This window comes from Diadema antillarum, unplaced genomic scaffold (genome assembly GCF_040938485.1).
Source record: "Diadema antillarum isolate AM-2024a unplaced genomic scaffold, OU_Dant_1.0 seq00000792_RagTag, whole genome shotgun sequence".
In the NCBI taxonomy this organism is placed as follows: Eukaryota; Metazoa; Echinodermata; class Echinoidea; order Diadematoida; family Diadematidae; genus Diadema; species Diadema antillarum.
In genome coordinates, this window is record NW_027271679.1 from 337,643 (window position 1) to 409,731 (window position 72,089).

General features: G+C 38.9%; 2 protein-coding genes across 2 annotated transcripts; both read left to right on the forward strand.

Annotated features, from left to right (window-relative positions):
- Nucleotides 1-255: 255 nt before the first annotated feature.
- On the forward strand, nucleotides 256-1,275 carry LOC139739277 (alpha-1A adrenergic receptor-like). Its single transcript, XM_071649886.1, has one exon. It carries the CDS (start codon nucleotides 256-258, stop codon nucleotides 1,273-1,275), a length of 1,020 nt encoding a protein of 339 aa, XP_071505987.1.
- A 17,878-nt stretch (nucleotides 1,276-19,153) lies between these two features.
- On the forward strand, nucleotides 19,154-50,504 carry LOC139739278 (melatonin receptor type 1A-like). Its single transcript, XM_071649887.1, has 4 exons — nucleotides 19,154-19,355; nucleotides 30,021-30,174; nucleotides 49,288-49,480; nucleotides 49,947-50,504. Exons 1-4 carry the CDS (start codon nucleotides 19,154-19,156, stop codon nucleotides 50,502-50,504), a joined length of 1,107 nt encoding a protein of 368 aa, XP_071505988.1.
- Nucleotides 50,505-72,089: the final 21,585 nt, after the last annotated feature.

Genomic DNA, 72,089 nt, shown 5'->3' on the forward strand with positions numbered 1-72,089 from the left:
GGTGCAATGAATTATAATTTTTATATGTTTTTTTTTTCTTCGTAGAATACATTTGACGGGTGCAGCGTGAAAAGGGAACGAAAGATCACAAAATGACATCGGATGACTATGTTTCTGTGTTTGGAAGCTGCATTACATTCGTCGCATTTCGCCTTAATTCCTCTGCGACTGAGGACATACTACCATCAGTTGGTACGAGCGAAACAATTTCAGAATACCCATAACATCTCATAAACGCAGCTGCAACTACGCAACATGTCCACCCCAGCGGCTTCGTCAGGCGATGGCGCTGTCGTCCTTTCCAACATCCCCGCCGCCGTCATTATTACAAGCTTCAGCATCGTCGGTATCATAGGCAACACGCTCGTTATCACAGCAGTGACGATGTCTCGACGGCTGCAGACGACTACCAATGTCTTTGTGGTGACCCTGAGCTGCGTTGATTTCCTCAGCGCGCTCATACTGCCTTACCAAGTTGTCGCCCTTCTTGGAGGAGTAAAACCCTATGGACCGACATCTGTCTTCTGCCAAGTCATCGGTGCACTGTCGTACGTTTTCATCGGATGGAGCATAATCACTCTTATCGTGATCGCTTTCAATCGATACTTTCTCATAACCCAACCGCTTCAAAGATATCGGATGGTGTTCTGCAAACGGAACATAGCTATCATTATCGTGATCGTACTGTCCTACCCGATTGTCCCCGTCATAACCTTCATCGTCACTGGATGGGCAACCTTCGGTTTGAAGAACGATGTTTGTTCGCTAGTGGAGGGATTAGGATTTAACATTCTTTCGGGAATATCCATGATTACGCTTATGGCTGCAATCATATTCTTGTACGTGAGAATCTATCTGCATGTCCGCGAGCATGTGCGAAAAATAGCGAGTAACGACATCAAAAACGATGTCGCGCCCTCAACGACATCGGTGACAATGGGTAACGGCGTCGGCCAACAAGAAGGCCACAGGCAAAAGCGAGACCACAAAGCGTCCACAGAGAACAAAATCTCGAAGAATATGTTCTTCGTCATTATCTGTTTCTTCATTTGCATGCTACCGATTACTGTAACGCTCTTCGATCCGGGAGTGGATCCAACGGTTGTAGTTTATTTCTTCGTGGTGCTGTCGCTGAACTGCTGCATTAATCCAGTGATATACGCCTGGAAGCATCCTGACTTTCGACAGGTGTTCCGCTGTCTGGCCACGTGTCACTTGCGGAAGATCGAAGAACCTTCGAGATGGCTCCGAGAGCGACTTACAAATGCAATGTGATTTATGCAAGAGACGGGGAAGCTATTTAGTGTCATTTTTTCCTCAAAGATTGTCTAAATCTAAGAAATAAATGCTCCCTTCGATCGTGCCTTTCTCTTTTAAGATAAAGCCTTACAATCGTGGCGAGTGGTTTGTGCGGCACGGAGACGAACGCAACACGCTGCCTCCCCCACTCTGTATCAAATGTCGTGACACCAAATGAGAATAGCGCTGGCTCAATGGGTCAGCCAACACACACTGGTCTAAAAATCACCTGACCCAAAATGGCTGTCCGAGCCACGCGAGCTTCCGAAGGGATCCGAATGGACGCACACTCACAGTGCGCATGCGCATGAAGAGAGGCAAAAAGAGCCAAGCGTCTTCTGCCCTCTCTCCTCCAATCACCGCACCTCGTGGTCACAATGTTTGTGTATGATGCGTACACACACACACACACACGCACACACGTGTCTCAGTGGCAGCATTGTTCCACACGTTTATGGATAGCACTGCAGTCTGGCATTGCGCATGCACAAATTTCGTTCGTGCGGACTGGAGTTACGCAATAACGTACCATTAGGGGTGAGGATCTTCCGACTTTAAAGGGTGAATTCCAGTGCAGTTACAGTTAGTGTGAACAGAATGAGTGAATCTTTTTTTTCCAGCAAAACGATAAAAATTTGGTCAAAATCCGATGGTAAATAAGGAAGTTATGACATTTTGGAGTGTCGCTAACTTTACAGGAAACAGTTTTTGAACAGTCAATATGAATTATATGCAAATCGTCAATCGATGATGTCGTCCCGAACAACTTGCCATATACATTGTACATAAAATTGTAACATTTTCAATTTTTCATTCCAACACAATTACGCCTCAGTCTCAAATCCCAATGTGTCTAACTGATCATTACTCTGTCATTCAACCACGAATAATATCGTGCTTAACATTTTGATAGCAGAAACATCTTCTTTTTTTTTTTACACGATCAGTGTAAAATTATAGTGAGGGGTTAAAGGGTGTGCACAGTTCTGGTTGAGGTGAGGATTGAGCTTTTAACGTTTTGCCAGATATTCAGAAACCACTCCATGAGATGTCAAAGAGCATGCAATTCAAAGGGGTATCAAAAGTTGATGAAAATCGGTTTTGAAATGGCTGAGATATCCAAAAACAAGGTGAAACAAAGAGATCCTAATGAAAGGCGTGGCCTGTCGCCTTTTATAATTTTCACATTTTTGAATATCTCAGCCATTTGAATCATTTCATCAAATAAACGTTGAATCCTTCTTAAAATTACATGCTCTTTCATATTTCATAAGATGTTTCTCATTATCTCACTGACTTATTACCCTCTTCATTTATTGATATGTTCCAGCTGAACTCAGAAATCCATTCTTATCCTACAAGGCAAGCAATGGATGTACACTTGAGTAACCCCAAAACACTCCTAGCACACAAATCCGTAAGACATACTGGCCCAGATATTTGGAATAGACTTCCACTTGAATTACGTAACATTAAAGTCTATTCATTCATTTAAAAAAGCAGTAAAGAAAATTTTGATTTCACAGTACCGGTGATACTTTCTGTAGAAACACTTGATGACTCATTCTTTGTTCATTGTTGTATCTATTATGTTTCTTTCTCTCTGAGTCTCTGCACGTGCGGATGCACCTGCAGTACACTGTGCTTTTCTGATCCACTGGGATTCATTCCTTCTCTGTTGTTCATTATTCATGTTATGTCGGGCGAATCATGGTTCACTAAACGTCATGCCCTGAAAGGGCACGTAGAAATTTATGCTGTGTATACAGATGATTGCTTTTTGTCTTCTTCTTCTCCTTTTTCTCTCTTTCTCATTCAATGTAGTTTTTACATGACAAAAGCAACACTTATTATGTAATATCACTGTAATTTATTAGTATAAATACAGTATGTGCATGTATGTATGTGTCTAGGTATAGAGGTATGTCGAGTTGATCTGGCGAGACTAGTATCCGGAGGTTTTTATCATCTCCCCCCCCCCCCCTTCCTTTCTTCTCTCTCTCTCTCCCTAACCCTTATTCCACGAGCATCATGTTTGACCCTCTTGTTTTTCTTCATTGTAATGTTATTTGTTATCGGTTGCCAAACAGTCAAGCGTTGTGCTTATTATTGGCAATCGTTCTGTATGCAAATTATTAACATGTTACTCATGTAATTATACTACAGATGTATTGCATAATTGATGAAAATGATGAAAATTGTATAAAGTATACTACCGGTATTTTATACTTTGTTAATGAAATTGCAGAAAGTTGATGTATTTGAAAAAAAAAAAAATTGGCATACAGAGAATAAATAAATCAAATCAAATCAAATCAAATCAAATCAAATCTCACTTAGGAATGCTCGAAACATGTATCCGCACCTCAACCAGTACTGTACACTCCCTTTAACTTCATCAGTTTACTCATTTACATGCTTATTTACATTAACTGTACGAGAGCTGTTCTGCTGAAACTATCGAAAGCTCACAATTTCATAACTTCCCCGATTTTTTTCATCCGATTTTGATCGGATTTTTCGCTGTTATTTTCATAAGATTTTACTCTTTCTGATTAGACTAACCTACAACTGTACACCCAGGGAAGTGGGAAGAGACCTCCCTGGTACAACTGAAACTTCTCTTTGTTAATCCTTAGTAAGGCAAATCTGGTGGATTTGGTATAGGTCTGTTTTTCATGAGAGAGTGAAATGTAAATGAGGTAGCAAAAAGGCGAGTCGATAGCAAACTGTAGTATCTATTTTATATTGTGCTACTTTCTAGAACAACCAACAATTATTGACCGGCACATAAGGCAAAGAGATATTCCACATGAGCTTGTACATTATTATTATTTGTTGTTGTTGTTGTTGTTGTCGTGACTGATCTACAGAGAAGCAAAGGAGAACACGTAACAGTAAAATTTGTTTAATATAATTATGCCAGCACTTCTCTCTTCATCTTAAGTATAACATGACTTGTCCTAATCCTTAATACTACACTGTGTGTCTTAATAGCCTAGGACACTAAAGTCTTGTTATTACCAAAGCAAGAGGAAAAAAATGATAAGTGAAAATATTAGACGTTCGTTGCGAATTGTTTCGATGGTAACTAACATAATGAAAACACAACTCTCGGATCCGACCCATATTGTTTGTTTTGTTTGTTTTGTATTGTTCCATATTTCACATTTCAACAAATACATAAAACATAACCATCACAATACAAAAGCACGGATGAATTGTCAAGTACAGCTTATAAGACAATAAAACATGTGAAATATGAGGAATCTACATAAAAGCATTGCTTGTAGGGTGTAGATTCCCAGATGCGGATGTGAGATTATTTCTTACTTGGTATATGTAATTAAAGGAATGACAATTTGTGAATTGGAGAAATGTAAACGCCGAAAAGTAAAAAAGAAAAAGAAAAAACAAAGAAAACAATGTCCGCGGCACAAGACTTCTTGAGAGTTGCGTGATCACCCGAGCCAGGTACAAGTCAGATGCAGTGTACAATAGCAGAGATACCAAATGTGTACAAAGGAAGTTCAGGAGATAAATACAGAAATCACGAGCGAGGCACATGACGTATAGTTACATAATCGATAATCTCAGTAATGTGAAGTACGACCAGAGAATGTTGAGGAGGATTGAAGAATAGCTATAGATATGAATTCAGAAAAACTAGTTTAAGTTTATGCTTAAATGAATAAAGAGACTGAGATTGGATATTGTTTGCGCAAAGCGAGGTATAATGAGCTGATTTCGTTTGATTTATTTGGCCATTAACCCTATAAAGCCCAATGGGGGGGGGGGGCACATTGTGCCCCCTACCAGATTTCCGTTTGCCACTCCTTCGCCCTTAATCCGATTTCAACCAAATTTGGTGACTTTTTCTAAAATCTTATTGCAAACATTTTGATATATAGTTTAGCTATATTTGATGTTGCTGGTTGCCATGGCAACCATAAACTGACAACCATGTCAGTCAGATTTTGCATCTCTTTTCTGTTCCCATTTCACTTAACAGCATTACAGTGTATGAAATGGATGTTTCTTAGCTGAAATTTGTTGAAGGAGCAAAATTCGAAGTATTTATGGTCCTGGAAAGTTTTTCTTATTATTTCCTTTGTTTTTATGTGACAAAGGCATAAAACAATAGATATAATAGAGATAATTGAAAACAATAATATTTTCTAGAGATTGCCCTTATATTTTGAGTTATTTTGATTCCTTCACCCAAGTTATGCCTCTAATATCATTAGTTTATCATATTATCAATTTGCAATCTCAAAATTCCAGTATTATGCAAATATGAAATGTCATAACTATACATGTACCCATCCCAAACATTTCATCTCAGGTCTCATAATGTATCACTATGTTGATATGAATAGCGCCCCCATGTGGTGACCTTGAGAAATTTCAACCATAAAAAATAATAAAATTCCACTTGCTTATCATTTGTGGCAAATATGAAAATGATTGGTCCATAATAAGACGTATATAATGGGGATAAAGAAATTATACAGAAAAATCATGTTTTTAACATATTTCCTATGTATTTCTGTATATTTTGGTAAATAGCGCCCTCCATGGGTTACCTTGTGAAAATTCAAATGTACGGTCAAGTAGAGAATGAGTTACTCTACTCGCGTGGCAAATTATGACGATGATACATCTTAATAAAAAAGTTATATAGGGGGGCACAATGTGCCCCCCCCCCCCCCTTGGGCCTGCGAGGGGTCAAAATAGCTTGGGCTTAATAGGGTTAAAGGAGCTCACATGTCTCGTTTTCAGCTACTGACTCTATGAACTTCTTTGATTCTCATCTGTATCCTCCCCCATCTATCTCTTTCTGCCCCCTCCACACACACACACCCTCTCCTCTTTTTCTAATGTACTACTACTACTACTACTACTACTACTACTACTACTACTACTACTACTACTACTATACTACTACTACATTAACTACTACTACTACTACTACTACTACTACTAATAATAATAATAATACTAATAATAATAATTATTATTATTATGATAATAGTGGCTACTTGTCTAGCGCACAGGTCCACTTTTCAGTGCTTATGGCGCTTCAAAAATGAATACATGCATATACTAGGTGTTTCAAAAAACATTTCCCACTTTTGATTCTTAATAATTCATAAACTATATATCAGATAACACTGTGATTGATATGAGTAATAGCTGAATAGTGTACAATTTGATTGAAGGCGGTTTGAGTGTGAAAACATAGATCGGTTTCATGAAATCCATGATTAATTTCACAGTTTGGTTCCAGATTTTGCTCTATTTTCAACACTCTGTACAAATTTCACTTTGCACAGGGGTCAATGGGTGTGTATGCGAGTGTGTGGTTAACACCCTAACAATGGTCCTAAACAATGGGTAGGGTTTGAATGCTTCATTATTTTATTCATGAGAAATTCCACTATTACAACTAGTCTTTATTCAGCCTCTGGCAGTATCTGTGTAAAGTCAAGCGCCTGCCGATACTGTCGTTGGGTCTCGACAGTGCTCTCCCTACTTCTGAAAAACGAAATTACAATGAATACATTCTGTTCTATCGTAAACATGGTGGCAGGAAGCAAAGAAAATCAATTAGAGTATACACTTGTGTAAATGGAGCCTTAAATAAATCTGCTGTGAAACATATCGCCCCAATGAGAAATGCTGCTGAACTCTTTACCAAAAATGATTTCTTTTTATCAAAAAGTGAAAAATTTGTCAGACTATTTAATTAGTAGACAGTTGTATTAAAATGAGGAACTTAGATCATTTATGCTTATTTCTATCCCAAATTTAGTGATATGTGAAGCAAAAATTGAAAATGATTGCCAGCTGGAATGGAATGTGGTGTTTGCAAGCACATGGAAACGTGTGCTTCCTTTTTCCATGTGCGTGCAGTTTACCCTTTACCGTGCATGAATCCAGACTAGCAGTGCCCAGGGCAATCCACATGAATTATTGATTAAGCATTCATGTGCCTGGGAGCACGAGAGACTGACGCCTAGTCAACAGGTGGTTCAGGCATGTCCATTGTTCAGGGCCATTGTCAGCACACACTCACATACACATCATTGGTTCTTGTGCAAAGTTCAATTTTTGTACAGAGGGTTAAAATTTGACCAAAATCTGAAACCTTGCTTCAAAATCAATCTTAGATTCAATGAAATTGGTTTATGCTTTTACATTCAAATTACCTCCAACCAAATTGTAAACTATTCAGCTATTATTTGTATCAATGACAGTTTTATCGAATGAATAGTTTTTGAGCTATTAATGATCAAAAATGGGAAATGTTTTTTGAAACACCTAGTACATGTTCAAACATGTCAACAAAGAAGAACATGGCCAAAAAAATGAAGTGCGCTACTGCATCGGGCAGTACGATTTCATTCAAAAGTATGTTATCGTGTGATGATATTTTCATCATTATCATTCTCGCGACAATTAGTAGTAAGCTCTTCTATATAGGCCTACCAATCTGTAGTAGTAGCAATAATAGTAGTAGTTGTAGCTTTAGTAATAGTAGAAGTATTAGTAGTAGATTTGTAGTAGTAGTTGTACTTTTAGTAGTGGTGGTGGTGGTGGTAGTAGTAGTAGTAGTAGTAGTAGTAGTAGTAGGCCTAGTAGTAGAAGTAGTAGTAGTTTGTTTGTTTGTTTGGTTGGTTTATTTCTGCATTTTCTTTCTCCGAATACAATTGCAAATGAAAACAAAATGATACAGATACATCCAAATCAATACAAAGAAAAATCATTTGCGTAACAACATTCAGTCTGAAGTGGCATAATTATGAATCAAAATAACATATTAAGGCATACTGTATCTATTAACAAAGGAGAAATCAATACAGGGGACCGTCATCATAAGCAGAGCTTGACGTGGATGAGGCCCTATCTGAATATGTGATACCAATGTAATACAACACCATGTTCTCATAAAACTCTTAATCTTAATACACAAAACACATTTTGCTACAGAAAAAAAAAACAGAAAAGAAAAATAGTGACATGGCGCTTTAAAACAAGAAAAAAAAAACAGCACGCAGCACGCAGCAGTAGTAGTAGTAATAGTAGTAGAGGTAGCAGCAGTTTAAATATTAGTAATAGTAGTTTTTGTGGTGGTTGTGCCAGTATCTTTATTACCACTTTTCCATCACTCTCTTCAACTTTACATGTACTACGACATGATCAATAATGGTTTGGAAATATGATGAAATGTAAGCGCTGCCCACTTTTTCCCCCTGTACGTTGTTTATCGCTGTTTTCGACAAACATCGAATCTTTTATGTGCAATAAACCAATGCAAAACTTAAGACGAATTTCAGCATTTGTCTTTGTGTTGACTGGCTCTCCTTTATAAATTTCAAGTATTGCATTATCTCAGCAGTACGCTGCATGCTCAACGCCGCGGAAGACAAAAATCAATCTCGCTCGCTGTCCGTAGATGGCGCCCTGACCTGAACCGTCGCGATACATGATAGACTTGAGCATGTTGAGTTTAGGGTACTTAGCTAGCCTAGTAATCTTGAATATTACCTAATCGGCATAAAACTTCGGGATAATGAAATCAGATTGCACAATATGGTGATTTGTATGTATGTGTGTGTGTGTGTGTGTGTGTGTGTGTGTGTGTGTGTGTTTGTTTGTGTTTACTAAGCACCCACACACAAACACATAAAAATCACATATGCACCCAATCAAATATAGTTCCTTCAAATTCAATCAGAAAAGCTTTTATCTTCCAACCAAAATGCACTTTGTAGAGGAATTCATACTCAATATCTACAGGTATTCAGATTTTTGCCAAACTGCATTTCTGATTTTTCATTATTTTTTTTTCTTCATCTATTTTAGTATCTTTGGTACGATTTTGTGATGCGGTCACAGGGTGAGTTGAATTGAATATCAATTTAAGCCACAAGGTCTGACAAAAGAGTTGTAGAAATATTGTGATCATCATTCTTTTCCTTTTATTTTCCCTTGTGCGATATTATTATAACGTTATTGTAATGGGTCGATAGTTATATCCAGAGCGGGTTGATAGATAGGGTTAGATAGATAGATAGATCTATCAACCCGCTCTGGTTATATCGTTAGAGCGCCATCTAGTGATACTGATCGTAAACACTGGTGAAAGACATTTCGGAATTGTGTTCTTGCTCGTTTCCAAACTCAAGAACGCTAACATGTATTTACCACAGCTTCAAATATCTTTTGAATATCGCAAATTAATTATTCTTAAAGCTGTGCATGTGGTTGAATGTCCATACTTTTCGAGGAGTATGGTTGAAAAGAAGTAAATCTTTTTCCAATGATATCCTTAAGAGTTATGCAATACTATAATGACGCATTATCCTATAATGACTAGACGTTATTACTTTGAGCATTCTTTTTTTCAGTGTTCAAAGGAGCAAACGCAAATACAATGTACACGTATAATGTCATGACTCCTCAAGTTACGAAGGAGTTGAGTTGAGTTGAGCTGAGTTGAGTTTATTTATACACGGCTAAAAACTTGTTTACAACAGCCCCGGACAACTGTTTTTCCGCGGACATCGTGTAACACAGCATACACACAGAGAACATGCAAACATAATTATACAATGATACACAATAAATGGCAAGCACTGAACAGGTTACGACAAAAAACTAACAAAAGAATACTTACAAATATTTATAAACATGAAAAGAAAATCTACATCCTTCTTTAATTGTGCATATCAATAGATTTCCGATGCCTAAATTCCTGATCTCATTCGTGAAACTTTAAATGTTACTAATATTGTTCTTATACGAACAGCAAGATTATCAAAGGTTTTACATGCAATATAAGATAGGCTGTTTCAGACAAAATAAGAACAAGGTTTTGGTATCACAGTTTGAGTACATACAATGTATCGAGTTTCGTATAGAGTGTAATGTGGTTATAAAATACACAAGCAAGTAGTGTTTTTACCGCCACTGAGTGTTGTGTTTGATCATGAAAAATTCATTGTACAGTCGAGTGTTATAGTGACACGCCACACTCCGAGTCTATTCCATGGATATAAACGTCAACGGCCAATTAGAAAACTGCATGGGCTTTTCGCTATATACTGACGATTAAATCACACGTTGACTTTCAATCTGACTGCGCATTGAGAATGTCAAAGGACATAGAAAGCCTGCATGGGTCTTTGCGCTGTAGTATCACACGTTGATTTTCTGGTTTCGCTTTTGAAAAATGATCTCATTGGCTGAAAGGGAACACTTGTGTTTTGTATAAAAAGGGTTCACGGACCCACTTTGTAACGATCGACGCCGTGACTTAAAACCCATCTGAAGGTTGACCTCAACATAATTCTTATTTGCTGGATTGTGTCTTCTCTGTTACATTTGAAAAAAGTGGAGGTGTTATAAAAGTGAGTATATTGCTTATTGCTTATTCTTATATTTTGATATTTCTTTTATCTTTTATAGATGTAGTGAGTTTCTGTATATTTCATCATGAAATATTGTAATCAGGTCTAAGTTGGCATACATTCACAGACTGACTTCTGTACTAAACGTGTGATGCAATTCATCTGCTTCGGAGAATAGGTGGTATACAAGTCTCTTGCCCAAAGTAATCTGAGGTTTGTTTTGACTCTACGGGGAGATTTACCCCGTACAGAAGTTAAGCAACAAGCACCGGGTAGCTATTAAAAATCGACCTTCACAGATATTTGTGTCACGGTTATGGTGAAGTGCTCGAACGATTTTCAGCAACAGTAACGATCATCGCTCCGCTAAAAGGACAAATTCACCTTCGTATACATTTTATCTGAGTGAATGCAGCAAGTAGAACACATCGGTGAAGGTTAGAGGAAAATAGGGCAATCCATTCAAAAGTTATGAATTTGTACAATTTCTGCATAGTCACTGTGGATGAGAAGACTACTATGTACAGTGTATGATGTCACATGCGTAGAACGATATAAGGATTCTTTCTTCTTCTTTTTTTATTGCCAATAAGTACACATTCCCTTGACTCGTTACTATGTTAATCACTCCCTGCCTTTCGAGAGAAATATGTCAAGTGCTCTTTTATTATGCGAGAAAAGTAAAAATATGTTGAATTTTCTCTATTTATATTTTTATACCGTTCTAAGCAAATGACATCACAAGCAGTGTAACTGTCTTCCTATCTAGCAATGGGGGCAGTGAAACTTCAAAAATACCAAACTTTTGAACGGATTGTCTAATTTTCCTCAAACTTGCATTGATTTTCTACTAAAATTGCTGCGTTCTCTCAATCCTTATGTATATGCAGATGAACTTGACCTTTGATATTCACAGCTACCAGAAAGATGATATGGATCTTCGCTGAAACTGAGATTTGGTAAATCTTATTTTCATCGCAGAATTTATACGGACTTTGCATGACAGAAAAGAGAGTGTTATGATAGTAAAGGGACAATACGAGGAAGAAGGGGATATTGGTAACGACAATATAGAAAAATTAAAATAATGTCCAGAGCTTAATTTCGCTTCTACTTTATTATGTTGTTAATGTACAAATGCATTTAGACTTATATGTTTTCAGTTCAGTTCAGTGTTCTAATGTTACGATTCTTATTTCTCATAATTATACTTTGTATGAATTTGTGTATAATGTACACATGTCAGGGGTGCAGACAAATTTCAATCAAACTTGGTGGGGATCGTCCTTGATAGGGGGTTGGGTAATAAGGTTGTTTCTGATGGGCATATGGCCCCCATGGGGACCCCCCCCCCCCCAGGGGAAATAGGTAGAAATTTGTAAGCATACTACACGCAAGACGTTATGTTGTACGTGGGTATCTTTACAGCTGAAGAATGTAATTTGTCTATGGGAATACCTAGGATATCCGCCTTGGAGACGGGGGGGGGGGGGTGGTGACACATTTTCATTTTCTTCAGAACCAGTGGGCTGATGTTAGACAATCGAACTAGGTGAGGTTCATTCTTATGGGGGTAGGGTCCCAAAGTTGTAAGTAAGTGTCGGTCAAGTACGTTGGTAGCATTCCAAGAGTAAGAATTCAATCAAGGTGATCAATAATTGTTCCAGGCAGGATTAGTGTTCAGTACTAGTAATTTTGTGAAGGGGGGGGGGGGGGAAGCATTTTTCTGGCATAGATATGTCAATGTATTGAGTCCTTGTACTGCCATGGCAATTTCATAAAACTCGGGTCATGGGTGGCGATACAGTTTTGATTTATTTTTTTGCGATGATTGTGGAGGAGCAGAAAGTTACCAAAATGTGCCGCCAATGTCCAAATTTTGGTAAATTTACCAAAATGTGCATGTACCAAAATGTGCCGTAACATGTTACGGCACATTTTGGTAACTGCACATTTTGGTAATTTACCAAAATGTGCAATTTCATACCGAAATGTGCCGCAACATGGTGTCCTCTCAAAAAGAGGAAAATGAATAAAAAGAAGAAAATTCAGAAGCGTCTGTAGGAGTAAAATAGACCAAGTGTAATTTTGCAGAGTATAAAGCCTTGTTGGTTCAGGCAGTATTTTTTGCATGTTGCGTTTTATTTTTTATGGGGGTGTAGATATTCAACGTGATACAAGTGTATGCTTTATGATCACGGATAACCATGGACGTCATTGTGTTACGTAACTGAGTACTGAGGTCTCCTTTTTTACGTCGCAACATTACCCCGCAAACAACCAATTAATTTCAACAACGCACGCTAGCCGTGATGGTAAAACTTAAGGGTATAGCTGCTTCTCATTACCTTGCACCTGCGTTTACATGCATGGTCTGTCATGTGGCTACTTTAATTACTCTAAGTACGCATCCCCCAACAATTTAATGAAATTTTGATAAAGACGAGTGGTTTAACGTATCATACGTGACCCTGCACCACAAAACCAGCAAAAAGTTACCAGACATGGATTTTTAGTTAAGGACAGATTCCGAAGAGCAGACTGTAAGCTTTAGAATGATGTGTAACTGAAGTCAAATTCACTCTCCTAATCTATCTAAATATTGTGAAAATAAACTGTGAAAAGAAGCTCTGAAGTACATGGTCTATTCAAGCGCTTAATCTTTACTAAACCATGCTACATGTGCGATGAATGGGACGAAAAACAGGATGTAAACCACCGCAGCAACCACAGTGAAGAAATGAAAAGAATAATCTGAAATCTAGCATGCTTACTTAACTCATTCTGTTCATGATTGATATCAACTTTCAAAGCAGTAGCAGTATCCTTTCAAAAGTTATTAGAGTTAAAAGTGAAGAATGTGCAAAGGATTTTCAAGAAATGAAAAGGGGCCCGTAAGAAATACCTGATCACACTACTCTACAAAAAAGGGTTGTAGAAAAAACTGCTCTAAACCCAGTTTCCCATTCACTGTATGATCCCAAACTCAAGAATAATGTGGAAGAAGAATAGGTCTTTCAGAAAATATAGAAAACTCAAAATTGACTCGGCTAGACCCATTTCACCTTTTTCAGTAATCACGTAAAATCAAGGGGTGCGACTTTTTGTTGGCTTTGTGATGCACGGTCACATATAATAATAGTAGCTATAGGATTAAGGAAATATGTTTGCTTTACTCCGTACATTATGAAGCACTGTCTTAAACTAAAGGGAAGCGAGGTTGCTTAATTGCCATATTGACTTTGCAGACAATAAGTACAATGTATTGTGAAGTGCCTTCATACAGAAAATCAATCACAGCTGTGAACGTGAAAAGTTCTGTAGTATGTGAAACGAGCTGAAAAGATTGGTAGCATCCAATGGGCACTACATTTCTGAATTATCAACCTGTCAATATGATATAATATAATATAACAGGTTCCCACTGTTCGTAAGTGTGTGATTTCTTTCCCATAATAGGTTAGGAGACTACATTTGAATCGAGTTAGACATTCTTTTACAGCGTAATGTCTGCTCTTTCAGAATCTGCTCTTATCTAGAAATTCATGTCTGGCGACTTTTTGTTGGTTTTGTGATGCAGGGTCACATATTAATAATGCAAATGTCATGTACATCATATTCGTAATTCATGTTTCAATGCGCAAGGAGAAGAGACGAAAGGAAAAGAAAAATGAAATATGAGCGATAACAAACACGTCAGAAATACAAATTACACGAAGAAAAGAATAATAAATGGCACACATCAGTCTTGTCAGTATGTAGAAATAACGGGCGGGTGAAATGAAAGAGAGAGAGAGAGAAAAAAAACCCCAACAACAACCACAATAACACAAACCGGAACTATACTTCTTTGATGCAAACACTGAGCGAAAGTGTTCCATTACTGTGCTTGATCTGCATTGTAAAAAGAGCGGTGTTGGATTTAACACCATGGTGAATTTTAACACCGATCAATAGTGTCAATAGAGGACCACACCAACGGGTAGAAACTACGTTTTGATGGTGTTGACAAGTGTTCACCTGGCCCTCCCTGGTGTTAATTTGACACTATAACTGGTGATATTTTGACACTGCGTTGGTGTTAATTCAACAATGACAATACTTGGTATTGATTTGATATTGCTCGTGTTAATGCCAATGGTATAACACCAGCCCAATTTCAATAGGAGACCACACCAACTGGTTTTACTGTGGTGTAGATGTGTTTACAACATTTTTTTTTTTTTAAATTAGATACTTTATCGGAAAGTTCTTGCTTGTCTTATTGAAGTTCAAAGTCAACAAGAAAAACAGTAACTATATGAATTACCTATCTAAAAAATAGTTTTATATTTTGAAGTGACACGGGTCCGGAGGTGTTAATCTACAATGAGCACCAGAAAATTAACAACAGCTCGGTGTTTTATGTTTAACACTCGATTTTTTTTTTGGCAGTGTGGGATTGAAGACCAAAAGAGCCACTTACACTTCCAGAATCAAGAGATATGGTAATTCGAAGATAAAACGGTGCTTTGGATGCATGATTAACGACATATTGAATTCATGGATAGTGCTTTACCGTTAAATCCTTTGCTCCACATCAAATAAACAGAAGAGAGAAAATAGTACATGAGAAAGTAAGAAAGATCATAGAATTGTGATGTTTTCCATAGCATGTTTGCACAAATTGGTGATATCAATTCCACAACAAACCATGCAGCTTTCACCCTGGCAAAGACAATTGCCAGCACCCTCAAATTTCCAATTAACGTGTAAACGTATGCATAATCAATCTTTCTCAAAATGATAATATTGTTGTCTTGCTATAACTGAAGCAACAACAACATGGAGAGGGGGAGTTGTAGCTGTTGAAAGCCAAAGGAAGAAAAATCCTAGGCATAAGAATTATAATTATGCACGAGAAAATTGGCAAATTATACAATAACACAAATTTAAACAAATTAGGGGAAAACCATGTGAAACTAACACAATTCTTTGACGGTTCAACTTTCAGTTTTTATGAGACGTCTGTCTTTTCTGCTCGTCTGAGTTAATTTGAAAATGGCGCGAAATTACCTTTCGGTCAATCGGTCACAAATAGGTATGCAAATCAGAGCACGTGATGTGTGATCTGCTCAAAGGCCTTCATTTTGGTCTGGTCAGACTTTCGTGGAACTTTAGCCGTTCTCCTCTTTGGCTTATGTCGTATTCATAACATTGTCTTCGGCACTACATAGAATTTCGCTGTCGAAGTAAGCTAGAAAGTCACTGAAATCATTAAAGTAGGCCTAGCTAGTCGGGTCCTGTCTGATGTACATGAGACATTCTGTTCTAATCGGAGCTCTCGTTGATTAAAGGGCAGACAATAACTATAAAAACAATAATCTAAACTAACAACGAAAAGAAAAAAAAAGAAAGAAATGGACAGATATCGAGCCGAGTGCATGGTTGCCTTTGGTTACCGTTTACGACAAAATCAGTTTGCACAAGATGTATTCATTCAAGTCACGCATAACGTCAATTTTTTGCCCAGCCACCTTACACCAAGAAGGTCGGCCTACCTTTCGCTACGGGTATCTATGATTGCCACCCCCCCCCCCCATGATCTGATTGATTTCCACACTCCACAATATTGAAATGTTTGTAAAGTACGTCATTTGAAGTCATAGTTAGTGCTAAGTTTTATTGAAAGTAAAGAACTAATGAATTGACGAAACCATAATGCACGCGTGTAACCCGATTTCTTCGCACGCGACCATTTCATTGGATACCCCGCTAATTGAACTAGTAAAGGTCTGGAATCAGATGGAACGAGAGACACCCACCACTTAAAGTTGGCCGTTACTTCCGCCTCCCTAGCATTCCTTCTTCCCGTCACGGTCATGACGAAAATGGGGCTCTTTTCCTCGCCCTGGTCGCCTGAGTCTTCAATTCCGCATCAGAGAAGAGCCAAATAAGATTTCAGACCTATACCAAAGTCTTACGCCTCTGGAGTGGGACTGACGCCTCAGCGTCTCATCTCACGCTCACAAGACCAGCATCCATTTTCTCACCCCTCCGGGATGAATGATTTCATGACAAAATTCTTGCTAATTTGACATTTTTACAATTAAAGCTGCTAAAAAACGAAGAAAATTATAAAAATATGGGCTATGTTCAAGAATATTCTTAGTTATGTAACAAGATTTAAGTGAGGTATCACTGGAAAGGTTTCATTTATCTCTCTGCGATGATGAACTTACTTTAAAATGACTAGAAATGAACCTCAGTCTATTTTGCGAGCAAATTCTCATCCGATAAGTTTTATATAGGCCAATATGATTATAGGGCTATATGAAATCATATATATAATCATATCAACTATCATAATTCATAACCATACACAAGCATGCAGTTAAAATAAGTAACGGACAAGAGATACGGTGCATAAAAAATACGGGACGTCTTAGCTTCTTTAAACTCTATTTCCAATCGTTTTTATTGTTAAAAGAGCCGTGTTAGATTTAACACCATAGGTGTTAAATCTAACACCGATCAAGTGTCAATAGAGGACCACATCGACAGGTGTTGAAAGTACGTTTTGGTGGTGTTGAAAAGTGTTCACCTGGCCCTTTCTGGTGTTAATTTGACACTGCGCTGGTGTTAATTCAACAATGACACTGCTTGGTGTTGATTTGATATTGGTGTTAATGTCAATGGTATAAAACCAGCCCAGCTTCAATAGGCGACTTACACCAACTGGTGTTGCTGTGGTGTAATTGTGTTTACAATTTTTTTCCCCAGAAATCAAATACTTTATCGGAAAGTTCCTTTTCGTCTTATTGAAGTTCAAAATCAACAAGAAAAACAGTAACTAACTACCTATCTAAAAATTAGTTTCATACTTCGAAATGACACCCAAAGGTGTTAATCTAACACCACAAATAAGCACTAGAAATTTAACCCCAGCTCGGTGTTTCATATTCAACACCCGATTTTTGGCAGTGTTTGATTGTTGTTGCATAAATTGTTGTATCAATTATCAGTGGATAACATCCACATGTCATCCACCAACATGTGGATGTCAGTTTAAAGAGGCATCGAACAATCATGTAAGAGAACCATTACTTCGCTTGATGTGACATTATTGGTTAGATGTTTGAAAATAAATTGTTGGAAAATAACTCTATTCCCTTCCCCCTCCCCCCCCCCCCATACACAAAATGGGGTGGAGTGGGATGGAGAATCACACACAAATTTACGTAAGCGCGCTACGTAAATATGGCTTCAAAAGCCCGACGTAAAAGCCATACTGATTAATAAAAACACAGGCGTGTCCACTCATTGTCTAGCATTACGTGCGCGCGCATTTTCTTACGCTGACTTGATATCATTCGTCGGCCTTATATATCAAACTAAAATGTACCTGCTCCTTCACAAAAGCCACGGTCTTTGAATGAAGTCGTTTGATGCGTGCCGTAACAGGAAAACGAAATATATAAAAAGGAAAAAAAAATCTCCAACGCGCTCGACAATACTTTAATTCAACCTGTCGATTTGTCTGGATAAGACGCCTGCTGCAAAGTGGAAGGTTGTCTATCGTGCCGCCACGCCGAGCTGTAGCTTTGAAAGTCTTTTATGAAAGGATTTGCGTTGATCGTAGTCGCAATAATTATTTGTATGTCCACCTTGACCTCGACGGCGTGGCCGTAGCAAAATGCGCCAACAGCGGTAGAAGCAAACAAACCAAATCTGGACCAGAGAATCTGCAAACTGGGATCATTAGATTTGGTAATACCTCCTCTTCGTGTACAATTGATTGCTTGGGATATATTCCATGGTGATATACAAGTGGCAATAACATAGGTGAGGCTTGATCTTGATTCAAATAGCTTGCAAATCAAAGAAGAAAGTTTACGCGATTAAAGAAGTGTTTCATATCAAGCTGTGTCCTCACGCCCTGGTTGTCGGTGATTCCTCATAATATAATAGGTAGGCCTACAATGTCTATGCTGCTCATCCAAGATGCATTATATCCAAAACGCGAGCGTGTAGAGGGTAAAAATCATTTCTAACGCGTTTTCTGTGCAATGTAGCTAAAAAAGAGTTCGAATGATATTTTCTTTTTTCCGGCTTCTTAGAGTTCTTAAAAACACAAGTGCTACTGGTTTCATTATTTTCTTTCAAGATATTGTGTTACTAGGATAAAGATGCCTACCAGATTCGTATGCATGGTTTGAAACTTTTTGTGTCAATCACACATAGATCTACCGTGAGATTAAAATCATGTGTCATTATTTTATTTAATGGTTAAATAATTATGTATGTATCATATTAAGATGGAGAGACAAAAAGGAAGAGGAAACATTTCCTTGATCAGTTTGATCATCTGATGGGCGAACTATAATTATGAGCTGCTTCCCTAATCTTCTCTTCACAAAAAGCAATTCACCAGGACCTTGGCTACCTCCCTCGGAAACATGTTGCCTGAAAATGCATCGGTGCCGATGGAGGTTTCCCTGATGGCGACCATCGACAGTCGTTTGGTCAACCCTTACGCCCACCAGGTCCGCATCAATACCTTCGTCCAGGTCTGGACCATCCTCATCGCCGTTCTCGGCACATTCGGCAACATCATGATCATCGCCGCGGTGATTCTCCACAGTCGCCTCAGAAATATTGGTAAGAAACTACAACCATACGGGTTCATCCCACGAGACCGACACCCACGAGTCATACAGCCCACGAGTGCGACATTAAAAACAGGTTCATGAGTCATACAGCTCACGAGTCATACAACCCATGAGTTCGAAGCTAGGCAAATAAAGCCCACGAGGTCGACACTACGTAAAAACAGCCAACCATTTCGACAGATACAACACCTGAAGACGGGGCTTAATTTGTCCGTCTCGTGGGCCTTGTGTGCCTAGTGTCGAATTCACGGGCTGTATGACTCGTGAGCTGTATAACTCGTGGACTGTAGTTGACTCTTGCACTGTATGACTCGTGGGTATCGGTACCCAATCATACCCCCAAAGCAAACAAAGAAAGAAATAAACGAGACAAAGACAGGATGATACCCCCCCCCAAAAAAAAAAAAAATAAAAAATAAAAAAATGTTTGCACGTCTCTGTCCTGCCCACAAACCTGTGATAATTTTATGGATAATTATCCGCCTTTAAGTTGAACGGCATTATCTTCATGATAATAAATACCATTAAATAAAACAATAATTTTATGATAATGGATAATGAATGTATTTAATAGACACGCCCAATTTTCTGTGTGTGCTATTATTTTAGGGATGTGTGTTGGTATGTACACGTCATGTGTGCACGATATGTACATGAAGGCCGAAATGGACCGATGGATATGTAAAGGGAGAAATAGCTTTTAGATTAAATTTCAAGTTCAAGCAAAAGGTCTGTTCAGCTTCAACTATAATAAAACGTTGTGTTATTTCTCCATTTCATTGATTGCCTACGCCCTGAATGATATTTATACCTGGCTACACGTCATATTTTTGCAACTACTATGACATAAGTCACTTCAGAGTTTCTTTCAGGTATAAGCGACCTTTATTGACCACACCGTCAAGGCTGTTGATTGTGATTTGACTTAGGCCTATCTCGCTTTTACGTTACGTTCTGGTCTGTGTTGAATAGAAGGCGTCTACAAACATGTTTTGTTTTTGTTTGTTTTTTTCTCGAGAGAGACACGGAAGTCTGTATGGACCACATGACGTTGGGGAAGTGTGAATAATGTTTGTATGATTGCCAATGCCAACGGTTCTGAAGCTTTTTAGTGTATGTACACGATGTACGTACATGCGAAGCGGTTTTCTGCAGTCGTACAACATTAAACGGAGTTATTACTGCCGTCTTTATAGTTCAAGGCAAAGCTGAAGCTATTTCATGAATCACCAATATTTGCTTCAATCATTTCCACAAATGAAAGGAAGAGAGAGGGAGGGAGGGAGGGAGGGAGGAAGGGAGGGAGAGGGAGAGAGAGAGAGAGAGAGAGGGGGGGGGGGGGGGGGGGGGAGCGAGAGAATCCCAAACAAACAGTTTCTATGGTACAATCGTTTTCTATGGTCACCGATGGCATCAGAATGCTATACCAGAGCAACTAACAGCATTGTTATGTTTGTTTTTCTTTCAAGTTTATTCGTGCACAAATGCAAATGATGCTGCTATAATGAAGAGATGTGAAATGTTATCTGTATTCGTTTCATATGTTTGTGAAAAGTACATAAATGCGCTTGTTTGTTTGTTTCTTTTTAATCTAATGGAACACTTTGGAGTCGAGAGACGGCTTTATGTATAGTTCGACCAATCTAGAACACTGGTTTTACTTCAATGATTTTTATAATCGTGGCTGTTAAAATTACAAGAAAGAAATGCAGCAGTCTAGATAATTTACGAAAGTATTCAATTGCAACATAAGCATACCCAGAATCGTTGGTTATCAACCTTCGATCGTTTACAAGAAATGAAAAATGGTTTTGGAATTTCATGAAACGATAGAAATGGTGACTCAATATGAGTTTCTATTGTCAGGGTTATGCAGAGAAAACTTTATGTTCGTAGATGAACAAATAGAAATATTCATTGCGCTCACAATATATCAAAACAAACGAAGAAACAAACAAAAAGTTAACGATGTTATGAAAGTTCTTTTTAAGCACACAATCCAATATGCATTAGGAAAAAAAAAAGTTAAAATGTTGAAACCTTCTGGTTTATCTGTTTTTAGGAAAGTGAAGGTTAACCCTAAAAAGATATCGTTTAGCACAGTTTAAATAAGTGACGACATTGCCAAAGAACAATAGATTTGGCAGGGCAAATATAACATATACGTGATTTTAAGTGTGCCCTAATAGACGGGAATGAAGCACACTGCGTTAGCTGATTTGATTGTTCCAATCGGTCCATAATATTTGATTGACTTCAGGGATACAGTACCGATAGATCAGGGGTTCATGACGTGATATTTTGTTGAATGGCGAGGTTTACATTGTGTGAATTTTTCAGTTTTTAAGTAAAAGACGATTCAATCAGGGAGGTGGACTTTCTTCCACCTCCCTGATTCAATGGTGGAAGCCTATTTGTTGTGTATGCCTATTATAAACTTTTGGTGTCTTCTGGCATTAATCAAATCAAATCAAATCAAATCAAATCAAATCAAATCAAATCAAATTAAATCATGTACTCGATGAAATACTGGCTTAATGCGAGGTGGGTGAGTTTGTAAAATAACAGAATTTGTAATGAAACACGAATTACACCTTTTTTCAGTCATAACAGACTATAGTCCAGCAGTGCTACAGCTTTCCAACACAATACTTTCATACTATATGTGAGGCAGTATTGAAGTTAAATAAGGTTCAGATAAAGGATTTTTCTGCTTGAAAAAATACGGCACGAAAACTGCTGTATCTTGAGAGAAATTTTTATGCACGGATTATCATGATTGTTCCGTTTCTACGGAGATATGACTGAAGACAATTTAATGAAATATATGTGTCTACTCTTTATTCATAAACTGGTTACTTTTTAAATATTTAGAGTATTCCACAAAAAACCTTGCAAATTCCATCGTTTCCGGTAAAGTACAAATTATTAAGCATTCGGAATTTTAAATGCTACGTGTGCGAGTTGGGATCAGGGAGCGCTAGGCTATCTATTATGAAAGGTACATACGTAATAATATACAAGATACTATCATTGATAGCTGCGGCCATTAGTTTATGATAATCTATGGATATGATAATGAATTCACTGAGGATTGCACTGGTTTGTGTGTGACCAAGGCTTCGTATCCTTGTTTGATAGGTTTAGCAATTGTTCATAGCTTGTGGTTGGATGTACTGCACACACACACACACACACACACACACCGCATTAATACAGAAATATTTCAATATACAAGATATAATATTGTTTTCCTTTCCTCTTCCTGTATATTGTGGAAATCATTTGTTTTATTGCGGTCATAATTCTAAAGTAGCAAAAATGCTTCAAAATTTAGTACAAGATTTTGTTGTTTCCTTGTGACACGTGGTACATATATTATGGAGTTATTGGACGTTGACTGCAACATCTGTCAAATAAGAGGTCTGTTTCGTGCTCAAACTAAACTTGATTGAATTCCGGCATTTCTTTGTAGATATCAGAACGTCTGGAGGAAATCATCTTTGCTCCATTACATCTCGGTGACGTCATTTTGGACATTTTGCCCTGACCTCTGTTGTTAACCGCAAAAGGCTGTACAATGTCATTGTGTCGAATAAGGGAAGTTTTTTGGTGTACTATAGTTCACCTCTTGCAATAATTGTAAAGCGACGTGGCAAACACGACGCTTCATCAAAATTTTGAAACAGTTTTGAATTTTTGATATACATTTCATGGATGAATGTATTATCGGCCAGAGGAGGCACTAATATTATTGTGCCAGAAGGAAATGACATTGAAGCTAGATGCAACAAAAGCAAGGCACGGTGATAGATAAAGTAAGGAACTTTAACTAGATTAGATCTCTGACGGATTAAGGCGGGAAAAAGATATTTCAAGAGCCTGTACGCGAAAGCAATTCTTTGTGATAAAATTCTCTAGTAATGGGCACGTGCATATGCTGTTACCCGCTCTTGACAACTAAACCACGTAGGGCCTACTGACTGACACGTCAATCAAATAACGTATCATGCCCTCAGCAAATACTGCACTATTTGGGCGATATGTGGAGAAAGTTCAGATGGAGTTGACTACATTTTCAGTATCTAATTAATATGTAGACGAACGTGCTTAATTCTTTCCGTCGGAATTCGGGAGTTTCAGTTTCTTTAACGCTTATCCGCGTTTGAAATACCATAAGAGAATGTCTTGCCCATGGTTTAAAAGCTAAGAAACATTTCAACATTTAACATTAGCGGGAAATATACACTAAAAATATCCCATTTAGATCCTGCAATGTGCAACAATTCTTGCATTAGAGTGATTAGTGCAAGACATCATGATGCATAAAGTGCTTTCAAGTTTCAAGTACTATAAGAATCGTAAAGATTGTACATGAAAAGTTACCTCGACAGGACCTCATACATTGCCACCAATTATTTTGTCGCTTTACAACTTTAACCTCGGTCAAATGTGATTCCGCTGCTACCATATTTATTTAGATACCACGTATTTTTTGTTTGTTTGTTTTTAATGCACACTTTGTAAACCCAACGACGATTTAAAGTGGACATGAATGAATGAATGAATGAATGAATGAGTGAATGAATGAATGAATGAATGAATGAATGAATGAATGAATGAATGGGTGAGTGAACCTATTACCATATGAATATCGTGGATCTCGTATAGCCTGAATTTCATACGTAGAACACATTACTAAGTATTATGCATTGTAAGAAGTTAGAAGAAACTGAACAATTGTATTAAATCAGCCAAAAAAATCAAAGAAGTCAAAAAATGTCTACAAGAGAGTGAGAACACAGGAAACATATCGCCCATTTATGAAAATCATTAAATTTTGTGCAATTGAAACAAACGGTTCTATGTGAACAGCAAAGACTGTTGTGAAAGTCATACTACATGGTATATTGCGTAGAAGCATAAGTAATGAATCTTAACAACACATTGTACAGAGTATAAGCTGTTCAGCAAAGCAGATGCATGGGAAGCCATTAAAATGTATTTAACATGTAAGGTCCTTGCTGGGAAGAACACGGTGTCCCACAGTGTGAGAAACACAGTGTTAATTCTCTTCACACTGTTTAAATTCTGGCGTTTTAATAGTGTGAACACATTATGAATCATCAATTTAGAGTGTGACACAGATGATTACCATGTTAACACTCTGTAAAAAAACACAGTGTGAAATCATCCCCACACTGTTAAATTCGAGCGTTTTCACATTATTATAGTCGACTGCGTGACCACACATTGAACACACTGTGGGACACTGTGTTCTTTCCAGAAGGGGTTAACCCCCCCCCCTCCCGCTACCCTGTTTGGAGTAGGCCATATATACGACAGAATGGCCATCTATTTAATATCACGCACCTTTGATTTGAAAGTGATGGTGCATACATGGTACATACTATGCAAAAAGTTCGTGACACACAGGTCAGTAGTATAATGATAATAATAGTGGACTCTTATAAAGAATTCAGCCCCACAAAGTGTCTGCTCGGGCAGTGCATTTGACCATTTTCAGATGACTTGATTAATCTCCATAGATTCGAAGTTTAACCCTGATACGCTACAACCAATAACAACAATCTTATAGATGGATTCATTTCTATTCGAGGTATATATTACTATACGCAGCCATATTTTAATTTACATGGAGAATATTATATCTCTTTCCGCAAGATCTGGGGTGGTATTCTGAGGTCGTAATTAAGTCTGTAATTAACTTCGTGATTAAGTCGTGAAGTTAATTACCCCTTAATCATGGGCAAAATCGGTATTCTGAGGACGTAATTAAGGTATGATTAAGTCCCCTGTGATTATCTTAGGTCCCTCCCATCTAATTGTTATTCCATCCAATCAGACGCGTTGTTAGAAGCCAAAATGATGATTACACGCGCAAATATGCCCTCAATGCGCGCTCCTCCACGCCCCCTGTAATTACAACCCAAGAGCTCCGTGCGCACACTCCGGTATTTGATTACAACCCCTCACCTACGCACGCGAAGATCTCAACCTCTTTGCTCACATAAAATGACAAAATTCCTCGAAGATCGGCTATATATATCTTTTTTTCTCTGAATTCTACGGATACCACGATAACACCATTCAACCGCTCCTCGGTTACCGAAGACGGTAAGCATCGTTGTGGCAGAGAAAACACGATGTATTGTGTGATATCGGAGTAGTTAATGACACTCTTTGGTATTATTAAGTTTTCCATTAACTTTCATACTTAATTACACCCTCAGAATACCGATTCGTAATTAACTCTGTGATTAAGGTCTCTCAGAGGTGCACGCGCATTGATACGCGCAAACGCGTAAGTCCTTCCCGCCAAAACGCTTGTTGCTATGGTAGTTAATATACCCCCTACTTAATCATGCTCTCAGAATACCAATTCGGTAATTAAGTGCTAATCAGACACTTAATTAGCTCTCAGAATACGGCCCCTGGAATATGGCATGTGAGCAAAATGACGATGTTTTTGCAATTTTGACATGGTAAACTAGAAACTAGGACACCATTATCAAAGGCGTGCCTTAGCGTGACTACAAGTATATAACACTATAGCCTCGTGGTATGAAGCATGGTCAATGAATGCAGCATTAAACGTCTGGAAGGAAATGTCAGATTCTCCTTGAAAAGACAAATTACAGAGAGTGTGTTTGGACAAGGAGACGACAAAAGCCGAGAATCCGTATGGCTTGACACAAATTTAAAATTGCAATGGCTAATGGCCCGTGGAAGAATAGTGGAGCATGAATGGTGTACTCGGGGAGGAAAGGAAAGGGCAGGAGCGAGATTGGGAAAAGGTGTACTGAGGATAGATTGACGGAGAATATACCACTGGGAAAGATTCAGAAAGCGAGAGTTATAGAGGAGGATCTGTGCAGAGAATAAGAGAGCGTAAATTTGATGGGCACTGCGGTAGAGTACTATATGTATTTCATACAGCTCTGTCTAAAAATGACTCCATGGAAAGTGATGGTAGCGATGTTACCTTGACAACAAGTTCAAATGAGCGTCATATACCATACGGCATGTATTTAAATTTTTCTTGTTAAGCAGTTGCTGGCCGGGAAGGTAATGCAAAGCTTTGTCTTGGAACGTGAGAAAACTGCACTTTACCACAATTATCTACCAAGCCTTACGTTTGAGTCATTGTAGCCTAATGCCATAAATCACTGTTAGCAGCTGAAGGCATGCTGGCACACAAAAAGCAAACGGATACCAGTCGCACGCGACTTTGGTCACTATGCTACCGGCATGAAATATCATCCGCATGAGCATGTTTGCAAGTTGCTCTTTGAAAGAACATGTATCAGCATTGATAGTCTTAATTGAATCTCGCTGCAGCGGTTGGGGACATCTATGATTTCTCTTTTCTAGATGACTTGAAAGAACATGTATTAGTATTGATAGTCTTAATTGAATCTCGATCTTCTGCAAACCCATATATTTTCCTCAAAAAATTAGCAGAGCGCTTGGGAGATTTTGTGAATTTCCGCTTTGATTTTGTTTTGTTTTTTTCTCTTCCTCGAGAGGTAATGAACGTACATTAAAGTAAGCTACCGGTCAAGATAAAAATTAATACAAACACGACAGGATTATGGATCATGTTCGTGATGTTTAAAAACCCCTTGTGCAACGTGGATAGAAAACAAGTACACCGAATATCATCACTTACGTTTTGATATCATGTTTCTTTGTTTATTTTTTGTGTGTTTTATTTGGTTTGATTAATTCGCATGAAGCGCTATGAATGTAGTATATAAATAAGCTGATGAAAACGGGTGAACTGCTTCAGTCATTATTTCATAGGCAGTGGGCATCATGATACAACGAGAATGTCGTTACGTCTTGGGAATTAAATTATCTTTGTATTCTTTACTAATATCAATATCATATATTTTTAAGAACCAACCAGATAGTGAAAGGACAAACACAGAAACTCACCAAAAACAAAGACCTGCAACTTTTCCTTACCTAAAAATAGTTTCAACGGAAGCAGACACCATGCCTTCACAAAGGACATTGCTCAAATAGAAACGTTTCTTTTATACCAAGTTCGCCGATGTTTTATTTTGAGTAAAAAAAACAACAACTAGTAACTCATTCCACAATAGCCAAAATTGTGTTGTAATTTGAACTCTCTAAGAGCCACCCTCCAAATAATTGACTCCAAATTATGAAATACACAGCGCTGATGAGTGGCTATGGTCGTCGTGTTCGTGCGTGTGTGTATGCTTTTCAGAGATACATTGGCTTTAGCATAATCTTACTTATTTCTCAAAGTTCTTCTTTTGAGCACCTCAAGAAGAAAGCAAAAAGAGACGCGTGCAAGCAAAAAAAAAAAGCAAAAAAAGAAAAGAAAAGAAACGAAAGCAGGAAAAACAACGAACCCATATCCTGAATTTAAAGAATGCTATACCACTTAAACTGACCCCTAATTAGACAAATACTGGACAGATGCAAAACAGTAGGTGGATCTGAAGCAAAACCGAATTAGCAATTACTCTCAGAAACGTTTCGGAGGATACGACATGTTGTTGATTTTTGTCTGTTGCAGCGGTTGGTGACATCAATGATTTCTCTTTTCCAGATGACTTCACTCTCTTCACTGGAATCGACAACTCATTTCATTTCATTTTCATTTTTCTTTCAACAAGATGCTGAGAGAAACTTGCTCAGTTATGCAATGTCTGTTATTCTGCAAGTCCGTGCTTACGACATAACAGAGAAACGTGACCAGTCATAGCACGATAGATTCAATGTACAAATAGTGATTTAAAATGTATCTTTGGCCAAATAATATTTTTTTGATATGTGTAAGAGCTACATTTCAGCAACCTATTACACCAAGAATCAGAAAAAAAGTTCAATATTAGCAAAGAAAAATACATTTAAAGTTATAAACTTGCCACTAAAGCCAATGGGTCTGAAAAGAAGACTATAAATTTGCTATTGTTCCCAGGCTGCCTTATCTCTTGCTGGTTCCTGAGAACAAAAGAATGTTGATAGTCTTTCCTTTCAGACTCACTGATTTAGTTCTTATTTTCTATATCAAAATATACTTTTTCTTCATTTATAATTATGTAACATTTTTTTCTGATTGTTAGTGCAACAGATTACTAAAATACATTTCTTTCACATATCACAAAATATTTTTTGACCAAAGATACACTTTAAGAAAAAACGCATGGAGAGAGAGAAAAAATATGAACATAGAACATGAAGGAAATGTAGACATTAATAAAAAGAATGCCATAGAACAAAACAACAACAATACTCATCACATAACATAATACCAAACTTTATAACCTCACATCCAACTGGACCCCATGGAAGACCAGCTTAGTGTAGCTGAATATGGGCTATCCAGCCATCTTCTCAGATGGAAATGAACAACCAACCAACCAACCAACCAACCAACCAACCAAACAAACAAACAAACAATAACCCAATATTTTCCTTAGTATACATTTGTACTTATCATAGATTTTCGACTACAACTGCTGTTTTAAATGAAACTTACATTTATTAAAAAATCATACACTTAATATCATCTGGAATTTCATTCCACTCTTTACTTACCCCAAACTCCTACTTTTAGAATTAGTTGAAAACTTACATAACTCAAATGTTGACATGGTACCTCCAAAAAATAATAATGATAATAAATTGTTTGTTTAAATGGAAGCAAATAACACAGATTTGGGGGAAGACTCCATAAGCAATTTGTGCATTTCTTGTAACATTCTGTGCACTTGTCTTAGTTCATTGATAAAAGTAGCTACTTATCTGGTCATAATATAAGTGGTGTTGAATACCTCCGGTTGACAAAATAATTATGGTACGCTATCTCACCGTGTTTAGTCTAATTGGAATATATTTTTTCTTTTTTCTTTTTCATGGAACCCTGTATTTTGAATAGGCTTTTGCATATTTGATATAGCGGGAGAGTAATCTAACAGACCAGATAATGTGCGTCTGCCAAACCTATCTATGATAAATGGGTTTCTCAATCCTTATCATACAATGCAATTCCATGCCTTGATGTACATGTCGAAATAATAAAATCACATGTTCTAATAATTTGACGTTGTTGTCTCATTTTCGGTTGTAAGAGGGCATAATAAATTGGGATTTTTTTTTCCAGTATTTCAAACGTCTTGCAATAGTCTACCCGTTATCTGCTGATCCTCAAATGTTTCCGGTATAAGGAATGAAATCAGGAATGCTAGTCAAAGGACTTTTCCGTTTACAATCTTAGTGTGGACGATTTCGCGTATGACGTGCTGTTTAGTGGCCACTATTGTTATGTCCAGAGCGTATCCGGGCAATTACCCCCAGAGGGCAATTACCCCCCGGCCAAATACTGGTTGGTGGTAAGGTTAGAATAAAGATTAGGGTTAGGGTTAGGTTTAGGGTTAGGAGTTTGGGTTAGGGTCAGGGTTAGGTTCAGGATTATGGTTAGGATTAGGGCCAGGGGAAGGGTGCGGGGTAATTGCCCAGGGGGTAATTGCCCTAGACTCGTCCAGAGTTATGTATGTCAGTTTCTTTGTATATACTTTATTTGCCGATGTTGGGATAGAGAGTGAAATTGCGTAAAGTACTGTGTGATGGAAATTTTCATATCTTTCCGCAGGTAACTTGTTCATCGTGAACCTGGCCGTAGCCGACCTCGGCGTCTCGATCATCGTCAACCTCGCCTCCGTGACGGGCAGCATCTGGAGCGAAGCTGGCATCTTCATCAGGAACCAGTGGCTGTGTGAGATGATCGCCATAATCTGCATCATCACGTAAGGAATCTCTGATTCTTTGAGGTATAAAATTCAGTAAGCATATGAGACAAGAAGTATACACATTTTCTCTCCTGTTCATAATAAACTGTCATGTATTCATACAGAGATGCATACATGCATATATATTACTATTACATGTATATATATATATATATATATATATATATATATATATATATATGTATATATATTATACACATATATATACATAAATCATATATTATATATTATATATGTGATATATGATATATTGCATGTACTTCATGCATACAATTAGCGCTTAAATTCTTTGTGTCTTTGTACATACATTACGATAATATACATTGTTATGTGGGTGTTTATGTTTATGTGTAAACATTACGATTACATGCATCGTCTAGTAACCAGATGCAGCTTTAGAGATTGACAGAAAGACAGAGAGACATTTCGAGCATCTGGCTACCAGTGGCATCCCCAACTGGGAACAGTAAACTATAGTTCCGTCGGTACTGGGATGTATAGTGAGGTGCCCGCACCTCGTCAGGGGCCCGAATACCGTCACCCCGCTTAAAATTGTTTTGAGCGCACTAAACAAAAATGTATGCCCGGGACTGTGTTCAATACGCTTGAAACTTGGCAGGGCTATCACAACCAAGCAAATTGTGGCGAAAACCGAACAGTTTTTCGCGAAAATCTGAAATTTTAATAGGGCTATAGGAATACGTGTTATAAGTCACCCGCACGCATTTTTTACGTGTATGTCTATGGGAACATCACGGTCACCCGCACACGTCTTTCACGTGCTAAGTCTATGGGAGAGCGGGTGACGAGTTGCGGGCCCCTTCCTTGGCGCGCAACTTTTTTGCATCGTTCGCGTTTGACGACGATAGCTGCAAATTTTCAATATTGATCAGTGAACTTGTGATTCCATTGGAATTTTCAGCATTTTTCCAGTATGAGAGTTGGATTTCAAAGAATTTCAGTGGCGAAATGTGATTCAAATATGGGCAAACATTAACTATGACGAGGTGCGGGTCACCCAAGTATACTCCGTAACACCATTCCAGCTAGCTACCACCTTCCTACATGCTAACTGATAGATAAAAGGATTAGAGATTGGTCAAGCCCACCCAGACGAGGGAGAGTGACTGTTAATCCTTTCTATCATGTCTATGCTGTTAGGCGCGGTCAGACTGGCAAAAGATCGAGAAGTTTAAGATCGCGATCTTTAGTCCAAGAGCATTAGGTCAAAAAAGGCCTTAACCTGGACATTTTTGGTAACAAGCTGATTTTTTCAGGATAGATCCAGAAAAATGTCTAGAATAACATACTAAAAGTCCTCATAAATCCTCTTTGAGCGTTTTCCGCAATCCAAGATGGCGTCCAAAATGGCCGCCATTTCCAGAAATTCTTATAACTTTTCAACTAGAGAACCCCAAAACAAAATTTTAATGTCTAAATATATGTTTTGAAGCATGAAGAACCCAATAAAACACATATCAAGACATGTTGATGCACGTAAGTACCGAAATCCAAGATGGCGTCCAAAATGGCCGCCAAAATGGCCGCCATTTTCTGAAATTCTTATAGCTTTTCAGCCAGGTAACCCAAATACAAAATTTAAATGTCTAAATATATGTTTTGAAGGATGAAGAACTCAAGGATGAAGAGATGTTGACGCGCACAAGTACTGTAATCCAATGTGGCGTTCAAAATGGCCGCCATTTTCAGAAATTCTTAATTGCCTTTCATCCAGGTTACAGCCCGTTAACGATCGCCCCGACACTGTACATTTTCGTCACCTCAAGCACATGAGATGAAAATTTAGTGCTAGCCCCTTTTTATTACCAATACATTTGATGTCTACCATGAAGTGAGTTCTAAATGAAAATGTCACTTATCACTTGAGAAGTAAAGACAATTCTTTTTTATATCTGTGCTACATAAATGTTTGCGAAATGTTCAAAATTAGTATCCACATGTGCTACAAAATAATGTGTAATTCATCACATGACAGTGAATTTCTTTGGTGCAGTATATTGCTCCACCTAAACATATAATGTCTAAATTATCTTATTCATTTCGTGTAGATTAGGTAAAATTATGAAATAGATAGAAATCAGAGAATATGGCACTCATAGTTATTGGTATGTGGAGGAGGGATACTCCTCTCCCACACGAGGAATCTCTCTCTTTTTTTTTTTTACTCGAAAGTGAAACATATAGTGCAAACGTTAGATATTGAATTATTTCCATCGAAGAGTAAGAAATTAATGTTTAAAGTAGTATTCAGGGAAATGGACAATATATGGGAGGGTGTGGAAGGGGGATCCCTTTCCCCTCCCCCCAACATGATGGAGATTTTGCATTTTCAGACTTGATATTCAGACATCTGATGCACCCTATTGGTAAAATATTAGATTTTTGTTTCCATCAAAAAAGTAACAAAAAGATATATAATCATGGAAATGCGGTCATGGGGTTGCCTGCTCCCACACGAGGGAAAATTTCGTATTTTCAGACTAGAAATTCACAGATCTGTTGCACCCATTTTGGTGAAATATCCGATATTTGTTTTCTATTTGAAAACGTTAGGAAATATTCAGGAAAGTGTCGGGGAGGGGAAAGTATGTGAAAAGAATACTCCTTCCCATACGATGGCGATTTTGGCATTTTCCAATTTGAAATTCAGAGATTTAGCGCACCCTTTGGTTCTGAAATATCTGAAATTTGGGTTTGTCCTAAAAGTAAGAAAATATATATTTATGGAAATATGCGGGGGAGGTGTATGAGGTGATGAGCCCTTCCACAAAATGGAGATTTTTTTTTCTTTCAGGTTACGGGTTTTATGGTGCATACTGTTGATGAAATACTATATTTTTGTTTCTATTAAAAAGTGTAAGTAGAATAAAGACTATAGTATATTCAAGGTAATGAGCTAGTAGAGGATGTGGGCGGGGAGGGGGGGGGGGGGGGGGCATCACTTTCGACTGGAGGGAGTTTTGTATTTCTATGATCGTCATTAGCCGGCCTAGTGTTATACCTTTGGCGTGATATTGATTGTCCTTCCTCAAAGAGTATATAGTCTCAGTATCCCCATCCCCTCCAGCACGAGGGAGCTTTTAAACTTGAATAGAAATGAAAATAAACATATCATTTGCACACATTTGATGGAATATTTGGGAGTTGTTAAAGGGGTATTTAATTTATATTGGGGTAAGTGAGCGCTGGAAGGATTATAAAGGGCAAATTACCCTTCAATATGAGGGAACTAACCTTTTCATTTTGTATTAGTGAAAGATCTAGTGCACACTTTTTGATGACATATTTGGAAATTTGTTAATCTCAAAAGTGTACAAAGTCTGTGGAAAGGGGCCGAGCGATTTTTGATATAGAAACGGCGGCCATTTTGGGCAACATTTGGTTTTTGCGAAAAACTCACATGTTTGTTTGTTTGTTTGGGTTTTTTTTGTTCTTACGTGCGTTGGGTTCCTTATGTCTCAAAATATATAATTCATACATTTTTGGTGCGTATCACGGTTACCTAGTTTCAGGGTTATGAGAAAAACAGGAAATGGCAGTCATTTTGAATACCATTTTGGCTTTCTGAAAGTGCTTAAGTGCTTTATTTGTGTTTCAACATCTCTGAATAAGTATTATATTTGGTTTCTTGTGACTCAAAACGTATGTGTTTCGACATTCCAAGTGTGTACAGTTGAAATCTACTTGCAAAATAATGAGAAAAAAATCAGGAAATGGCGTCCATTTAGGACGCCATCTTGGATTACGGTACTTGTGTGCTTCAACAACTCTTGATATGTATTTTATTGAGTTCTTCATCCTTCAAAACATATATTTAGACATTTAAATTTTGATTTTAGGTTACCTGGCTAAAAAGTTATAAGAATTTCAGGAAATATGGCGGCCATTTTGGACGCCATCTTGGATTACGGTACTTGCGTGCATCAACATCTCTTAATATGTGTTTTATTGAGTTCTTCATGCTTCAAAACATATATCTAGACATTTAAATTTTGTATTTGGGTTCTCTGGTTGAAAAGATATAAGAATTTCTGGAAATGGCGGCCATTTTGGCGGCCATCTTGGATTGCGGAAAACGCTCAAAGAGGATTTATGAGGACTTTTAGTATGTTATTGTAGACATTTTTCTGGACCTATCCTGAAAAAATCAGCTTGTAACCAAAAATGTCCAGGTTAAAACTAATACTCTTGGACTACTTTAAGATTTCGAAGTTTTGCCATTGTGACCACAAACTTCCCGCGAAACTTCTCGCGAAACTTCTCGCGAAACTTCTCGGTCTGTTTGCGGGCGATGTCTCCGAAGTGCGAGACCATTGTCATTGTACAGATGCGCATTGTTACGTCACAATCACTAGCCATCGGACGGCGCACTCTTTCTTGCGCGCGTACGAATGGCCCAAACTTCGCGATCTTAAACTCCTCGATCTTTTGCCAGTCTGACCGCGCCTAATGAGTCAAATGTGCACAAATAGTCCGGGAGCCAGCGGGGGTCAGCCTAGCTGAAAAGGTTACCAATTTTTATGTATATAGCAATTTAGTACATATGCCCCTAAGTATGGAAATGCACGTCTGGCTGGTCATCGGTGGTGGGTGTGGCCAGGAGGGCCAAAAAAAGGACCCCTCAAAATTAGGCTAGCCTAGCTGGAAAAGTAACCCCATGAAAACAATCGGAACTTGTTCGTTACACTTACAGGATAAATGAATGACCATTGCCAGACGTTTTAAGTGGTGGGGGGTAGCCGCCAGACGCTCTTAAAGGCCCAACCCCAGCTAGGCTAGCCTAGCTGAAAAAGTAACCTCATGAAAACCACTGGAACTTGTTCGTTACACTTACAGGATAAATGAATGACCATTGCCAGACGTTTTAAGTGGTGGAGGGTAGCCGCCAGACGCCCTTAAAGACCCAAATTTTTCCAGCTAGGCTAGCCTAGCTGAAAAAGTAACTTCATGAAACCCACTGGAACTTGTTCGTTACACTTACAGGATAAATGAATGACCATTGCCAGACGTTTTAAGTGGTGGGGGTAGCCGCCAGACGCCCTTAAAGACCCAAATTTTTCCAGCTAGGCTAGCCTAGCTGAAAAAGTAACCTAATGAAACCCACTGGAACTTGTTCGTTACACTTACAGGATAAATGCATGACCATTGCCAGACGTTTTAAGTGGTGGGGGGCAGCCGCCAGACGCCCTTAAAGACCCAAATTTTTCCAGCTAGGCTAGCCTAGCTGAAAATATAACCTAATGAAACCCACTGGAACTTGTTATTTACACGTACAGGATATATGCATGTCCGTTGCCAGACGTTTTAAGAAGTGGGGGGGGGGGGGGTAGCCGCCAGATGCCCTCAAAGACCCAATTTTACCAGCTAGACTATAGCCCTGGCTGGAAAAGTAACCTCCTGAAACCCACTGGAACTTGTTCTATGTTTGTATCTCACCTGATAAACACTGTCGACATAGTATTCTGGTGTTCTTTCAATAACTTTCCACACTTTTGAGCTATATGACCACCAAATTCACTCCTCAGATCATCTGATTGCTATCAAGTGTTAATATTGGTGAAGTCCGACTACGTCAACAGTCAAAAAGTCAATGAACTAGGCCTTTTCCATTTGAAAATCTCTGTAATCACAAAGTCGATACGTGGACGAGACATCACTTCGCTTTTGCCTTGTTAGACCGTGAATATTTGTAAGCTTCCGTTTCTAATTCATACAGTACCAGCATTATGTCTGAGAATAGCGATAAAGAAGATTAGAGTCTTTGGCAACAAGTGCAAAAATAAATTCTGTGCCTTATTTGCTAAACAAACGTGGTAGGAGGACAACGACCTGTTAGGCAATATGGCGGACCAATAGCTCTATATTATTAGTGTTATAGAATAAATGACAATGATGTAGTTCTGAAGCATACTTTTCATTAGATGCTTTTGCAATGACTCAATGTATACTTTTAATCGAACTAAGTATATATCCATGACTTGCTCATGAATTACGGCAGAACGATTCGGTGAGGAAAGTTTTCTGTCATGTCATTACGGAAGAAGTGAACGTGTCAATATTTTGCTATTTGTTCCATAATTATTTCTGAAGTGGTTAAAGGTATTTTCCTAAAACGTTTTTTTTTTCTTTTATATAATACCTACGTTGCATCAAAATGCCTATTCGTTGAAAAAATGCGGGCCATGTATTCAAAGGTCAAAGATCATAGGTTAATGGAAGTCGGGCATACATTGTACAACATTTCACTAAGTTGTTGTTGTTGGTTTTGTTTTGTTTTGTTTTGTTTTTTTGTTTTTTTTTTTTTTTGGGGGGGGGGGGGGGCATGATTCAAAGTGTCCTAAAACCTTGTATAATACATGTATTTAGTTTTGTAGTCACGACTCTTGCTATGTATGATGCCAAATTCTTCCCGCTCATACAAAATGTAGCCGTTTCAGGGAAATAATCATGATATATTACTTCATGATTTGGTAATGCTGAAGTGGTTCATAACATTCCATTGATACTATGTATAGAACAGAAAGTGAATTTGACAATGGTATATAATATCCGCAATTTACTCTTTGACAGGTTCTATCATCCGAATAATAATGTATAAATTGAATATACAGTAGTCCCCTATTCAGTAACTACAGGTTAAGTTAGATAAGCTGCATTCATTTTGCACGCGACCATGGCGTCATAGCCAAAGATGATTGAATTCTGTAAATCTCTGTGTGCCTGCACAGGATTGGAAAACGAAACAACTTTCTGTGTATAGAACAACGAAACAGAAACTGGTGCATGCATTATTCTCAGTCACTTTGTTATGCATAATGATGGTTTGCTCATCGCAGTTCCGGAATCTCAGCTCGAGGGACTCGAATTGATCCCAAATCAGTCGGCATGCGTATATCACCCAAAACAATATCTGAACACAATTATAACTGCAGTCCTCCATAGTCTGTATTGGTTGCCGATAAGGGCTGGTATCAAGTTTGATTTGCATATTATTAACAGTACCTTGTATTTTAATGTTTTCATCGAAATGCCCGTGTACGATATGCGTATCTCAGTTAACTCTTTAAACCATAGTTGTAATCTACGTGCCAAGAATCTCATGTTTTCAATAAGCGTGAACTCCAAGACATGTCGAGATAAGGACTTTAAGACAAAAACGGTTTGGCATAAAAAACGCATTATAAAACGAATTCCCCTTTTACAAGACACGTTTTAGATTTTAGATAGAAATATGGATTCGTTTGAATGCATACAAACCGCTTCTTAAATCCTCTTACATTTTGTTTTTAAGATATGGTGTATACTTTAGAAGTGTAAGAAGCATGCTCTTGTTTTAGAGGCTTTGAGTATAAGAAGCATATGTTATTCTTATAGATTATGTGAATAAGTACGCATTCAAGAACGTTTTGAATAAAACGTATCCAGACAACTGCATATCATATTTTCACCTCTTCCTTTATGCTGATGTATACTCTTGCCGAGAAGGTTAACTGTTTGATAGATATAGTGCTCACCTTATTGAAAAGGTAATTGGGTAAATTTTTGGTTTCAGTATATTATTCAAACACAACTAAGTTAACTTTTACATTAACATTTTCACAACTCACAAATTCCACACGCACACACATTTCATGATTCACAAGATTCAAGTTACACTAATCCTATTTACTTTGCAGAGTTCAACAACAACATAAGTTATATATCAGTTCGCACTATTCAAGGTTTAGAGTAGTTAAGGAACTAAATCGTACCCGATTATGTGATGCTAAGTTGCACCTTGAGATGATGGGCAATATTGCCCTTATAAAGGAGCAGGCAGTGACACTGACTTGCTCCTTTAAAGAAGCAATTTTGCAGCAGTCATGGAGCAAATAAGCACCACATAGGTGCAACATCATACCAATAAGGCACAAGATTGCACCCTCACGAGAGGGTACATTCTTGCATCCTTCGGACATAAAGTTGCACCTAAAGGTACGAGGTTGCGCCTTTTTCAAGGGGGCAAAGTTGCTCCCGAGGGTGTAACTTTCACCCTTTCTTGCGGGTACAAAGTAGCACCCAAAGTTCCAAGATTGCACCCTCAAAACAAGGCACAATCTTGGAACTTTGGGTGTTTCTTTGCACCCTCACGAAAGGATGTAAAGTTGCACCAAGATGTAAAGGCTACACGGGGTGCAAAGGTGCGCCGAAAGGTAAAGGGTGCAAGATCGCACCCTCAAGAAAGGTGCAACTTAGCACCACTCAGTGTGGGTAGAAAGATGCACCCTCAAGAAGAGGTGCAATCTAGCACCACTTAGTGTGGGTGGAAAGATGTACCCAAGGGAACATTTTCGCACCCTCAATAAAGGGTTCAACTTTGCACCCTCTCTGCAGTATTATTTTATACACACGTGAATTCCTTGTTCCTGTGAGCTACATTTAATATGAGCGTGACCCAGTATTAGACACGTGTCAAGCCTTTGCAGACACAGATTTATTTTTCTTCATATTGTTTAAAGGTCATTTAAAACAAATTTAGATATTATATTCATTTCTTTTAAGTTAAGAGGAGCAAATGTGGAGATCATGACCTGTGATACATGTTACGGGAAGTCTATATTTTTATGTGTACTCGTTTTTTTTTTTTCAACTACAAGGAATTACCTATGAGCTAATTGGATAAAGAAGCTGGGCATTCCTTTTTTTTTTCATCAGTTAATGTCAGTGCTGGTGTATTATTCTTGAAAAGTCGGCATCTAAATGTCCTCCAAACCAAGTACTTACTGTATAAAATTATGTTCCTGTGAGTTACGTTTCTTATGAGCATGACAGATCTGTAGACACGTGTCATAGTGGTTACAAACACTAAGTTTCCTTTGCTTTCATCGTTATCAAGAAGCGATTTTGAACAATTTCAGATGTTCTGGTTTTTTCAATTTCGTTACGAGAAGGCAAGAATGATTTCATGTAAAACATGTTAAGGAAAGTTGATAGTTTGGTTATTTTATCATTACCCATCTTCGTCTTCTCAACAAGAAGATGATACACATGAGCTCATTTGCTAAAGAAGTTGAAGGATGTTTAATTGCTGGTAGCCACGTAGGGGCTTTTGTCATAACATTTTGCATCTTAATCCCTCGAAACTAAGTACACGCAGTATTAGTTTATAGATAACATAATATTTTTGTTGTTGCTCATGTATCATGCTCATGTTAGACATGTTTCTCATATGTTTCTGTCATATGCTTTACTGACGAACAGCAAATGTTGAGTTTATTGGCAAGAGAGGTGCATCATTACTTTACATTTAAGTTCATTGAAGTGCCGGAGCATAAACTTGTCTTGAAATATTAGCATCCAAAACCCTCCAAACCAAAAACGTGCAATACTAGACTAGGAATTCCTTGTTGTTGTGAGTTATGTTTCTTAAAAACACTGATTTTTTTCTGCTTTTGCAATGTACTATGTTCAAAAACACTCTTGAACAATTTTCAGATTTCGTTTTTTTTCTTTAAAGAGAAGAAAACGGTGAGGTCATGTGAAGCATGTTCCTATAAGTTTTATTTCGTTAATAATTTTTCTTAACCCATCTCCTCAACCGTAAGGTGATACGGTACCTAAAAAGTCATAGCCAAAGGTGTTGAGCTTTACTTCCCCCTTTTTAAGTAAATTTAAGAGCTGGGGCATTATTTTTAAAAAGTTGGCATTTTAAGCTATGTACACCGAGGACGAGTCTTACTGAATGGATTTCTTGTTGCAGTAGAATTGTATTTTTTATGAGCTTGATGGAGTATTAGACAATTGTATAAAGTGTTTGCAAAAACTGTTAATGTATTCCCTTTTGCTAATGTCCAAAGAGTTCATTTGCCAAGTTTTGATTGTCTTTTGTTTTAATCATCAGGGGTTTGTTTTATCATGGTCATAGAGGAAAGAAACTTGATTATAAAAAAAAGCCTTCATATAAGAAGAGATACTGTAGGACACAATTTCATTAAAAGTTGTGATTTTCAACATTTCCAAAATGCAATTGATGAATATTTCTCCCCAGGGCACAGAAAGAAAGTAGTTTTTGGTCTTGGTTTTTTTTTTTTTTTTTTGTTTTTTTGTTTTTTTTTTTTTTTTTTTACGTCAGTATGTTATAATACCCGCGGGTTTACGCCCATCCCACCAATTTCCATCCGGATACTGTACCCGGCCCTGTTGTTGTTTTTTTTTTTTTCATTTTTGTTTTACACTGCAAAGAAAATGAGAACACTGATGCTTGAGAAAAATCCCGACATGTTTGATTGGGCAATTCTTTTTTGATGTCTATTATTCTTTCCAAATAAGTTTTTTTGATTATCACTGAGGACAAATACAGATACCCTATTTCTTCTACCAAAACCACAGCACTGTATATTCTCATATTTCTACAGTATTTCGTCTCAACACTTGCCCTATTGATATTTCAAAGCATGTTTCCCTGTGCGCTCAAGAAACTCCCCCATTAAAGGAGACCTCCGGGTGATTCTCAGATTTTTACATTTGTACAACTATGAATTAGTTATACTGAGGACAGAGTTTCAGAATTTGTGATAATTGGGATGAAGAATAAGAATATTTTCAAAAAATAGAACAAATTGCAATGAACAAGGATGATGACATGGGAGAGTCACCATAAGAATGCATGAGTTGGGGCTCAAGGAAGCAGAACAAAAGAATAAGGCAATGCATTGATTATAGACAGGTGAACTCGCAAGCAAGCGGTATTGTTATGGAATTACACTGCTATCATTTCTGAAATATGTGAACCTTATAGCTGGTAAAATTGGGTCTTTGAGAGCGTCTGGGGGCTACGCCCCACCACTTAAAGCGTCTGGCAACGGTCATGCATTTATTCTGTAAGTGTAAGAACAAGTTCCAGTGGGTTTCATGGGGTTACTTTCCTAATTTTCAGCTAGGCTAGCCTAGCTGGTAAGAGTTTGGTCTTTGGGGCGTCTGGCGGCTATTGTCTGGCAACAGTCATTCAATTATCCTTTGAGTGTATCACAAGAACAAGTTCCAGTGGGTTTCAGGAGGTTATTTTTCCAGCTATATATAGGCTAGTCTAGCTGGTAAAATTGGGTCTTTGAGGGCGTCTGGCGGCTGCCCCCCCCCCCACCATTTAAAACGTCTGGCAACGGTCATGCATATATCCTGTAAGTGTAAAGAACAAGTTCCAGTGGGTTTCACAAGGTTACTTGTTCAGCTAGGCAAGCCTAGCTGGAAAAAGTTTGGTCTTTAAGGGCGTCTGGCGGCTACCCCCCACCACTTAAAACGTCTGGCAATGGTCATTCATTTATCCTGTAAGTGTAACGAACAAGTTCCAGTGGGTTACATTAGGTTACTTTTTCAGCTAGGCTAGCCTAGCTGGAAAAATTTGGGTCTTTAAGGGCGTCTGGCGGCTACCCTCCACCACTTAAAACGTCTGGCAATGGTCATTCATTTATCCTATAAGTGTAACGAACAAGTTCCAGTGGGTTTCATGAGGTAACTTTTTTCAGCTAGGCTAGCCTAGCTGGAAAAATTTGGGTCTTTAAGGGCGTCTGGCGGCTACCCCCCACCACTTAAAACGTCTGGCAATGGTCATTCATTTATCCTGTAAGTGTAACGAACAAGTTCCAGTTGTTTTCATGAGGTTACTTTTTCAGCTAGGCTAGCCTAGCTGGAGTTGGGCCTTTAAGAGCGTCTGGCGGCTACCCCCCACCACTTAAAACGTCTGGCAATGGTCATTCATTTATCCTGTAAGTGTAACGAACAAGTTCCAGTTGTTTTCATGGGGTTACTTTTCCAGCTAGGCTAGCCTAATTTTGGGGGGTCCTTTTTGTGGCCCTCCTGGCCACACCCACCACCGATGACCAGCCAGACGTGCATTTCCATACTCAGGGGCATATGTACTAAATTGCTATACACATAAAAATTGGTAACCTTTTCAGCTAGGCTGACCCCCGCTGGCTCCCGGACTAAAATTTCACGCACAAACCGACGGATAGGAGATGAACGTGGCGCATAAAGTAGCGCGCTGCTGCTGCGAACGTCGTCTTAGATCGGTACCTTATTAATTCTGAGCATTCATTTTATAACGTGGGATACCTGTTCGGACATCTACCGCCGCTTACTGTTAATGCTTTCGTATGTAGGTTTTTGCAAAGGGTAAACGTCTTGGAGGCTAAAAGACAACAAAAAAAGAAAGAAACAAAGCAAAGCAAAACAAAACAACAACAACAACAACAACAACAACAACAACAACAACAACAACAACAACTCCTCTTGATCGTCACACGTAATTCACATGCTTTATTAGATTTGTACATATCGTTCACTAGCACTGGCTATGCACAAAACGAGATGGCACAGCTGACATGCAACATGCATTCTGATATCATTATTGCTGGTCTACAGCATTATAATATTTTTGTTTGGGGGATGAAAGTTACTCGATACCTGGCCAGGGACGTTCTACACGCGTGTACACGTGAACATATCCCAGTCGTCCATGCGTGCGCCGCATTAAAGCAAGGTTATGGCGTCTTCTCAATGACCATTTTAAATATGGTCACATCCCCACAATGTGTCATACTACCTTTATGCTTCACAAAAAGTGCTAATGTGAAATATACACAACCGGAGTAAAGAGTAAACCCAGTCTTTTGTCGGGATAAAGTAATGGGTAGTGACGGTTCTGCTGTTTGCGCTGTTTGGCATTGATTTGCTTTTGTCATGGAGATCCTTTCTAGTGCAATTGTATATCTATGATTAACATATCTATGATTATGACACGTGACGCGTTAATAATGTAACAAGGGTGAAACAGTCATGCATCACTGAGTACCACTCTATCTAAAAGAAACGGATGTGGAGTGGTATCAATGAACATGGTCATATGACTGGTATTGTCCCCCCCCCCCCCCCCCCCAGTCTAATCGAATGCCAGCCTCTCCTTTTTTTTTTTTTTTTTTTGGTTAGATTCTCGTGATTCGTACAAAAGCTTGTCCGAGGAAGAACCTTAGAAAGGTAAACAATGCAAGAAGAGCAAAGTGTTATTAGCACTGAACAAAGCTTGAAATACTTCGGACGGAACCTGTCGGCCTCTGCCTCAATCGTGATGCGGTGATTAAAAGCTTGATGCAGTCATCTGGTGTGAGCGTGGCTATCTCTGTTTCTATCCTTACGTATTCTTCGCCAATATCGAATCATCGGGCCATGTTACCATATGAAAGAATATCCTTCCGATTCAAGAGAAGTTTAATTTCCGATAACATTAGGAGAAGATCCTGAGAATACTGGAGCGCTTAATCTTCAGTCCCTCTATGTTTAATTCGTTATCATACTTCAAGAAATAATATATAATAATTTGAGATCAAGATGCTGTTAACGTATGAACGCTTGGTGGTATTTCCATTTATTGCATCTTTGAAACTTAAAAGAGCTGTTGGACAATGGCTGTGTATCGTCAGCTTAAAATCTCTTTTTATACTATACCCTACCGCACTGAATGTAAACTCATCTCTTTCCATACAAATCTAGCGCATTCTAATCCTTTTTCTTACAGATCTGAAAAAAACCCCGCACATAAGCACACACAGGTGACCTTGTACGAACATTTTTGGTATCAAAACCGTTCACAAAATAAACAAAACAAAAATGAACATACGATTAGTGCATTTTGTTCATTTTGCGAAGTCATATAAATATTTTTTGTGACATAATGGCAGCAAAACATAATAACGATAATGACAGGAATTGCGGCACATCCTTTTAAGTAATAATTAGACTAAAAGTATATCACATTTCCGTTACGCCTCATCGATTAATCTCGGGTCGGTTTTCATTATTCGCGTCTTTGCGTGAGAGCCTTTGATAAAAACATGCTTGTCATCTCTTGTGCTACTGATTGGGATGTTCATCATTCGAAGTAGGGCCTACCCGGTGCGTCAAAATTACTACGGATCATTCGCAATGATCTGTCCTTGGAAATAGATATCAATGACGCCATAATGCTTGATTAACATTGCGCTGCAGTACGGTAGAGTAACGAGAACCATGTATTATGACGGAGGCATACCGGTCGCCACAGCGACATTTCTAGTTGTTTTTTGATTTTGCTCACACATGTACAGGCAAACCCAGAATACATTATTTAAGGATCATAACATTTACTCGGTTTTGACACCTCGTTAGAAATTCGTCACTCCTCCGTCATTAATTTATTTTATGTTATATATAATTTCGAGATAATGATCTTCACAGCAGATGGGAAATTTTACTCAGTCTGCCACAATTATGATATGCTCCACCTGACGCCTGCCAGACGAACCTTTCTTCCCAAGTAGCTGTCAAACTATTATCTTATAGTCGGGATAAGGTGATAGCAGAGAAAACTCGACACCATTTGCTGACTTTGCTGTAACGTCCACTTTATTTTTCACTCCCTGACATTCAGAAATATCATTTCAATGAACTTATTAACGGATTATTGCATTTTACATGCATATTCTCCTAATTCCTTTATTGCTGTGCCGGGTAGTTATGGTACACTATGCGAGACGACTAACAGACGTCGCATTTTCATTCTTATTTAATGATTAAAATAGCAAAACTGCTGCGAACAAAAAATAATGATAAAAGTTGTTATAATGATACTGATTATTATGATAATAATATTAACAACAATAATAACTATGATAAAGATAATAATGAAAAAATAATAATGATAATGATAACAATATTTCAATTCATAGTTTTTACTATCAAGTGCTTAGTGTTTTGTAAGGCACCGGGAAAAGAAGGGATATCTTTAGTTTGACAGCTGTGTCGTTCATATACAACTTTGAAAGTGAATTTCTGTGTGATTATGAGGGGACTAATGGATTCAACCATTTTTCCATCTAATCTATATCCAATATAAGATAAGTATGCAGCGAAAATTTTGGTTCCAATTCAGTGACGGCACTTCGTAACTCAGAACTATGGAAATATAATGCCTTTGCATTTTTGCTTTATCATTCTGACAATTTGTATCTTTAAAACTAGGTTAGCATATCAAGAATACACCACACCGTTATGTTCAAGTTTGTTTCAATCAATAAAACAAAACCAGACAAGCAGGATGGTTGCAGATGTTTTTTTTTTATTTTCTGAAGAGATTTCATATCATCGAACCAAGCTTCGATCGCATGTGCAATAAACAAGCAAGAAACAAAGTACACACGCACACACGCACACACACATAAAAAAATACAACAAAGAAATGAGGGGTATGGTATAAGAACAGGGATTTGACCGTTCCTAACGATCTCTTTCTCCCATTCTGTCATATACGCATTTCACAAGTGTGAATGCCGTGACCTATTTTTAGGAATAATATGAACGCTTTTACTGTAAAAATCCAAAGGTTCATTCAATGTTATGGATAAAGAAGAAGACCTGCACCCCACCAAAAAAAAAAAAAAAAAAAAAAAAAGGAGAGAAAAAAAGAAACCGAAATCAAAAACACCACTCGTCATTTTGACGAGACTGCTTCTAATTTCGCACTGGTTTCATAACTGACTATATTCGCTCAGAGAAATCTATTTCAGTAGCCTGTAAGTTTCCTGAACAAATGAGACAAGGCAAGTGCCATAATGTGTGTCTCGCCCATTCGCGTACAAGAAATTGTACGCAAATGGGATATAAGAGATAAAAAAAAGAGATATAAGAGATAAAAAGAGATATAAAAGGGGAAAAATTTATGGCCCCCGTAAAAGTGCCATAAAAACTTAACATTAGGCCCTTAAAGTTCATTGACCCCTGCCTGTGACCTTTGACCTTGTGGTGACCATCCACTCCCCAAGGGACATCTACCATCCAAGTTTGGTCACAAACGGACCTATGGATCAAAAGTTATGACCCATAATCGAAACGCGCCATAAAAACTTAACATTGGGCTCTAAAAGTTCGTTGACCCCTGCTTGTGACCTTTGACCTTGTGGTGACCATCCACTCCCCAAGGGACATCTACCATCCAAGATTGGTCTCAAACTGACCTATGGATCAAAAGTTATGACCCATAATAGAAACGCACCATAAAAACTCAACAATTTAGAACACCATCACACGAGGGTAATCTCAAAAATTATCACTGCATTGAACTGATGAATGTGGTGTTTGGCAATCAGGTATCGGAAACATTCAAGGAGGATATTCTAGAAAGAGATGAAAAGAGATGTTTTCATGTTCTGTACTAAGAATTTGTATCTGAAAGAATTTAAAAATGACAAAATATGTCTGGGATAATGATTATGAGAAAGGCTAGACATTCAGCTCTTGTAATTGAAATACACCGTGTAAGATTGCATCAAAAGTCATTAAGATTACGAGGACCACAACCTTCTTGGGTGCTGTTCGTTATTCCGAAGGTTCGCTATTCCGAAGGTTCGTTATTCCGAAGGGTCGTTAATCCGAAACACGCAAATTCCCTAACCACCTTCTTATAACACTTCTGCCGGTACAACAGTCTGATAGACCTGTCATTATCCAGTCACTACTGGACGATACAATTATCGGAAGTTATAAGTTCCACTATTCTAAGTAATTCCACAATCACTCTTCATCTCACAATTTTATGGCCTTCTCCTCATTCTCACTAACACAGGTTCATATTTCATACCCATACCTTAGAAACCCACAAAACTGAGCCAAATAATCAGCCTGAAGGTTGAAATACTGATTAGTCAATTCCATCTGACACGGAACGGGGAAAAAAGAAACAAAGGGTTCATCAAAGATGCCATGGGAGCTGTCACCCGTCACAACGAGGAAGCAGATATCCTCATTCCATTGCATGTATTAGATGTTACTTCAAGAGCAATAGAGAATTTCAGAGATAATACGTATTGATGATTTTTACGTATAGACGCTGACAAATTTATTCTCCTAATGGATCTTTGCTTTACTTTTAATACTGCATCGCATGTTGTCTGCTCCATCACTGGAAAAAGGAGATGATAAAATGCAATTGACATTGTTGAGAGATTATGTTCTGCAAATTGTTTGAAAAACAAAGGTCTGCTTGGTCATGCCTTTCATGGCGCAGGCTGAATTTGAAAATTTGAGGATGTCTCAAAAGAGCAGATGGATCAAGAATTCTCTAAGCCTTGAATTATGCAGAATGTGCAATGACACAGTCCATGCCTTCCAGAAGTTGGGCGTGGATGACTTCAACCTGGACAATCTCCCGCTTTGCTCTCGTAGAGTCTTGATACAACACATCCAGAGAACAAACCTCGTAAACCTTCACAACCTAATTTGTGCCTCTACTTACAGGGGAATATAATATGGTACATTGTAGTTATTTCCAGCGGATATACATAAACTGTGCAATTAAGTGCTTTGAGCTTCCTACACCAACGGTAGCCACATAATTCATTTTCATGTTCATTTGGCAAGAAATGCAAAAGTCATTGCTTCTGGAAGAATTAGAACCAATTGTCCCCTGTGTACAACCCTATACAAGTGCTGTGGCTTCAAAAACACATGCAGGGAATGAGCTTGTAAGATATTTAATTTCCGATAAATTTTCTAGTACACGGCTTACACTTTTTATTTAAACTCTACAACCAAATCGTCTAAATGGGGCATTTTGTCACTCAGACATAGTTATTGAGGCACTTTTGAAAGTCATTTGCTTTGACACCAGAATCACATGATTTCCCATTCACAAATTTTACCCAAATGCAATGTTCTTACAGGAATCTTTCCCATGGCAGCCATTTTGCATTACAACATGGCAGTGTACCTACAGGAAGCAGTCCCGCCTCTACAATGATAATACTATTTATTGAAGTGATTGACTTACACACAGGTCCTACAAGAAAGTGCTCCAGCATGCTTGAGTTTGCAGGGTAAAGATCTTACAGCACCAAATATGTGTCGAAATCCATCTTGAATTTCAAGAATGGCAGCCAATGCGAATATTCCTTTATTACAGAATGTACATAATTATGTGTGTGTGTGTTTCTAAAAGAATGTACAATGTACTCCACCATAAACATTGATATGCCTTAAAGTTGCTTGTAACCACAGATATTAGCTGAAAAGCAGCCATTTTGAATGATAAAATGGCAGCCTCAAAAATGATCTGCAATTTTAGAGAGGGGATCAAAGTGCATCTGAATGTTCAACATCATGAGCCCGGTTTATGCCCGAAATGTGAACTTTCTGTATTGTTTACAACATGAAATATGGGTCAAAATATACATTCTGGTATGGCGGCCATTTTGAATTTCAAGATGGCCACCTATATTATCAAAATGGACCATCACTTCAGAAAAAGATGTTTCAGAAAGTCTGGTAGCATACGCATGCTCTTTGCCCCAAGTTAGAACCTTACACAATGCATACGATATGAGATATAGGCCCAATTACATTTGCTATGGTGGCCATTTTGAATTTCAAGATGTCCACTAACCAAAATAATCCCTCATTTAAACAAAAATGTATATATTAGCATGTCTGACATCACAAGCATGCTTTTTGCCCCAAATCTATACTTTCTATAATGCTTACAACCTGATATACAGGTAAAAATACATTTATCTATGGTGGCCATTTTGAATTTCAAGATGGCAGCTCTCAAATTGTATCAAAACAATCTACAATATCAGGAAATGATGTATCAGAATGTCTGATATCACAAACATGCTTTTTGCATCAAATATGAACCTTTTATGATGCCAACATTATGAGAACTGGGTTAAAATACAGTTTGCTATGGCGACCATTTTGAAATTCAAAATGGCGGCTAAAGACGTGGTCGAAAAAATGGAACCAAATTTTTTTGGATTCAGCACCCCCAAATTGACCAAGTTAGCTAGAAAAAAAAAATCATTTTTGGCACGAAAATCTCACGGGATCTAATATTTCGACATAGCAGACTGTACTATAAGATCAATTAGGCCTAAGATTCTGCTGATTGTAGTACGTTATGGGACTATCTGGCTTCCTGATTCATGTCCCCGTCTCGAATCTGAAATGATTTCAAAATGACACACACGTTTTTCATTCATTTTGAATCTGTTTCAACACGAAATTTTGAAATGATCGCTTCTGTAGGTGCTCGTGTTCATTGTGGAGTATTGCAGCGATTGCCTTCAACCGGTACGTCTGGATTTGTCACTGGCAGACGTACCACAAGGTGTACAACCGCCGGACTGTTCCCTTCATGATTGTCGCTCTATGGAGTATATCATTTCTCATCGACCTGCCCAACATCCTGGGATGGGGCACGCACAAATTCGACTGGAAGGTAAGCAGTTGTCGTGGTCGTATCTCTAGTCAATGCATATAAGTATGTTGTACTCTTAAACTTTAAAAAATAACAAAAGGAAAACACAGAAATGAATAATTCGTGCATTATTTTCTCTACGACAGCCACTTTTCTCACGGTTCCAAAAGTAAAAAAAAACAAAACCCACAAACAAACAACCGAGTCATGATTTTTTTTTAAAACTCGTTTCATGAATGTCTAAAACACATTCCAGTGTCGAATGTTCCTGTATCTTCTATTCTTCACAGTTTTCGCTTTATATATTTTACATTACTGCTTTTATTACAACTTTAAAATATTTTTTGAAGGAATTGCCCCGTCAAAGTGTAATGAACTAGTCCCTTTTCGTCTTAAATGTAACATTTCGACAAAGCGATGGTTTGTATGTGAAAGTTGACACAAAATGGCTTATTAGGCGGTTTTAAATTGTGTTTTTGCATTGTAGGTGATGTCATGTACGGGCGGGATGTCTTTCGTGCACTCTTACGCTATCTTCTTTGCTCTGACGGCTTTTGCTGGTCCCTTAATCATCATCGGCTACAGTTATGTCGGCATTTTCAACTTCGCGTGGAAAGCAGCCGCTGCCATTAAGCGCATGCAGAACGAAAACGGAACCAACCGCGCCCCGAAGCGCGTACGTCCGGCAGACCTGCGCCTCGCTCGCTCTGTGTTGGCCATCGTGCTCATCTACGTTGCGATGTGGTCTCCTTACTCCCTAACCGTGCTCATCGATCACCGCGTGGTAGCCGACCGCAAGCTCTACATCTTTGCCTTCACATTGGCGCATACCAACAGCAGCATTAACTGCGTCATATACGGGCTCACGAACCAGCAGTTCCGCCACGGATACATGCGATTCATTCGGCTGTTGCTTTGTCGGATGAAAGCACTTGACGGTCTCGGTGACACCGTAACGGCAACAGCTACTGCAACGGGGATGGCGAATAACAACCGCGTGCATCCGATGCAAGCGGAACAGACCGTGCCAAGCGTTGTATACTGAAAGACAGATACCATATCAGAGCCATTATAGCAATGTGAAACTTATTTCCAATCTCTACACTCTCATACGATATCTCAATCTGCTATTCCTCTGGAAAAAAGGGTGTTATTACTGCAAGGACATATGTTTAAGATCCTTGTAGACTGCAGCTGCAACCACCTAGTTGGACGAATTGCTTGGTTTTTGGCAGACGTGACTTTGGACAACAATAATCATCTCAACACAGCAGATCAGGAACCCGTGAGAGGCACTGATCGACATGTTCATTGAAAACGAGGCTCTGGTGAGCACAGATGATGGCAATGCGTCCCTCTGAGATCCACAGGAGGGACGGGAAGAGTTACATGAAAAGAATGGACACTGTTTGGACCGACATTTTGTTGTCCATGATAATGAAGCCAATCTCTAAAGCCTACCGACAGCAGCGAAGATTCGGCCAAGTGTGGATATCTAAATGATAGTCCAGTTCGACTCCAGCTAAGACCACTGCACCACATGGAATGTCATGAAATGATCTTGCTGGTCAGTAAGACGATGAAGGAAAATCCACCAACTATAGTCTCCACCCACACTTAAAGGAGACTTCGAGATGATTTTAAGACTTTTGCAACTGAACTTCTTTTAATTGGTTAAAGGGCCTACTGGGTAAAAAGATTAAGAAATTATAGGAATAAAGATATTTTCAAATTTACTACCATCAAATCACACTGAACGAAGGTGAGGACGCAACAGTTTCACATAATAATTCATTATTATGTGCTCATAAGCAGTAAAAAAAAAGCATGCATAAATCCTCTAAGGGCTAACTTATTAAAGAAGTAATAGGCCTAACATAATGAATGGCATTGTTACTTTATTGGAATATTGTGAGCCTCCTATGTCATCATCCTTGCCCAGTGTATTATGTTTTTGATTTTTCCAGAGTATTGGTTTGTTTATTCAAGGATCACAAAAAATTTCACAATTTGATATATATGACATTGTCGATTTACGTACTATATTATGATGTAAAATCATACAAATCGTCTGGAATTGCCCTTCAGAAGCAGAGGAAAGTACCTCCAGATACCCATATCCAAAATGATTTTGAGATGTGCCTTTCCTTATTTCCCTTGAACCAGTAAACAAGTCTAAATTTCCCTCAAACCATACGGCTCTTTGAGCAGTTATTTATCTTTTCTTCCTTGTTTTCTGTTCAACGTTTGGAATCCCTCCAAAGAAAAGAGGTAAATTGTTTTCACAATCTGCTTGTTACAATCATTAGCAAAGCTTATGAGGCAACTCCATTACAAAATCAACGTCATTAACCATGATGACCGTATTCAAACTGCTGCCATCAAAGTTTTTATCACTCTTTACGCAAATTGCAATGGAAAGTCAATCACGTGCATTTCAGCTGTCATCTATCAAGGTTTGACTCACGATCTTCCTCGCAAAGTCTGGCAAGAATGTGAAGAAAAAAAAAACAGCGAGAAAATTCCTTAAAGGAGACCTCCGGATGATTTTCAGATTTTTACATTTGAACAATGATAAATTACTTATACTGAGTACAAAGTTTCAAGATTTATAGTGATTGGGATGAGGAATAAGAATGTAGGCCTATTCAAAATTTATATCAAATTGCAATGAACAAGGATGATGACATGGCAGCCTCACCATAAGAATGCATGAGTTGGGGCTCAAGGAAACAGAACAAAAGAAAAAGGTATGCATACATTCTACACAGGTGAACTTGTCAATCAAGTGGTATTGTAATGGAATTATACTGCTACATTTCTGAAATATGTGAGGCTCCTTTGTCATCAACACTGTTCAGCGTGATTTGTTTAAGATTTTTCAGAGTTTTGGTTTCTCTGCTCAAAGGCCACAATAAATTTCACAAATCTGTATAATCAAGCTGTCGATTTATGTACTACATGATGTGAAATTATAAAAACCGTCTGGAATGCCCCTTTAACATCGGTGACAGTCACATGGTGGTATTACTGAGCTTCAACATGTTAATCGTTTTTCACCCTGAAATAACATTGCGTTTAACAGTACCGATCGATCTTATGCCGGAGGTGGAAGCCAAACAGATGCATCATTAGTTATCAACCATTATTTTCTTCGTAAAATGCGCTGAATGGGAGTGTTGTTTACATCGCACCAATGTCGTAATGGTCATTTTACGCGCTTTGGTTCTTCTTTCGATCAGCAATGTGCAACGATTATTGTACCTGTCTTTCGCAGTAGAGTGTGCTGTTGAAAATGGGCGATGTTCGTTATTTCGAAGGTCCGTTAATCGAAAATGGAATAAGGTTCGTTATTCCGAAACACACAATTCCCTAACGATGTTCGTTAATCCAAAAATGAAAAAAAAAGAGTTCTTTCATCAGAGCGTATAAGTGCATGACAATAATCCGAAGGTTCATTATGCCAAAGGTTTGTTATTCCGAAGTTTCGTTAATACGAAAATGGAAAGTGGGTGCCTACCAACCAACCTTCCGAATTACCAACCTTATTTCATTTTCGGATTAACGATTATTTGGAATAACGAACCTTCAGAAAAGCGAAATGTAACCGCTAGAAGTAGGGATGTACTTTTTTTTGGACGTGGGCTAAAATCTGCCCCTTAATGTGTCTGACACATTCGCCATCGCTAACAATTTTGCAGGGTCTCAGACACTTTTTGTTGACGATATCGACCGCGGGCAGGTGCTCGACAAGCAGAAAAGCATTCCCGACATCGAGATCAATAATCATTGTCATTGGTCATGATTAATGCGCAGCCTGTGAATAGTGTACCAACCCCCAAATAAAAGAGAAAAAGAAAAAAAAAACCCAAATAAAAGTGCATCATGACTTCTTCCAGCCCAACGCCAGTGCTCCACCCCCCCCCCCCCCCCTTCTTGAGTCCATTACTTGATAGCGTAAGCCAAGAGATGGAACCGGCCCAACATTATTGAGCAGAACGTGTTTCCCCTCGCAGGAACACGTGAACATAATTATTTCCACATGAAACGATATGAAAAAGTCTCCTGACCCACAGAAATGACAAATCACGAAAGGTCCAGCTTCTCTCCCATTGACTCGCCACGATATGCCATTCGTTATGAATCTGATGCAACCAAATGGACCATCATGAACTTGATCTTGTCGTTCTTTCACGTTGTCGTACTTTGTGCAAGTGTATGTTCCTGTTGATGTATAATATTGGTTATATTTGCGTGCTCGATTTGAACTTACATTTAATGTCTGAGACAAAGTTTCTTTTAACATTTCACGAGTATTTTTTTTTTTGTCTAGGGAGTGCACCACCTACTGTCTATCCCTGTTTTGATTCACTTTATTCCATTCTAGCATTTTACACCGTTCACATTCTGTCCACTTTAAAGCCGCTGTTTATCATTTGCAGATGAAAAAAAAAACACAGATTTTTCTTCAAAATAATTCCAAAAAGCAAGTTACGGATAGAAACGACCAATGTAAATAACATATTAGTCAGTACATAATGAATGCTAAGTATTGTTAAATACATAAAATGTGTACACTAGTTTTATTAAAATAGTTTCTAGAATAAACCGCCTACAGATATGGTTTATTGAGAAAATGAGTGATATTTCCTTTATCTATGGCTTATTTATTGTTGAATTTATATATGATAGGATGTTTTGTGATGCAACTTAACTATAAAATATGTAATTCATGTGATACCTTGAACATTGTTTTTTTGAATCATTGCTCCCAATTGCAAACAGTGTCTTTAATTTCTGAGTGAAGATACCCAAGCCAAGTTTGCTATGAACTTACAGCAATGTTTATGTTTCGTAAATATCCACCGGTTCCGGCGGACTCTGGATTATGTATTCAGAAGTACATATGTTTTCCGCGGAGGTTCTTTTCTGACATTCTTGTACTTCATACAAATGAAAATTACGAGCAAACAAAATTGGGTTCCATAGGGGTTCGAACCAAAGTCCGCGGAATTGCTAGAGTAATGCTCTACCGACTGAGCTATGGAAAGCCCTATTACGGTGTTCGTCCCTCTGAAAATGTGCTCACGTGGGAAGAAACTGCCACGAACCTGACATAAACCTGAAGGATAGAAATCAATTTGGGAATGATTCAATGCGAGGGATCACCGAAGTGAAGCAGGGTTGTTAGTTAGTGATAGATACAAACAGAAAGAGAGGCTGGCCAGAATTTATGATATGAAAGCAAATAAGCAGAGAATATACTAATACGGTGTATAGGATTCATCGGGGATTCGAACTCGAGTCCTTTGGACTGCTAGACCGTACTAGAGATTTCGATAGCTCGGTGGGTACAGCTGTCCTCTGCACTGGTCTACCAATCTAGAGGTCATGGTTTATGATGTCATAATGCTGTTTGTTTGTTTGTTTTTTTAATCATCATATTCTTAATACTGTCACGCATTTTGGTTCAGATGTTCGATGTAATATGATGTATATAGTATTACTTGTTTTTCATTGTTTTCATGATTATTGTACAAGTCTATGTAAAGGATGTCTCGCTAGCGCTATCACAAATTACTAGTTTAGCAAGCCCAATCCCAATTGCTTTGCATACAGCGGAGTACTCTCTTGCCCATCTTCTTTGTTCTTCAGACCTTCACATGTCATTCTGTGCCTCCCTCGCTCTGACTTTGCTTTCACCTTCAGTACTTTCGCTTTGTCCCTTCTCACTTGACTTTGCCTTGTCTTTCAGAACTCTTGCCTTGCTCTCCTCAGTTCAACCTTGTCCTGACTTTCAGAATCCTTGCCCTTACCCTTCGCCCTTGCCTCTCACTGCCCTTCAGCCTTTTCAGCCTGCTCCCTACGTCCTTGACTCTCACTGTCCTTCAGCCTTTTCAGCTTGCTCCCTTTCCCCCTGACTTTCACTGTCCTTCAGCCCTTTGTGCTTGCTTCCTATCTTGACTTTCTCCTGTCCTTGTATCCTCTCCTTGCCTATGACTTTCAGCTCTTCATCTATGCGCTCAAAGACGTTCTTCTCCTATATTCTCCGCAGCGCGACAAACGTCTTTCTCGTGACTTTCATGACTGGTCCTCTCTATCTCTCTCGAACAAGAGGAGCTTGTTTGACAGCGGTATATAAGACAGACTTTGCGCTTATCTAAAAAAAAATTGACCTAGAGGAGAGTGTGTCCGCTAAGAGTGAAACCCGTGTTTGAACAGCGAGAGAGTAACCTACGAAAGAGATAAAGAGTCAACCAGTCCAGAAACGGTCTTCAGTCATGTTAGCTTTTCGCATTAATTAGTCTAAGTCTTTCACTGCATCGCACCTCTCATGCGAGGCGAGACATCCTCACAATCCATCCTTGTAAATGTGTTCGAGTGATTCTCCACAATAAACTTCTTTAACCGTGATTTCTGCCTGACAACTGTAATTTCTATGTGTCCCTCGGCATCCTTCGACAATGAACTTCAACATATAGCGGGACTTTATTTTGGGACATTTACAGAATCGGAATTATATTCTGCCCATATTCGACAAATATAGGTCGCCGTTACAATACTTACGGAAGAATATTCTTTCTATTGTATTCTGTTTAGTGTAACCAAGCTTGATGAATTATTTATCATGGTTTTATTTTCAGTATTAGACGTATGGTAGGTGTCCAACCTACCGACCGGGTCCATAACGACCGGCCGCGCATTATAATGGCATTGCGCGTACAGAAAGAAAATGTACGCATGGGACTACGCGCAACGGTGTTCGATTATTCACTTGGCTACGCTACCGAGTAAAATGTGGCGAAAACAACTAAGTATTCCCTCGAAATTACCGAAATTTAGCAAAATCGAATAAGGTTTATCGTGTAACTAACGTTACATATATTATAACTAGGCCTACCTTTGCTGACTCGTTGTTAGATGTAGAGTATCCTTCCGTAATAAATTTGACGATTTTGACCGCAAAATTGTCACCGCCGCTTGTACGATCGAGCACACACGTTACACATACACATGACATAAACATTTTGTCGCCCGCTACGACCGTACGAGTTGATGCAGAAACGAGAAATGAATGTGAAAAAACAAACCGACTCATCCAATTTATTTCAATTACGATGAAAAGTTTCCTTATGAAAATCAATTCAAATTCATCAAACGGTCCTTCAAAAGTAATATCGAAGGATTCAAAATATATTCAAATATTATTGGGAAAAAAATGACGGCTAGAAAAAAACAGCGGCCTGTCGAAAAAACGCATTTAAGTGCCCTTTATACGTATTCTCAGGGTGGTCGGTGGAAATGAGCAGGGCAACTGAGTGCGGAAAAAATGACACCCCACGCGTTCGAAGCCGCCATCTAAGAGCGCGTACCTCAGATCGCATTTTCAGTGCGCGCTTGTGAATACGGAGTATTTTCTCCACACGTGAGTAAAATTTCAGGCCATTTGTGAGATTTTTCACGTTTCTATTGATAGAAAAACGTTAGGTGTCCGGTATTATGGACACCCAACCATACTCATCCACATGCATTCTAGATCAATGAAGTAGTTCAATAATGTCCAAATGGATTTCAGATTATAGATTATCTTTTATGCGTCCCTCTTCTTGTGCTCTCGCGTTCTGTTAAACAATAGGGAGCTTTAGATTTTGACGCGCGGACGCTTGAGCCGACGCTTGCGCTGGACGTTCTCCTCTCCCTGCGTCGTGTGGAAAAGTAGCTTTAGATTACGCTGGGACGCAACGTATAAAAAATAAAATCGCGCCCCCATATGATCAGTGCATGAAGAAGCTCTCTACGTCGCAAACTGTGCGGACGCGAAAATAGCCCAGTACGCGTTGTAAACAACTCAGGCGACGCAAGCTAAAAATAGATTGACTTTACGCGCACTACTGCGCACGCTCAGAATATGTTTTTTTCCTTTGAACGTCCGCGCGTCTAAAATCTAAAGCTCCCTAATAACGAGATTTAGACCTACGACGCTATTAGGCAAAAAAGAAAAAAAAAAGAGAGAGAGAGAGAGAAAAAAAATTGTGTTCTGCACATGCGCAAGACATTCTCCAACCCGAGAGGAGGCGTCGTCGTGTTTAGGGAGCTTTAGATTTTGACGCGCGGACGTTTGAGACGACACTTGCGCTGGACGTTATCCTCTCCCCTGCGTCGTGCTGCAAAGTAGCTTTAGATTACGCTGGGACGCAACCTATAAAAAAATAAAATCGCGCCCCCATTATGATCGGTGCATGAAGTAGCTCTCTACGTTGCAAACTGTGCGGACGTAAAAATGGCCCAATACGCGTAGTGAAAAACTCAGGCGACGCAAGCTAAAAATAAATAGACTTGACGCGCGCTTCTACGCACGCTCGGGGGGGGGGGGGGGCGTTTCATCAATAGCCGGGTTCACACGTACAAATTAGCGGGATGACGATCGCGATGCTCATCCCGAGTTTTTTGGCGAGCGTCCACACGTACCAAATTAGCGGGATGGCGATCGCGATCGGTATCCCGCTAATTTGGCGAGCGTCCACACGTACCGAATTATCCCGCTAATTGCCGATAGAGACAACAACAAAGCCTGCAAACTGGGTCACACAGCGCCCTTCTGTATCACTGCTTGCGCGCACTTACCTTTGTCTATTGTCTTTTACGCGTCAGTGGTGTGGTTCGCGCGCTGTTGTTGTTGTGCTCCAAAGAGGTGAAGGACCTCTTCGCAGAGGCCTCGCTGTTGTGATGTGCGCATTGCATGATGGGATGTAAAAACTCGAGATTGTAATCCCGACCGTTCACACGTACCAGCGCGCGGCCAATTATCCCGCTAATTGACGAACCAGCGCAAGATTTCTTGGGATTAGCATCGCGATGCTTATCCCGCTAATTTTCGGGTTTTTTCTGTCCACACGTGCAAAAAACTCGGGATGACGATCGCGATGCAAATCTCGAGATTTGTATCCCGCTAATTGGTGTACGTGTGAACCCGGCTAATGACTTCGTCGGAGGTTTTCACCGACAAATTTGCTATCAGCCAATCAGACGCAAGGATTTCAGTAGCTTTTGACAGTTGTCAGTGTAAATCACTGACAAAAAGTTTCATGAAACGGTCCCCTGAACATGTTTTTTCCCTCTGAACTTCCGCGCGTCTAAAATCTAAAGCTCCCTAGTATAGCGTTCGCGACGCAGATCTAAAGCTCGCTTTCTCTCGTCGCCGTAAATGCTATCCGATTATTGTACACGCCATATAATTATTTTTCGGGGTTTTCTGTTTGCGAATTTTGTGAATATGGTGCTATTTGCTAATTTTACAACACGCGAAAGACCATGACCATCTCCCTGCTTTGAATGAATGCGCATGCGTACAGTGTATATTTCTCCATTCGTATACTATGCCCCATGATGACGAAATCAATAATACGAGAAATCGTCCGGAAGTCTCGATTCAAACACAAGACATAGATAAATAAGTAAGTAAATAATAATAATAATAATAGAATAGACTCACTCAATATATGGCGTGTATACAGATTATACAGCGTTCACAGCAATAGCTATAATAGATATGAATCATTGACATATATACTAAGGTGGGATACGTGATGTATGCCCATAATTTGTACCATCTCCAATACTCTAACCACGAAATAGTCGCTGCTCATTATCGTTACTGAAAGGCAATTTGTTAATTAGTTGCAATCAAAACAACTCAGCGTTAAGAATCAGTACTTCTTTTCCTGTCTTATTAAATTTTGCGTTTTCATTGATGTTGTAAATGTTGTATATGTTCGTTTGTATGCACAAGTGTCACTGAAGTATTCTACTTCAATAATTATGATAATTGTGGGTCATTGTTTCTACAGGCGGTAGTGATTATGCTTGCATGCGTGTGTTTCTTTTAAAACTATCTTTATTGTGTTCGTAATGATGACTCCAAACTAGACGCGAGTTAATTAATTGCCTGTGTCGGGAACTCACCATGTTGTTTGTTTTACTGTACTATTTTGCTTTCATTATTTTAAAAAAAGTCCTCTCACTGAACCCTCTCGATGAGGGTTCTCGTCGACCTTTGAAACGAGGTAAAGTTTTCAATGTCATTTTCACAGCAGTACACAAGAAGATTAACAATGCTTCATAATTGAGTTATACGCAAAGCATTAGTAACATTGCTTTGCTTATAGAGAGTTCCGTGTGTAAGATCCTATCTTTACGTCGATCCCAACAACGTTCTTGCTTAGAAGCTCAACATAATACGCAAATGGGGACCATTCTAAAGTACATCTTTTTTGTGTGTGTTAAAGAATGCCTCACTCATTGTTGAAATATGAACGATAGTATTATTTTTCTTTTTCCATGATTTTGAGATTATTACGGACACTAACGGAGAGAGGAAAAGATGATGGCAAATCAACATGTCACGCGCATGATCACTGAAACCAACAGATCGCCACCAAACTATAGAATCTTTCTCAGAATAACAACGAAACTTTATTCCTCCCCTCGAGAGCCATAGTCCTCAAGACGTGTCTCAAATCTTCCTCTGCCCCACGTATAAACAGGTTATACTTACTCTACATAAATACACATGCATGACGAGATGTTTGAAATACATCGAATATTTCTTTGATATTTCCCAGTGTGAAAGAAAGTGTTATATCGATATCAATTATGTTTGCGGGGTTTTCTTAAGCGAAAGTATTTCGTTTAAAACTCCTAACTTCGCTTCTGGCTACAAGTTCATACAAGCTTCTCAGTTGATATTACGGATTTGTCGGCATCCAGTTTCAATCTGCTCTCTACTCTCTAGAGTTGACTCCCTGTTGTTTATTACGAGTGACTCAGTCCACTGAATAAAGCGTGTCACAGAACCGAAGCAGAACATTGTGTTTGGTATTGTTAATTGTGTATGTCAGTTTAGTATTGAACACTGATTGTGTTTGTGAAATGACTCAATGATCGCAGAGCATAAAAGCTGAATGATGCTCAGTCTGTTACATGTAAAGGAAATGAACTCCTGGGCCCCGTCTTATAAAGCCTTCCAATCAATCACAAGTCCCCAAATCAATCGCAACTTGCATAGAAGCTTTCAAAAAACTTGTGATTGATTTCTATCACAAGTCTTTATAAGACAGGCCCCTGCGATTATGGACTGAGATCCCTTCCGCTCGGCACGTTTTGACTACAAATAAAACTTTTGCTACAGCAGTAGAAAGTAACGACTTTTATTCCTCCGTACCTATCAGCACAGGCGGCACGAGGGGGGGGGGGGGGGGAGAGTGCTGAGGACCTGTTTTTCTTTCTTTCTTTCCTTTTTTTTTTGCTTGTTAGCTCATGAAACCCTGAAGTGCCCCTCACCTTTAAAAAAGTGGCAACGGTCATGCGTAATACATTGTGATTTGTCTGCGTATATCGATCTTAGACTTGTTAAAGTACACAGTAATCATATAAAAAAGTAAAGTTTTTATTTTTTTCTTGATTCTATTTGCTATTGAATATTTCAAACACTTTTCATGAAAATCAGAGAGTTTCAGATGAAAACTGCCCTTAATCAGCCATGATTTGCAAAATCTTATTTTCTCGAAACACTTATAATGGGCACCACAATCGATACAACGTAAACGAGAAAAGGGTCATTATGACGTAATAGCGTCAGTCTTCTGTTTGCCGGCATACAGTAAAAAGTAACCTGCTCATCATTTAATTTTCCTTTAAACATAATAATCATTTCAGAAGACGTTGGCGATATTCCTTTCCACAACTGTTATATCAGATACATGAGAGGTAATGATTTTGCCAGTGGTCACTTTCTTTATGAGAAAGGTATCATAGCCATGAGATCACTGTTAAGGATCATGTTATGACTCCTTCAAGTGTTCAAAATGTGATAGTTATGTTATGAGACAGCGACATAATCCATTATCTAACTTACATGGCTACGCGAATCATGTCATTGTCATTATGATCAGCGCTGCGCGCACGCAAAAAAAAGAAGGAAACTAATATTCTATATACTTGTTATCATTAATTTCAGTGCGACTTCAAAGAAAGCGTAATCAGTCTGTGTGTTTGACTTATACAATGCACAGTCAGTCTCGCCTTACACGCGTCGAAATATTGGCCACGTTGAACAAAGACTAACGACATTAACGGAATCATTTTGATTTGAGATATAATTGTGCCCCACTGGGACTTTCTGCGGTACTACCAGGCGAGGGCTGATTAACTCTACACCGTAGGCCCTGATGGAGGGCAGAGTATTCCTCTTTCAACCTTTCATTGTACACATCCGGGTATTTGCAATTGTCTTTGTATCTCGCCATGCTCCCCCCCCCCCCCCCCCCCCCCCTTGAGGACGAGTCCCGAGTTTTCCCGGGGCAGGTGTCGATGGGAAATGCATGTTGTAGCAAATTCAGTCCGTCCTCAACGGGTTAACAGCATTCAATTATCCATCCAAACGTAATTGTGGATCATGTCATTCCACTCAGCTCATCTCAGGCATAACGAGTAATGTACCAATGGGAGAGCCATTGTGTGTCCGACAAGAAAGTCACAGTCGACGCAGTTGGGATTAGGGGGATTAGTTGGCCCATGTTCCTGGAGCGGTTTAAAGACGTACGTCTGTGCCAATCAGTGGACAAAAGGCAGTTACGAAAGTGGTAAATTGAGGCATTATCCCTAAAAGCCGCCATGTCTTGAACGACACACACTCTCGGGCTGCAATGACTACGTGTTCACCCGGACTGCAGAGGTGTCTGATCTCCACAGTTTAAAGTGCCATAATACACTTTATATACCAATATCTGTTTCAACATCATTTTTCAGTTTTCATCTGATAATATTGAGCTGCTGTATTTAAAGTCATCCAAACGCGGAAGTTGCCACATGACAGAAACGTTCAGAATTTCAAACGAATTTCGACTGCCGACATCATCGACAGGGCGCAGCAATGATCGAAAATGCCACTGTCAACGCTTCCGATGTGAGCGACGGACTCGTAGCTAACAACACGCCTCTCAGACTGGTGTTTTTCCCTCTCGTCTTAATGCTAAACTGCTTCGCGATCTTCGGAAATGCAGTGATTCTACGGGTAATACCACGCCTAGATTCTGAAGCGGTAGGCAACGCCAGTAAGATATTTTACATGGGCCAGGCCGGGAGTGACATGCTGGCGGCAATTCTTTTCCTCCTCGGGCCCACCGTTGAGGCACTCGGCAAAACCCTTGGCTGGGAATCACGAAGAAAAGCACTCTGTCAGACGATTGGTTTCCTAGCTTCAGCTGCACCAGGTGTAAGTGTTCTGCACGTTATGCTCCTGAACACCGACCGCTATCTCCTTATTGTCAAACCACTGATATACAAAAGAGTGTCGACACGAAAGCAAGCCGTGATCGCGTGCGTGTCCGCGTCAGTGACGAGCACATTGCTTTTACTCATCTTCGTGCTTGTCAATGAGAACTCGGTAGATGTGATCAGATTTAATTCGAAATTTGGATCGTGCTTTGTGGAATTCAAAGAGGTTACCTTCTTGCCCTTTTCCATCTCGATGTTCACGTTGGCATGGCTCAACATGATCCTCCTGGTGATCCTCTATTGTCACATCATCAAAATCTCATTCGATCACTTAAAGCGCATGCACCCCCAGCCTCCTCACCCTAAGGCTTCCCATACTGCACCTGTTAACAATCACACGGACGGCAAGAATTTTGTGACGACACCCTCTACACTTAGAATGCACCAAAACAACGGCAGCAGTGATGTTCCAGACAATTGCAGTGTTTCTACCAAGAGTACGGAAATGGCCCGGACTTTAATAGTACCTCCCCACATCAGTGATCGACCACAGAGTGCTGGTAAAAATGTTGTCCATCCGCCGGCTCTCAGGAAGAATCTCCGAATCATGCGGACACCGGCCATCATCACCGTCTGCTTTTTCGTCTCTTTCCTTCCGGTCACTTTCATGGATACGACACTCGGTATGACTGGTCAAGATCTTGACCCTGACATCCATGCCATGTTTACCAGTATAGTGAGCTTGAGTGGAGCTGTTAACTTAGTTGTGCTCTATTGGACATTGAAACCATTCAGAGAGAAGCTTCGTTTCTCCTGTAGGCCTACGTGTAGGAAGTAAAAAAGTGACTTTTATTCACGTTTCACGCTACATACAGATCTCAGCCGACCTGTGCTTTAGTTATGGGATGGACAAATAAAATAGATGTGTTCGGTTTCGGTGCTGTTATTTCAACCATAACTACATGGGAAGCTTCAGTTTCCCAAACAACATTGTAATTTATGCACTGGCATAGCAATGCATGCACCCAAAATCATTGTATGACCCGTTGAATCACGTTTTCTTCTTATTTTGGAAGCCCCAGTTATTGCCGACATAGTTATTGGTTATAGTGTTTTAAAACATCTCTATTAGATTTGTCAGGTCGAAACTTTCTTCCATTCTCCGATTTCTCTAATCTGGGCCCTGTTTTATGAAGAGTTAAAATTTATTATACAGTCGATTTCAACTGTAAGTCAATGGCAGCCTGTGTGGGAAGAAAATTTAAAATCGATATCATCTTCTGATAAAACAGGGCTCTGTATAAGCCATGTGGGTACCCCAGTAAGCTTTACTACTGCACTCGACTGTACGCTAAGGTCAAAATTCACGAACACGTAGATCCAATATTACATACAAAAATCGGGGAGGCTGCAGCATGTGCACTTGTTATATAATGTGTTAATAATAGAGTGTTTATATGATTGTATCATTACATGATCTGTGCCTCCTCGTACATGTGCACTTGTTTTTGTTTTTGAGCCTTGTTTTGTTTGCTTCAGCTAATATGTAGACTTCCCTTTATAGTGAGCAGGAAATGGCACGTCATGAATTAAGCTTTTATTTTAATATACATATGCTTTACCCTGTTTGTTCCTCGAGTGCGGCTTGACACGGAAAACCCCATTATAGTGATGTACACACAGTCCAAAGTTCCTGACACAGAAAATACTAAAAAAGAAAAAAAAACCCAAACGAATTCATGCATTCGTCATAATATAGCATAGGTGGTCAATATTAGCATACTGTATGCACTCATTATTACATGTATGTCTTTTGTACCCAGCTTGCGTTCTTAGTACAATGTAGCTTAAAATTCCCTGCAATAACACTGAATATAATGGAGTTATGTTCTTTCGGTATCTATTCTATTGTACACTCTGATAGACATCGATGATATGTCACTTTGTTTGTAGTCTTTGTTGTTTTTCTAAAGTACCTGTATACTGTAGAATCCATTAAGTTGCAAGTGGATGAAAATGTGATAGTATTCGTACGACGCGTCGCCTCCTTACTTTAAAAAAATGATACTTACATATTTCAAAGGAAAAATGTAATTATATAGAGGCCAATATTCATTTCGATAAGAGTTGTTACTCTTCTCTACATAATACATGCACTTACAGTCCCGCTCGCGGTAACCTGTGGGGGTCCGTGTCACTCCCGCGATTACCGCGTATGCCCGCGTCCTCCCGCGTACTCCCGCGCTCTGTCATGCAGAATTTTCGCAAGTCCGTGGACGATGTGTGCGGCGCCAAAAATCGCGACAATACCGCACACAGTACAGGGAACTCCCGCCCACACGAGCGAGTGCGAGTTGTACGATCGCGATTGCAGCATGCATGCACACTGTGCACAGCTTAGCACAGCTAGGAGCAGCGCGCGATTCAACGTTGTGCTTGTAGTGCTGTTCCTGACGACGCAATGCAATGTGCACTGTGTGTTACGAGTGGCGTAATCACAGTACAAAACTTGTACATTGAAAAACAAATGTGGAATCAATCCCAGCAAAACCCAAGTAAAATTTATGCTACATAATATCATTGAAGACTAGAAGACATTCGCATAGGACCGCGAACGCAACGGTATAATATCGTTACCTTCTCATTTCGAGCGAGTCCCGAGGAGGCATCGAACGGCAAGAATCAATGCAACATGACAGTTTATGCAGAACGTCGAATTGATTTCCAATCCCATGAAAACAGCACGATGTGTTTTTTGCGATAGTAGTACCGTATTCCTGTAGGTACGTAAAGTACAGTTTGTAGGCCCACTGGTAACTGACGCACCTGTGTCTCACATCTAGTTCTCCGACCGTGCTGTCGAACTTATGACCGCCGAGTCGATTGGTTGGCAGTACCAATAATAGTAGTAATAATAATAATAATGATAATGATAATAAATAAATAAATAGATAATATTGCCTTCCATATGTGTTTCTGGTACCGCATGGGCTAATAAGCCTGTGCTAGTTCGTATCAGCTGTTAATTCCCTGTCACAGCGTAAGGCAACGTACGAGAAAGATTTTTTTTTTTATTTCCATTTGTTTGCTTTACTTATGGCCTATATATTTGCCGTAACTTTATGCCACGAACGTCAGAGAATAAAGTTTAGCAGAGAACCATGAAAACACGTGTAGCCCCTAAAGAACGTGTATTCCCCGAAACAACTGTCGTATCGCTTAGAAATATCCGTAAGGAAATTATAGAGCTAAAAGAAAATTATGATGTCATGATAATAATGACATAAATGATTATTGGAATTAGCTTTTGTGAAGTGAGTAAATGGACGGCACAGACCCCTTACAAAATGGGAAGAGACGATAAAAATTATGATTACAAGAGGAGGCAAAGAGTAGACACAGACGATGTAATACGATTCGAAAAATAAACGCATTTGTGAACTCTCATCTTCATAATGATTTGACAAGTCTCGATTTTACCTCCTGACTAGTGTATTCGCTCAGAACTTCCCGTGAACACGCAGGGGAGTTGAAATTTGTAGCTCCCGCGATTCCCGCGTTCGCCCCAATGAACACGGAAGGCATGCAAGCTTTTGTACCTCCCGCGTATTCCCTCAACTTCCTTTGAGCGTCACGAGAGGGGTGAGAGATTAGTGCTCCCGCGTTTACCGCAAAAGCGCTTTCCACTGAAAAGAGAGCGCCAACTTAATTACCCCGTAATCCCTCCTCTGGTATAGAGTAAGGGAAGGATGCGAGATTATTGTAACTCAATAAATAATAGAAAATAGGCCTACTTTGATGCTGATATGCATGTCTAGTATCAGTCGTTGCTATCTCAAATATAATCATACCCATAGATTATATAGTGCGTTAATTCAAGCAATTCCGCCTCCCTGCTTCAAGTCTAAGATCTCTAGCTGGTGCGGATTTGAAGAAAATGGTTCCAAGTTCATTACTACCTATAGTGATGGCCTTGAGCAAAATTGGCCATAACAAATACTTTGTCAAGAAAGTAGAGGGCAACGCTTGTGATTTTGATATTTTTTTCTTTAAATAATGAAAACACTTGGTGCTCATGTAGAGGACAGATAGATAAAGACAGTTATACCAATTTGTTGCTTGTCTAAAAGAAAATTATAGAGGTTATAGGATAGTAGTAATAATGACAGTAATAAGTAGAAGACGAAGAACAGAAAAAGATTGATAAGAATACCGGGTAGATGATTGGTGTATTTATATGTGAGTACAATACGAAAGATGAACGTATATATTTGTTTGTTTTTAAGGTGAATACTGAATACTCTAATGATTTGATAAATTTCCCTCTTACCATGGATTTTTGTTACTGCTGTTATCAAAATGAATAATACAAGGACTTGTAATGTTTTAGGGATTTATTTGCCATCTGATATTACTAGAAGAAAAAACGTGTACGGAAAACAAAATTGCCTCAATATTTGATTATGAACCAGAGCTGGTGGATTTGAAGAAGTACAGTATAATTACAATTTCTGGTACGACAACCCTGAAAATTGTGGCCAAGCAGGACCAGTGTTAAAAATAAAAAATAAAAAAAAGAAATATTCTGGAATGGATTTGTGTAAGGTTGTATTCACGCTGAACCTGCTGTGAAAACGGGAGGAGTCGAGATTTGTAGCTCCCGCGATTCCCGCGTACGCTCCAATGAACACGGAAGGGGTGCAAGCTTTTGTACCTCCCGCGTATTCCCTCAACTTCCTCTGAGCATCACGAGAGGGATGAGAGATTAGTGCTCCCGCGTTTACCGCAGAAGCGCACTCCACTGAATAGAGAGTGCAAACTTTGAAATTACCCCGTAATCCCTCCTCTGGTATAGAGTTAACAAGTGAAGGATGCGAGACTATTGTAACTCAAATAGAAAATAGGCCTACTTTGATGCTGATATGCATGTCTATAGTATATGCAGTCGTTGCTATAGTATACTTAAGTTTCTCAACTAACCGTACCCATAGATTGATAGTGCGTTAATTCAAGCAATTCCGCCTCCCTGCTTCAAGTCTAAGATCTCTAGCTGGTGCGGGTTTGAAGAAAATGGTTCCAAGTTCATTACTACCTAGTGATGGCCCTGAGCAAAATTGGCCATAACAAATACTTTGTCAAGAAAGTAGAGGGCAACGCTTGTGATTTTGATATTTTTTTCTTTAAATAATGAAAACACTTGGTGCTCATGCAGAGGACAGATACCAGTTTGTTGCTTGTCTAAAAGAAAATTATAGAGGTTATAGTAACAAAGTTATTATGATAGTAGTAATAATAACAGTAATAAGTAGAAGACGAAGAACAGAAAAAGATTGCTAAGATGATGGGTGTATTTATATGTGAGTACAGTACGAAAGGTGAACGCATTCGTTTGTTTTTAAGGTGAATGCAGAATACTCTAATGATTTGATAAGTTTCCCTCTTACCATGGATTTTTGTTACTGCTGTTATCAAAATGAATAATACAAGGACTTGTAATGTTTTTAGGGATTTATTTGCCATCTGATATTACTAGAAGAAAAAACGTGTACGGAAAAAAAAAAAATTGTATGATATTTGATTATGAACCACAGCTGGTGGATTTGAAGAAGTACAGTATAAAATTTCCGGTACGACAATCCTGAAAATTGTGGTCAAGCAGGACGAGTGTTAAAAAAAAAATAAATAAATAAATAATATTCTGGAAAGGATTTGTGTAAGTTTGTATTCACGCTGAACCTGCTGTGAACGCGGGAGGAGTCGAGATTTGTAGCTCCCGCGATTCCCGCGTACGCTCCAATGAACACGGAAGGGATGCAATCTTTGTACCTCCCGTACGTGCATTCCTTCAACTTCCTTTGAGCGTCACGAGAGGGGTGAGAGATACGTGCTCCCGCGTTTACCGCAGAAGCGCTTTCCACTGAATAGAGAGCGCGAACTTTGAAATTACCCCGTAATCCCTCCTCTTCTGTATAATAGTCTTCACAAGTAAAAGATGCGAGATTATTAAGTTTAGCTCCAGAAATAAAAGAAAATAGGCCTATACTAGCTACTTTGCTGCTGATTATGCAAGACTGGTACAGTCGTTGCTATAATATACTGAAGTTTCTCAAATAAATATGCGTTAATTCTAATTGTTCCGCCTCCCAATATACTTCATGTCTGTATAAGATCTCAAGCCGGTGAGTTTGAAGAAAATGGTTCCCAAGTTCATTATACTGATGACCCGGTCCAAAATCGGCCATAACAAATCTCTGCCAAGAAAGACTAGTATTGGTTAAGTGCAACGCTTGTGATTATTTTTCTCTTGAATAATGAAAACACGTGGTGATGCTCATGCAGAGGAAAGATAGAGAAAGACAGTTAGTTTGTTGCTTGTCCAAAAGAAAATTATAGAGGTTAATAGTAACAAAGTTGTTATGATAATACTAATAATGACAGTAACAAGTAGAAGAAGAGAACAGAGAAAGATTTGATTAGATAACGGGTGTAAATATGTGAGTATATACAGTTCAAAAGGTGAACGCATGCTATTTTGTTTATTGGGTGAACGCTGAATAATATTGCTGAGTGATTTGATAAGTTTCCCTCTAACCATGGATTTTTGTTACTGTTATCAAACTAAAAGATAAAAACAAAGACTTGATGTTTCGAGGGATTAATTTGCCATCTTTTATTACTATATACAACGTTTCCGAAGAATGTATTATATACATTGTATAAAATTTCATATTTGATTATTTATTATTTTATTAAGAACCTGAGCTTGTGGATTTGAAAAAGTACAGTATAACATTTCTGGTACGACAATCCCGAAAAATGTGGCCACAGGACCTATGTAACAAAAACCAAAAAAAAAGTATGTTCTGGAATGGATTTGTGTAAGCTTGCATTCACGCTGAACCTCCTGTGAACACGGGAGGAGTCGAGATTAAACTTTGTAGCTCCCGCGATTCCCGCGTACGCTCCAGTGAACACGGAAGGCATGCAAGCTTTTGTACCTCCCGCGTATTCCCTCAGCTTCCTCTGAGCATCACGAGAGGGATAAGAGATTAGTGCTCCCGCGTTTACCGCACTCCACTGAATAGAGAGCGCGAACTTTGAAATTACCCCGTAATCCCTCCTCTTCTGTATAATATAATAGTCTTAACAAGTACAAGATGCGAGATTATTTAACTCCAGAAATAATAGAAAATAGACCTACTTTGATGCTGATATGCATGTCTACAGTCGTTGCTATATTATACTAAAGTTTCTCAAGTAAATATAACCGTATATACCCAGAGTTTATAGTGCATTGATTCAAGCAGTTCCGCCTCTCTGCTTCATGTCTATAGATCTTAAGTTGTTGAGTTTGAAAAATGGTTCCCATGTTCATTACTGATGACCCGGACCAAAATCGGCCATAACAAATACTCTGTCAAGAAAGTATTGATTAAGAGTGCAACGCTTGTGATTTTTTCTCTTGAATAATGAAAACACGTGGTGCTCATGCAGAGGAAAGATAGCGAAAGACAGTTTGCTGCTTGTCTAAAAGAAAATTACAGAGGTTATAATAGTAACAAGGTTGTTGTAATGATACGAATGACAGTATACAGAAGAAGAAGAAGAAGAAGAAGAAGAAGAAGAACAGAAAAAGACTGATTAGGTAACAGGTGTAAAGAATAAGGTTCGAAAGATGAACGCATTTGTTTGTTTAAGGTGGATGCTGAATACTATGCATTTGACAAGTTTCCCTCTTCCCATGGATTTTTGTAACTACTGTTATCAAAATGCAGAACAAATCAAAAACTACTTGTAATCTGTTGATGGATTTACAGGTTTGCCATATTACATGACATTGTATACTATGAAAAAAAAAAGTTTCCGGAAAAAAAAAATGATTAGTAGAACCAAAGCTTGTGGATGGGAAGAAGTACAATATAAAATTCCCTGTACCACAATCCCGAAAAAATGTGGCCATGGATAGGACTAAATGTAACAGAAAATAAAATTCTGGAATGGATTTGTGTATGCTTGTATTTGCTCAGAACCTCCTGTGAACGCGGGAGGAGTCGAGATTTGTAGCTTCCGCGATTCCCGCGTTCGCTCCAAGGAATATGGAAGGGGTACGTGCAAGCTTTTGTGTCTTCCGCGTAATCCTCAGCACCCAAAGTATTGTGGAGCTGGTAGCACTTTCCGCGTATTCCTTTAACATTAGTCCTCTGAACATCATGAAAGGAGTCTGAGATCAGTGTTGTGCTCCCGCGTTTACCGCAGAAGAGCACTCCATTGAATAGAGAGTGCGAACTTTGAAATTGCCCCTCTGTATCCTGTCTTAACAAGGGGAGGATACGACATTACTGTTACTGTTACTCCAGTAAAGAAAATGAGTTTGATAACTGGTGGGTTTGAAGAAAAGAATGCACAGTTCATAAATACATGAAATAGACATTATAGTGATTGCCAGGACCAATATCCTGCCAAAACATGAATATTCTACGAAGAATGTATATAAATTGCATATCGAGCTCCTCGCTGTTTGTCTTCCTCTTTTTCTTTTGTTTTGACTGATGAAACCATTTGGTGCTCAGAGGAAATATAGAGAAGACAGTTGCCTTATCGCCTATCGGAAAGGACATTAAAGAGGTAAAAGAAACGAAGTTACGATGATACTAGAAGACGCAGAGAAGAGCAGCAAGATTGATCAGATTAAGGATAGTACAGAATAGATTATTTGTATATACAATTCAAAAAGTGAACGCATAGTGAAACCATAGGTTTGCCTTGACAAATTTTTCTTCGTCTGCGTGTGATGAACACTTAGTAAGGTTATGAAACTATGTGACAAGTTTTCCCTTTTCACTTCATTGGATGTCAATGAAATCTACAATATACACTTGATATTGCAACAACGTCGAGGATTTTGCTTGCCACGTTACGACTCAAGTTTCCGGGTGTACAACCATCATTTGGATATTCACCGTATGTAATATTTTGCCGCCAGATGAAGAAATGCATGATCACTCCGTGTCGTGGCAGAGAGGTAAGCTTTCGTTAATAGCGTTCATCAGATATTTAACATATACATTTAAGATCCGGAGCTTGTCGATGGACATATGTGAACCAAGACCTTATGGGAAGGGCAAGCATTCTGTCAAGGAAGTGAGGATAATGATATACCGACAAACTCTTCGTGAAAGTGAGGAGAAAGGTAAGTGAAAATAAAGCATGCCTATTATATGATTTCAATAATTGCCCGTGGTCTGTGAAGGCATTAACACTGAAAGTGGTCATGTTAATGAGAAGAAAGGTAGTAGCTCCCGTGTAGTCCCGCTCTCCCTGTTTAACTCTCGATAAGGGAGGGGACGGGTAATGA

Coding starts and splice junctions, on each gene's coding strand:
- LOC139739277 (XM_071649886.1), top strand. CDS start 256: ATGTCCACCCCAGCGGCTTCGTCAGGCGATGGCGCTGTCGTCCTTTCC.
- LOC139739278 (XM_071649887.1), top strand. CDS start 19,154: ATGTTGCCTGAAAATGCATCGGTGCCGATGGAGGTTTCCCTGATGGCG. Junction 19,356..30,020: donor CAGTCGCCTCAGAAATATTG/GTAAGAAACTAC, acceptor ATCTTTCCGCAG/GTAACTTGTTCATCGTGAAC. Junction 49,481..49,946: donor CGCACAAATTCGACTGGAAG/GTAAGCAGTTGT, acceptor TTTGCATTGTAG/GTGATGTCATGTACGGGCGG.